The sequence below is a fragment of the Homalodisca vitripennis genome, chromosome 4 (genome assembly GCF_021130785.1).
Source record: "Homalodisca vitripennis isolate AUS2020 chromosome 4, UT_GWSS_2.1, whole genome shotgun sequence".
NCBI classification, from domain to species: domain Eukaryota; kingdom Metazoa; phylum Arthropoda; class Insecta; order Hemiptera; family Cicadellidae; genus Homalodisca; species Homalodisca vitripennis.
The window spans coordinates 22,809,352-22,881,440 of record NC_060210.1 but is presented as its reverse complement, the minus strand read 5'-3'; the positions used below and the strand labels follow the sequence as shown (position 1 = coordinate 22,881,440).

At 34.7% G+C, this 72,089-nt stretch overlaps 1 protein-coding gene across 2 annotated transcripts; it reads left to right on the top strand.

Annotated features, from left to right (window-relative positions):
- The first annotated feature begins 35,781 nt into the window (after positions 1 to 35,781).
- On the top strand, positions 35,782 to 71,488 carry LOC124359032. Of its 2 annotated transcripts, XM_046811381.1 has the most exons (4): positions 35,782 to 36,621; positions 36,707 to 36,754; positions 67,570 to 67,656; positions 70,876 to 71,488. In XM_046811381.1, exons 3-4 carry the CDS (start codon positions 67,594 to 67,596, stop codon positions 71,182 to 71,184), a joined length of 372 nt encoding a protein of 123 aa, XP_046667337.1. In that variant the 5' UTR covers positions 35,782 to 36,621; positions 36,707 to 36,754; positions 67,570 to 67,593; the 3' UTR covers positions 71,185 to 71,488. The 2 variants fall into 2 exon arrangements, with proteins under 2 accessions (XP_046667337.1, XP_046667335.1); XM_046811379.1 differs by lacking the exons at positions 35,782 to 36,621; positions 36,707 to 36,754 and adding an exon at positions 66,409 to 66,560.
- Positions 71,489 to 72,089: the final 601 nt, after the last annotated feature.

Below are 72,089 nucleotides of genomic sequence, written 5' to 3'. Positions count from 1 at the left end.
AAAAATGAAGCAATGAAAGCCCACAATGGACAGATTATGGGCTGAGCTTTAGCGAAATATATCAGTCCAGGGGCTGGAAAAATGTTTTTGTCTGTCTGTCCGCACGATATATCCTGAACACGAACTGACCTACAGTTTGAACATCGTGTTCACTATTAATCGCAAATATTGACTAAAACACTAATCGTGTTTTGGTCAATTTTAAAATTTCTTAATAAGTTGCAAACTTTTCAGTAACAGACAGCTGTGTATTCCTGGCCACATGAGGTGTAACAAATTGATATTGTTGGCAAATCTTTTAAAGTCTTCAACATATATTCCGTCGGTGGCCTTGTAAGTTGTTTTTATTGTATACAGTAACAGAATAAGAAACAATAAACGCTATATTAACAAAACCTGCTTCAGCACTGAGGGTTTGATGTGTAGACGGGGTGTAATTAATCCCCTCACAACGACAGAACCGCTAGCGTATTGTCTGTCAAAATACCTTTAGAGTGGTCTTAAATGTTTCAAACAAACCACAAACGTCAAACATGTTTGATGTCACTCGTACGGTGAGTAAGCTCCGGTCTACTTACCTGCATTCGTACAATAACTAATCACTCGTCTTCAATTGATAATTAATATGCTGAAGTAATTATACGATATATTACCCTTAATATTTACGCTACACAACACAATTTGAGTTTTGAGTGTAAGTCAGGAAACGTACTGTTAAAAATATTGTTGTTTAGGTAATTTATCTGAACATGTAATTCACTTTTCAGCAGCTGCATTACTTACTAGGCTATTAACATGTTTTATAACAAGGGGTATTTTTAGATAGACCATAGACAAATATCTTTGTTAAAATATTTATGGAGAATAGTTTTGGCGTCACATATTGTAGTTGAGAAACATTGTAGTTGAGAAAAAGAAAAGTTACATTATTCAATTCACATGTTTCACCTACAGCTTATTTTTTACTCAATAGTGTAGTATGATCTGTCAAGAAGCCTCTTGGTCATCTCGTTCTGTACTTCAGCAGCACTGGCTCCTTTTCAATTCCTCTGGAAAAATCTTCAGGAACTTAGCACCTAGTTGCTTGCCAAAGAACCTCGGTCTGTGGGCTTGCAGAGTGTAGTTGTTGGCGGCTCTGATGTTGAACCTGTGGATGTCAGTGCTTTTGCTCAGGTTTGCTAGTACGTACAAATAGGACTCTCTACCATGGAAAGCACTAGAAACACACAGAATGTTTAGGTCTTTAAAAGCATCACGACGTGAGTCCCGGGGTCCAAATCCTGCCAGTATCTGGATTGCTTTCTTCTTGAGGATGAGAATTCTTAGAACTACCCCATACTACCATTCCATATGTAAATTGTGTCTAAAATAGAGCGAAGTACGTAGTTCTTGTCTCTTTTTCGTCACTAATTTCTTTTATCTAATTTGTCGCAACACATATAGGGCTCTGAGCTGAGCTTTTTACACAGATGATCCATTTGCATTGCTAAAATAGCTAATTGCTATTCACTTTTATTTTCATTTAATACTAATTCAATACTTTAGCAGTACTGTGAAACTACTCATTTCAATATAAAATGCTACTGCTAAATATTTCAAGGATTATCTGCTTACATAAGAATTGTGCAATAGTCTTTAATGTAATGTGGGAATTCACTGACATATATAATGTACAAAATTGGTCCCAACACTGAACCTTGTGGAACTCCTATTTATGCTTAGTTTTGAAACATTTTTAATAATATAAAAACTAATAACAAAGAAGTTAGTAAATATATTAGCAAGCACTATCTTTAGTTTATAATTCGTCAAGAACAGATTAAATTCTGGTCACTGCCTCCCTCTTCAACTTCAGGAGCTTGGCGAATTGTTCTCCTAATTGTCCTGCCCTTCTCCTTGAATCGTCCCTTTATCAGAGCTGAAGGACTGTTGAAGGGCACTCAAGGTTCTGATCCTGCAGACTCCGAAATTGTCATTACACGCGTCATCAGTTCTTCATTTGTTCCGACCGAGCAGACCAAGTTAATTTCACAACTCGATTTAATAGTCTTAATATTGCATTACATTACATTAATATTAATATACAAAGCATTAAGTTTATAATAATTATTATTATTTTATCGTATTCTATAGTTTGATATGATGGGATGATTTCCATCTCAGGCACTGCTGCAAAAAGTACCGTAAATTATTGGCTGAGCGTTAGCGAACTCGACAAATTTTAAAAAAGCTGGAGCAATTTCATTTCTGTATTTCCATATGATATCTCGAAAACGAAATGACCTGAAATAGACTTTGCATGAGACTTTATTTCTACACAGATAAGAATGTATTCTATAATATGACGTGCATATACGTGGTGCATGACGTATGTCCAACCATTTGTGATAATTTCTGTTTATTTTTCTGTCTACAGAACATCTCGAGAATGAAATGACCTGAAATAGACTTTGCATGAGACTTTATTTCTACACAGATAAGAATGTATTCTATAATATGACGTGCATATACGTGGTGCATGACATATGTCCAACCATTTGTGATAATTTCTGTTTATTTTTCTGTCTACAGAACATCTCGAGAATGAAATGACCTGAAATAGACTTTGCATGAGACTTTATTTCTACACAGATAAGAATGTATTCTATAATATGACGTGCATATACGTGGTGCATGACATATGTCCAACCATTTGTGATAATTTCTGTTTATTTTTCTGTCTACAGAACATCTCGAGAATGAAATGACCTGAAATAGACTTTGCATGAGACTTTATTTCTACACAGATAAGAATGTATTCTATAATATGACGTGCATATACGTGGTGCATGACATATGTCCAACCATTTGTGATAATTTCTGTTTATTTTTCTGTCTACAGAACATCTCGAGAATGAAATGACCTGAAATAGACTTTACATGAGACTTTATTTCTACACAGATAAGAATGTATTCTATAATATGACGTGCATATACGTGGTGCATGACATATGTCCAACCATTTGTGATAATTTCTGTTTATTTTTCTGTCTACAGAACATCTCGAGAATGAAATGACCTGAAATAAACTTTACATGAGACTTTATTTCTACACAGATAAGAATGTATTCTATAATATGACGTGCATATACGTGGTGCATGACATATGTCCAACCATTTGTGATAATTTCTGTTTATCTTTCTGTCTACAGAACATCTCGAGAATGAAATGACCTGAAATAGACTTTGCATGAGACTTTATTTCTACACAGATAAGAATGTATTCTATAATATGACGTGCATATACGTGGTGCATGACATATGTCCAACCATTTGTGATAATTTCTGTTTATCTTTCTGTCTACAGAACATCTCGAGAATGAAATGACCTAAAGATTTGATATTTTCCAAGCAACCTTAGGGAAGCCTGTTACGCGGCAAGTGGTATAGCAACTCTTGTGCTGTAAGCTGTAACAATATCTAGAGGAAAGACTGCCCACTCGGACCAACACAGACTCGGTATGCCGGCTCCTGGATAATTTTATTTTCTAACATCAGATAAAAAACATTGGTAGTAATCTCTCTCTCTGAATCGTGGCAGTATAGGCAGTGCATCCTTTACTTATTCTTTTATTTGCATCACGTTTTCAAAACGTTATGTTCTGCTTTTAAACTGTCACCTGGAATCTTGTCTTTTAAAGGAGCAAATTTTATAGAATCTCTGAGGTAATGGAGATTTATCTAAGTCCATTTTCATTTGGAGAGTTCCCAATATATACACTCTATTCTGTCTCTATAATACACGACATATATTTCACAGGAATTAAAATTAGGGAGTCATTTTGAATCATAACAACGAATTTTTATTTTTTTATATTTCATTTTAGCTATTTTACAAAAACTGAAATAAAACTTTACTTCTGTAATCTACTCTAGTTTTTCAACAATGTGTTATGTACGACTCATTACAATCCCAAAATAACCATTATTTTGAGCCAATTCTAGCATAAAGTGCTAGGAAGTACTCTCGTTCTTCCTATGGAATACTTCACGAACTTGCGCTTGTAGTAGCACTTCTAGTGAAATATCTGGAGCCATTGTTAAATTCTGCTTGTTGGTGAACGGCTAGGAGCAACTAATAGTTCAATTGTCAAGTAGGTTTCGATCAAAACGCGTCTACTTCCATCACTTGTAATGTAATCCATTCCATTAGTGAAAAATATCTAATCCCCGATGTGCATTTTGTTTCTTGAAGGTTCTTTTGTCATGGATCGTTTATCGAATAAAACGCATTTGACAATCAAAGGTGTTTTATTCAAATGATTAATTGATATTTGCTGGCTTAAGATATCTCTTTTGACTTTATATATATCTTATTTCTCATGTTCACACTAACTTATCACTATGTCTACAGCCAATATATTTTACCAGTTTTCTAAACTGGTCTTGCACTATATTGCACTGCATTCTTGACTTGGAAATGTTGGATGGCCATATTCTCAATATAAGGACTAGGCGAAGTCAGCAATCCCAATTCCCAGAGGGCATTTCAAAACTACTTTTACATATGATCGTTAATTTCGAGCATAGCCATAATTATCAATGAACTGTGTTATATAAGTTTGAAACTAGATGCATCTTCTTACAATGTTGCACATATTGTAGTTACATTTTACTACTATAAATGTAGTAGTAATATGACCTACACGTAGTAACATCTCCCTTAATATTTGGCAGACGTCAAGGGAATAGTACAAGGAACACTGACGTCCTCATTAAATATTGCTCGATTTAGTTGAAGCAAAATTTATACCGTCTCTAGGTTCATGCGGTATATTCGATTCAGTCAGTAACTATTTTTATTACATGTTATAGATGATTCAGAGCACTTTGCCAATATTATTTGAGAATAAAGTGAAAAGTGAAGCTGACTTGGTATCAGCAGACGCACAGTGCGTCGGTGATGAAGTCATATCAACTGCAGTTTTCACAAATTGTTTCCGTATCGCGCCTTCTCTCGCTCTGCAAATGGAGATAAGCGCCTCGCAAACAAAATTTCATTTTGTCACCCCTCCGTATTTGATGGTGTTCATATAAACATTGAGAACTTACAAAGTTGGAATTATGTCTGAGCTACTTTTGTTTGCTATTGTTAAAGAAAAGAGGGTAACATGCTGTTCACGTTCTCATTCTATAGTGTCAAAAGTGTTATGTTCTTAAACATTTATTAAATTCAGCTTCTGTTTTACATCTGGTTCTCTATTGCTTTATATGTATCTTCTTAAGCTATATCACTGTATTACACAGTTTAAGAGAATTTCAAACCTATTAAGTTAGAATAGTTTGAAAAGTAATTTTATGTATAATTCCTCGCTGAATCAAAATGCATTGTCATGTTTGGTACGAGTATGTTGTTTTTTAATTCTTCAGAAAATCATATTCAGGTGTAGTGGGTCAAAAAATAGTCAAGTGAAACTTTTCTCAATGCAATATTTTAATAACAATCCCTCTTATGACAGAATATGCGAAAATTGCTTTAAATTTCATCGATTATGACCATAATTTCCTTCCGCAGCTTCTACATCTAAATATATCTGCCTCAGCTTCTTGCTGATATTCTACAGGTGTAGGGACATCGTGATTGAATGATGCTGTTTTTTAATTTGGAATGGTCGTTCCTGAACTGAACGTTAAACGTGTTTGCTGTCGGTGTTTGAGGGGGGGGGTGAGAGAGAGAGAGAGAGAGAGAGAGAGAGAGAGAGAGAGAGAGAGAGAGAAGAGAGAGAGAGAGAGAGAGAGAGAGAGAGAGAGAGGGGGGGGGGGCGGGGGTATAATAATCAAATTGAAGGTTAATAATTAAAAAAAAATAGCCTTACAACTAAGTAAGATTTGTTAAGTCTGATAGACATTATGTATTATTACTATATCATTCATATAAGTTACTAAAGATATGGAGACATTGTTAGGAATACGTTCACATGATTTCTTTGTGATGAGATGTTGATATATTGATATAATGTTGTTAAACATGTTTTATTCCTAATGTTGACTCAAGTTATTGATATGTTTTCCGAAAATTATTTATATCAAAATAATAGTAACTAAACAATTTTATGTTGATATTCATAATTGATTATTATAATTTATAAAGTTTTTAAAGATAAAGCAATACTTCTTTATTGCGTAACATTTACAGTTATAAATACCTTGTTTGCATCACCTTCACTTGATTCCAAGGGTTCATCAGTTAGGGAGAATATTAATCTAATGTTTGACATCTTTCCCAATTTGGGAAACAATGAAACAAATTATTTAATTGGCCAATGGTTGTATTTTCATACTTTGTAAACGAATAATCCATCCAATATTTCTAGTGAATAAAAGCAATACATTATTAATTAGCGATTTCAACAATTACAAATACCTCACCTTGTTTGCATCATCTTCACTTGATTCGTCTTGTTCGTTAGTTAGGACGTTGCGTTATTATGAGGCTGATGTTCAACATCCTCGTCAGACTTAAAAATAGATTAACACATTTATGTTAGTAAGGGATTATGTATACAACAGTACATTAGAATATTGTTAGTTTATGATATTATAGCTTATAAATACCTCGTTTGAATCATGTTCATTTGGTTTTTGTTCGTTCGTTAGGGAGGTTACGTCACCAGCATGATTTTCAACATCCTCTACATGCTGAAAAGTTACGGAACACGTTGTATTTTTGTTAGTAAGGATAATACAATAAGTACAGTATAATATTTTTAATATATGATTATAGGTCTTTATAACATTTTTTCAGCATGACGAGGATGTTCAACATCCCTGTGATGCAGACAAATAGTGAAACAGATTATATTTATATTAGTGGAGATTATGTATACAGAAGTACTAGCAAGGCACTGATTGTATTTTCGTGCTCAATAGCTAACTGTTAAAAGACTTTGGGTTCTAGACATATCCTGATGAGTCTATGTTAGCTAATAATCAACAGTTAACTTGTATACGTTTTCTGGAAAAGCCGAGACCAAAATCGCCAACCAGAAGAAGGAAAGAAAGTTTATCATTTCGGCTAGATCCCAGAAAACCTGAAACTGAAGTCAAATCGAATTTATTTCCACAAAATACTGAAAAACGGAAGTAAATATTTTATATTAACAAAGAAGAAATATGTAACATTTAGATATCTAATGGTAATAAAATCTACAAAAATATTCAAGTAGTGCAATTCAAAATATTTAACAAAGTATTCCAATTAACGTTAAATAATACTAAAATGTCTTATATCACAAAGCAATAAATCCATATATTGATATTTTGGTCTTTATTAAGAGAGAAATTAAAATTAGAATGTGTATATATATATATATATATATATATATATATATACACATATATACACACACACACATATACACATATACCTAGTGAAAACAGCATTTACTATAAGTATCTTCAATTCCTTAATTTTAGAAAAATATAAAAATATAAGATTTTTTGTTTTAATTGTTTTGAACAAATAATGGATTTTATAATTGTCCTAAACTATAACGTACTCGCCAATTATCTAATTCCACATATGCACTACATCATGCAATATAGTGTACTTCAGTTTCTTAGTAAAACATATGTTTCATAATAAATTTACTACCTCAAGAATAGAAACGTCGATAGAGAATGAAGTCTGAACCAAATAGGGCAAAAAAGTCATAAACAAGTCATAAACAAAATTCCACTTTCACATTTACACTAAGTTTCTAAAGGCTATCAAAAAGAAATAAATTATGGGCACTGGGAATTCAGAAAAAAAAAAAAAAAAAAAAAAAAAAAAAAAAAAAAAAAAAAAAACAGAAGCACAACAGAAACAACCCTTTATAACGTTACTTTAAATTTTGTCTGGCTTTTTTAAGAACTAAGTAAAGATATTCTGTTTAATCTACTATCAAAAAATATTACAGTATGAAAAAATTTGTTTGGTGCCTCTCGAGAATTGATTTTCCTAATTTTCAATTTGTCTTCTAGGTTCTTAAAGTCTGTGAAATCGGTTAAAACGCACTATCCGAATGTTTATTTTCTGTTAAAACTTCTAATTACTTAACGAAAATTTCAATTCGCTTTGTATTAATTACATTTAGCTTACCTAGTACAGTAATCTGTCGCTAAAGACAAATTAACAGGTACTTATAACAGGGATGAACACCTACAAGTATTTATCTTGACGTAAAATTCACAACGTTACTTTTTGGCCTAATTCGCACTAAAACGAATACACAGCAGTCATTATTCCTCTTGCAATAGAGCTTAATGATGTGAAGAACGAGGAACATCGTGATAAAATGGTGTCGCTGTTAATTAATCCGTCATTTTTAGTGCAGTCATCAAATTAGCAGCGTTGGCGACGATAAAAAACTACATAAACATGATCATTGGCTCATTAGATTTTTGTAGTCAATTTCCTGTTTTAGAAACCTTCTTTATCATGTATGAAAAACTGATCCGATTTTTCGCTGTACCGCTGTTTATTAGCTTTTTTGTATTAGATACGAGATAACTCACCCAGTGCTAAAGGTTGAAGCATTGAAAAAGAAAACGATCGGACTGCCATCTGTTGAGTGAAAAGCTCAGGTAGTAAGTATTTGAACGATAAGAATGAAAGTTACGTGGCGCAGCTCTGGTGTCTGAACTCAGAACTAACGAGATAATCCCGGACATCAACACACCTCTTCCGTATGAATCGTTTATGTTTTGCATAACTATACATAAAAACGTACACCGCCATATTTTTCTCTACGGTGAACTAGAACGCTTCTTCAATACATGTGCGTCAATTATAGATTTTATTGAATAGTATACTCTTTATGTTCTTTTAAAAAGCCTCAAAAAGCTTTTCTAAAACCCTTCAGTTTTGAAAATCCAGATTATTTCAAGTTTTTAATTATAAATAAAATTTTTCCGAGATGGTGTTAACAGAAAAACCTAGATGATTCTCTTTCAACGTAATATTTTTTACAGGAATTTGATTTGATTGATTTTGGATTATAACACTACTTGAAATTATATATTACCCCTTTTCTGTCTAGTTAAAAAAAAGTTTCACTTTATTAACAAAATACATTTAAATTTCTAAAGTATTTGAATCAGATTGTTTTAAAATTATTGATTAGTTATCTATAGGTACGATTCTTAGTAGAAAACTATTGAAAGCTTTAATTTACTATTCCTAGTACCGATAATACAAATGTGTGCTTTGTATGTGACACATCTATACGTGTGAGGGGAAAATTTTCCACACAGTTCTGTGGAAATATCTCCAACTATTGAAAAGACTGATAAGATTCTATATAAATTAATTATAAATTCATAATCCATTTCCGATAACTATTTAAAATATCATAACCAGTACATTAGGAAAACCCAATTTTTATAATTGAAAGGCAATTATTAGGGAGGAGGATATAAACCTCTATATACATGTTGGTTTTAGAATGATTACTGATTTATATGAGATTCAATGCTGACAAAGTTGCTTTAAAAATTACAGAAACCCGAAAAGATAAAACATACTTATGGGCGTAGACGCTTTAAAGAGTATCCCTGATCATCTCGAAAGCCGCATAAGCAAAAAACTTTGATCGGATATTCTTTAATACGTAAAAACATATCTTTGTCACAAAAAGAACGTTCTTTGCTCCTGAACACGGAACATTTTATCTTAAACTACAAAAAACTTTTATATCAAGATATTCACTAAAACCATAAAAGTAAAATTAAAAACAATTTTTGAATCTTTAAATACAGAAACCGACTAACAATAAAGCGGCAGAAGCTCAACATACGAGTATCGTGTTTTGACAATTTCCAGAATTGTACATTGATATAAAACTGGCTGAAGTTCATGCTTGGCTTCAATACAATTAATAGTTTTAGCCTGCAGCTTGACATCTCTAAAATTATTAATTAGGCGTAATTCGGGAATAAACAAGAGTTCGATAAATGCTATTATAGTTCATTGTACAAGATTGACTGCCTGAGGCTCGGTGTGCTGTACCGCAGTTGTATCTGCCTTCCATTGTTAATTTATTCTCTAATTAGCTGATTGGTGTTACAGAAGGATCGTGTATCATTTGTGGTTCAAACCAATCAATTAGTTGAAAGTAAAACAATTATACTCAAAACAAGGCACTATAACGTTAGGTAAACATTGCAGTACTAGAAACGGAAATATTAGAATTTATCCCAAAATAAAGTCCAGTCAACGAATGGGGTCTATAAGGAAAGTCAATAAGCGGGAAACCCGATTATAGGACGTCGTTCGGGGTATACTAAAAGTCCTCGAACGTTGCATTATACTTCTGAAGTAACTTATACATGTAAGTTACTTTTAAACTTAACCAAAATTCTTATACCATATCTATCCCGTAATTCTTTACAAATTTCCCTATTTGAAACATTTTCTGTGGAATGAAAACTGTAGAAGTTGAAGACAGAAGTTTGGCGAAAAGGAGTTTTTCAGTAATTACCGACTTACGACTGCTTTTATGTAATAAACTGTAACAGATACAAAAGTGGATGAGAACAAAATATGTAAAATATTTTACCGTCTTTAATTTTGAATAAGTGTAAATTTAAGAAGCAACTTCTACTGAATCATGAGAAAAAAACAAAAAAGACTATTCTCTCTCTTTTTTTCTATTCCCCCACGGTTTAGGGCATTTAGTATGTTAAATTACAAGATACCCCTAACAACGTAACCTGTTGGTCTTCCCTTTTATTGAATTTTTTTCAAAAATAACTCGTTGACTAGGCTGATGAGATACCTTTACCTCAAGAGATAACAATAATTTTGAATTGTATTTTTCTTCTGCCCTGCAACATCTCAGGAACAGTTTGGACTACAATAATGAAACTTGGTACTTAACTATTTCTTTTCAATACAATTAATACTGTTATGGACTTGTAGCACGCTTATTTCCTTAAGTAACAAATCTTATGAGTCATCACACATAACTAAGGATGTATAAATAGGAGAAACACTTTTTGATTGAGTTAAAGATCAACGTACAGACATAAGCTGTTGTAGATGTTTAATGTTTAAAATTAATTCAATTCTGCGGATTGAGAATTTAATTTTTTTCTTTGTGCAATGAAGACAGCCAAAGTTCAATGTTCAATTAACCAATCGACTTTCTTTCAATACAATTCAGGAATAAGTTTGAAAAATATGTGTACAATTGTTTACTATCTTGATAATATTCTAAACTATTATTATTATTAACTAGGTTTTTCAAAAACTTACATTTTGGTATAACATTAGTTTAATGAAAATGGTAAAACAGAGAGGCCACAGTATTCTAAGAAAGTAATTTTGTTAGTAATATTTCGACGAGGTGGGGACAGGAACATTTATATGTCACTTGTATCATAATTCCTGAAGATGTAGGTGATTATATAAACACAAATATCTCTGTTAATGTTCTAGTTGAGCTCCTACAACTAACGGTTTTGAGCAGTGGAGTCATTATGACGCACGAAGAGGTCACTGACCTCACGAGAGGTTCCCTGTAGCAGATGGCCTCAGAGTGCGTGAGGTCCTTAGTTACCGAGCACTGCAGACAAATATGTCGCCACTTCAACACTTCTTTGTCAAGTGCACACTGCCCTTTAGCACTATTTCAAGTGGCTTGACTTGTCAATAACGTTTTTGTTCTCTTAAATCTCTCTGGGTGCCTGGTGCAACAAGTCTATAAGCCTTTTTGAAAACTTGGTTTGTTCAATTGTAACCACTCAGTGCAATTACGAACTGACGTTAACAACTGAACCACAGATCGGAAAATATGTTTGTTTCCATTATTAAACTTATTTGTCAGTTTATATTATCGTATTGTTGGTTTCGTTAAATTTTCATTGGTTTCAGAGCCATTTGAGTTTAACTCATGAAAACTTTGCATTTTGTTTTTTGACCTGAAGTCGTCTTTATCTTTGGACAAAAGATTATGTTCGAGGTTCATTGTTTTATTGTTAATGAAAACATTTTTATATTCTACATGTTATGTCATTTACTTAAGAGGTTTTTATTTATTCCCATTGATATTTGAAACGGTCTTAATTAAATATTTGGAAAATATTGTTATTTGTACATGTACTTAAACGTAAATTAAACGTAATTAATTACATAACAATTAGTCCTTCCGTTTACTCTTGTGATGAAACATTTACTATTTTAAAGTAGATTATTTGAGAGTTTATGTTACTTTCCAGCTGTCACATTTCCCAAGAAAATGTTGAAACTTGTAGATTTATACATTGTGGACCCTTTGAATTCACGTTATCAAGGATGTCTACAGTGGTCTGAGGATAATTAACCGTTCGATGACTCTCGGAGGTAAATCTCTAATTGGAAGTCAGGTTTGAAGATGCTTTGAGATTATAGGGTGTGTACGACAATCAAAGGATGACTGACCCTCGGAAAATAATCCCTAATTGGAGGTCAGGTTTGAAGATGCTTTGAGATTATAGGGTGTGTACGACAATCAAAGGATGACTGACCCTCGGAAGATAATCCCTAATTGGAAGTCAGGTTTGAAGATGCTTTGAGATTATAGAGTGTGTACGACAATCAAAGGATGACTGACCCTCGGAAGATAATCCCTAATTGGAAGTCAGGTTTGAAGATGCTTTGAGATTATAGGGTGTCTACGACAATCAAAGGATGACTGACCCTCGGAAGATAATCCCTAATTGGAAGTCAGGTTTGAAGATGCTTTGAGATTATAGGGTGTGTACGACAATCAAAGGATGACTGACCCTCGGAAAATAATCCCTAATTGGAGGTCAGATTTGAAGATGCTTTGAGACTATAGGGGGTATTGGAATAAAGTTTCTGTGTCACATATCTTCAGGAATGACCTTTTCGATGACATAAAGAGTAAAGGTCGTGTGGGCCATAGGCAACCTTTTCTTCAGTTATACATGATGATATGTGGTTTTATTTAATCAGATGGTATATTTTAATCAGATTTTCTAAATGATTGCCTCTTAATTCGTAAATAAAACAGCCAAACTATAACATCTGTATACTTCCTACATTATACAGGGGTTTAAGGAATTGCTTTATTTGTTAAAAATTTGCAACATTTTAAACTTTTTTTGCTGTTGGTTAATTTTTTTAGGAAGTTTGGGATGATTAAATGTTTTGAAAACATAAGCTAATCTTCGTTTCTTATACTGGTATAAATATTTCTGTCAAAATATTGTGTCTCTTAAAAAATCTAAATTATTAATACTAGCTGCAAGACCTCTATCCATAAATTACCGAAAAATAATCTCCAGATAACAATGGGAATTGTTATTAAAAGGTAGGAATGTGAATACCTGTATCCGACGCATCTACTAGTTAATGCTTACTTTTCATGATTATTAAAAAAACTTAATAATTTCGAAAAATGCAAACCTTCATTTTGGCGCATTTGATGCCAAATTATTAGCTAAACTAAAATTAATCATAAAATTGTAATTTATCATTATGAAATGCTTACAGAAAATATCAGCCTAATTTCAATAACAATTATGGATGTAATCAATTGTTTAAGTCAATATCGTATTTCCTTTGCTTACTCACGAAATAATGTGACTCATCAAAGAAAGCTCACAAATCTTTTACTGTATCTTTGTTAGTTACACGTGTATTAAACATCAGAGGAGTACGGTTTTGTTACATAAGCAAGTTTAACACAGCTAAATACAACCGTAATAATCGTCTCGAGGAGGAAACGTGTTTAGTCAACTGCAAAAAAGTTATTTTTGCCAACGATTCAATAAAGCAGAATGGGCAAGACAACCCGATAACAAGACCGTTGAGATGCAGCGGCCGCGCTCTGTAGGAAATTGAAGCAGTTTTATATTTTGAAGCAAATCCGAATTGCTACCCTCAATCCGCAATCTGAAATCCGCTGCAATTGACTCAATGTGTTATTAGACACGACATCATATTGAGTTTTTATGTCTAGTTTTTTCGCAATTTTTTTGTATTTATTTTAAAAAAATTTCAGTTCCCCCATTACTAATTATAGGTATGATCTAACACATAACTTTGACAAACAATCATATGTACACAAAATATACTATTACTCACATGCAGTTAAATTTTGAATGTATTCGGTTTTGATATGGAAACTAATAAATATTTATTAACCACCAAACATGGAACTGCTAAATAATTTGTATTTTGGGAGGATTATAATTTGTCTGTGAGGATCCCATTTACTTCTACCTCTTTAATCATCCCACTAGTCCATGAACCAGTTGGACTCGGAACAACCCTAACCAGTAACACTAAAGTAAACGAGGCCTTACTAAAGTGGCCTGAGTTCGAGTTTATGTTATACTGTCACCCCTCATGTACTACAAGACAAATCTTGTTAAAAAAACAAAATCATGGTTAAGATGTTTGCAAGTAAAGTACTCCAAGTTGATTAAATGCTCAGAACTCCGGACTAGAAGTGTAGCTCTAACTCGAACGGATTTACCCAGATCTCATATTCCTATATGTACAAAATATAGATCTCGACTATTTCTGGAACCCACAATACAAAACATCAAATTTGCCTCAGTACGTTGATATAGAATTTGTAGATAACAGTACAATTTGATGAGAAGGTTTACAATGTGTGAGTGAATTGTATACATAAATTGTAATAAGTATGTTTTTATTAAATATAAAACACATTTTAAGGTTAAGAAATTTAATGTGGCTAAATTACCAAGTACCACGATAAACGGTACAGATTCAAATAGTTTTCAAATGATCAATTTAAGAAAATCAATAATTTGATAGGTAAAATAAAAATGATGAGTTACATTAATCACGATGTAACACTGGAGGAAAGTATTTGTTTAAGAATGACATTGGGTGATGAAAATTAATTAGATAGGGCGTAATTAATTAATTAATTAAATAGAAACCCTTAACTAAAATTGAAGACACTAAAATGATAAATTTACTTGATATATGAGAAAAGAAACAACGTATATTTTTTTAACATCAGGTATAATTAAAGGCGGATGTAATTTGCTATTATTTGCCACATCTGTAGGGCGGCTATTCAGTATAACAGCTGTAGGGACGGAGGGGCCGCCATCGCCTATAACAGTAACATAACAAGCTACTAGCTGATAAGCAGGTGGTGATAGCACCTACTAAATAAACAGTTTACCCCGCCGCGACATGCCTACTACTGTCTAGGCTCACGTCCCTCTAGCCGTACCTACAATAACATAACAGGCTACTAGCTGTTAAGCGGGTGGTGATAGCACCTACTAAATAAACAGTTTACCCCGTCGCGACATGCCTACTACTGTGTAGGCTCACGTCCCTCTAGCCTTACCTACAATAACATAACAGGCTACTAGCTGATAAGCGGGTGGTGATAGCACCTACTAAATAAACAGTTTACCCCGCCACGACATGCCTACTACTGTGTAGGCTCACATCCCTCTAGCCTTACCTACAATAACATAACAGGCTACTAGCTGATAAGCGGGTGGTGATAGCACCTACTAAATAAACAGTTTACCCCGCCACGACATGCCTACTACTGTCTAGGCTCACTTCCCTCTAGCCTTACCTACAATAACATAACAAGCTACTAGCTGATAAGCGGGTGGTGATAGCACCTACTAAATAAACAGTTTACCCCGCCACGACATGCCTACTACTGTGTAGGCTCACATCCCTCTAGCCTTACCTACAATAACATAACAGGCTACTAGCTGATAAGCGGGTGGTGATAGCACCTACTAAATAAACAGTTTACCCCGCCGCGACATGCCTACTACTGTCTAGGCTCACTTCCCTCTAGCCTTACCTACAATAACATAACAGGCTACTAGCTGATAAGCGGGTGGTGATAGCACCTACTAAATAAACAGTTTACCCCGCCGCGACATGCCTACTACTGTCTAGGCTCACGTCCCTCTAGCCGTACCTACAATAACATAACAAGCTACTAGCTGGTAAGCGGGTGGTGATAGCACCTACTAAATAAACAGTTTACCCCGCCGCGACATGCCTACTACTGTGTAGGCTCACATCCATCTAGCCGTACCTACAATAACATAACAGGCTACTAGCTGGTAAGCGGGTGGTGATGGCACCTACTAAATAAACAGTTTACCCCGCCGCGACATGCCTGCTACTGTCTAGGCTCACGTCCCTCTAGCCGTACCTACAATAACATAACAAGCTACTAGCTGGTAAGCGGGTGGTGATAGCACCTACTAAATAAACAGTTTACCCCGCCACGACATGCCTACTACTGTGTAGGCTCACATCCCTCTAGCCTTACCTACAATAACATAACAGGCTACTAGCTGATAAGCGGGTGGTGATAGCACCTACTAAATAAACAGTTTACCCCGCCACGAAATGCCTACTACTGTACAGGCTCACTTCCCTCTAGCCTTACCTACAATAACATAACAGGCTACTAGCTGATAAGCGGGTGGTGATAGCACCTACTAAATAAACAGTTTACCCCGCCACGACATGCCTACTACTGTGTAGGCTCACATCCCTCTAGCCGTACCTACAATAACATAACAGGCTTCTAGCTGGTAAGCGGGTGGTGATAGCACCTACTAAATAAACAGTTTACCCCGCCACGACATGCCTACTACTGTGTAGGCTCACATCCCTCTAGCCGTACCTACAATAACATAACAGGCTACTAGCTGGTAAGCGGGTGGTGATGGCACCTACTAAATAAACAGTTTACCCCGCCGCGACATGCCTACTACTGTCTAGGCTCACGTCCCTCTAGCCGTACCTACAATAACATAACAAGCTACTAGCTGGTAAGCGGGTGATGATAGCACCTACTAAATAAACAGTTTACCCCGCCACGAAATGCCTACTACTGTCTAGGCTCACTTCCCTCTAGCCTTACCTACAATAACATAACAGGCTACTAGCTGATAAGCGGGTGGTGATAGCACCTACTAAATAAACAGTTTACCCCGCCGCGACATGCCTACTACTGTCTAGGCTCACTTCCCTCTAGCCTTACCTACAATAACATAACAGGCTACTAGCTGATAAGCGGGTGGTGATAGCACCTACTAAATAAACAGTTTACCCCGCCGCGACATGCCTACTACTGTGTAGGCTCACATCCATCTAGCCGTACCTACAATAACATGACAGGCTACTAGCTGGTAAGCGGGTGGTGATGGCACCTACTAAATAAACAGTTTACCCCGCCGCGACATGCCTACTACTGTCTAGGCTCACGTCCCTCTAGCCGTACCTACAATAACATAACAAGCTACTAGCTGATAAGCGGGTGGTGATGGCACCTACTAAATAAACAGTTTACCCCGCCACGACATGCCTACTACTGTGTAGGCTCACATCCCTCTAGCCTTACCTACAATAACATAACAGGCTACTAGCTGATAAGCGGGTGGTGATAGCACCTACTAAATAAACAGTTTACCCCGCCACGACATGCCTACTACTGTCTAGGCTCACATCCCTCTAGCCGTACCTACAATAACATAACAGGCTACTAGCTGATAAGCGGGTGGTGATGGCACCTACTAAATAAACAGTTTACCCCGCCGCGACATGCCTAGTACTGTCTAGGCTCACGTCCATCTAGCCGTACCTACAATAACATAACAAGCTACTAGCTGATAAGCGGGTGGTGATGGCACCTACTAAATAAACAGTTTACCCCGCCGCGACATGCCTGCTACTGTCTAGGCTCACATCCCTCTAGCCGTACCTACAATAACATAACAGGCTACTAGCTGATAAGCGGGTGGTGATGGCACCTACTAAATAAACAGTTTACCCCGCCGCGACATGCCTACTATTGTCGAATATTATTTTAAGTGTTGTCCTACTTTAATTATTTAGTGGCTTTGAAGTAATTGTAGCTAATTTCTTGTGTACACTAATTAATTTTCATACATAAATCAATTTCGTTTCTTCTTCAAAACTTAAGGTGTAGGCCTAAACATTATATTTTCTTTTAAATGTGGTTTCGCAGAAAAGGCTTTAGCTTTAGCTTTTTTGACTGTTGTTACTTTCCTATTTTGTTGCCCATCACAAAGGTTAGAAGCTAAGGGCGATTGTCCACACCACTATAATGAAATACCAAGTTTTACGTTTTTTAATAGCAAAGACATATCAATTCATCACTCTGATAAGAGTTGTATGCTAGTAGATGAAGGTTTTATAATGACAGAGCTACAAACCCACCTTTGAATCAGCAACTGTCTAGAAGCAATATAACTGAATGATTACCAAAATCAATCAATAAAAGTGGCAATTAGGTGTGAATAAGTAGTGACACAACTACTATACTTCCTCTAAATCAATCACTACGAATACAAAAGTAGAAATAGTCTCAATATAAAAATAAAATATAAGCGAAACTATCAAGCGAATATATCAAGTTTCAGTAAACATGTCTTAAAAATATTAAAACGAAGTGTTAATATTTTTACAAAGAATCTTAAAATAGGATAAAATATTACATAATATTTTTATATTTGGTATAATTTTATTTACATTATTGTAAGTAATTATTACCAAGTTTGTTTTCATTTTCATAACCCACTTTTTAAACTTAATGAACAACACCTTGAGGAGGCATATTATACTTTGTTTAATTAGATTTAAAAAAAGTTTATATTCAATAAATTCTCGGATATGGTGGTAAAAAACTAGTGTTTGTATTCCATAAATAAGTACGTTTTTTGCAAATGTGCAATTACTAGCTCTTACCCGCAACTTTGCCCGCCGTAGTTCCTCTGCATTTCATCGTATATAAAAATAATCTATGTATTTGGTTGAATAGTCCCAACAATATAAATAACACTGGAATTATTTTAAAAAATCTCAAAGTCGAATTTCTTAACTTTATTGGTGACAAAATTTATGATATAACACGATGGAGTGAAAAATGGACGTCCTTCGGCGATTTCATGTAATTCAAAAATCTCGTACGGTACTTTGCTATGATATAAACAAATTGAAAAAAGTGGTTAAATTAATTAAACATTTGGTTTTGCTGTCATAAAACAAAGTGCACACAAAACAGTTGATTACATTAAATAGGGTTTTTCAATTAATAATATTTGTTTGCTGTAATGCTACTTTAGAGACCAAGACTAGATTATTCGCTAATTTAGAGAGAAGAAGGGCGTGCACTAGGGTTATTTTCGAATTACGTATAAATAAGCTTATATCTTAACAAGTGACTTTAAGAATGCTATACATAATTTCAGTAGATTCGCTTGAATAGTTGACGCGTGAAAGTGATACAAACAACAAAGAAACTTTTACAATATATACATAAAAGATTTTTTCCCTTTGATGTTTTTAATATTTTGATTTGAGGTTTATTTTAATGAGTGGAACAATACAAATTAAAAATGGTTTTCCGTTAAATTACGCTTTGAAACTCTGAAGAGGAAAACGTTACTTGTGAATTCCTGACATGCGTTGAACTGTAAATGTAAGAATGAACAATAATTATTCCATAACTTCATTGTTGCAAATAATTAACCTCATGTCATGTTTAGATGACGTACATTTGCACGCTTATGAGAAATGGCGGTGCATGCAGATGAATTTGCAGGTAGACGCTGCAAACAGATTCTGACATCAGCGATGGATGTAGATGGCAGCACAAACACATCAGCTGATTGTCTGTCTGTCTATCTGTCTGTGTACACGTAGCGACGTGCTGGCGATAGCATCTTGCTGGCTGGCATCGCATCGTATTCAACACTCAACTGAATCTCTAATGTAATGGATTGGTTTAATTAGTTAATCCTTCACTTCATACATGCATGTATACAGCTATTTGTAGTGTAGTCATTAATTAACAATAAACATCAAAAGCTATTTTTACTTCTTATAAGTAACTGATTCTTTTAAGAATGCAATACATCTTTGGCTGGAAACATTTTTGTTATTAAATTTTAAACTGGTAGCCCTTTCAAAAGCAGAAATTTTTTAAATTATTTAAAGCTGGTAAATAAGCGGTTTTGTAATCAGGCTTAAATAAAATAATAAATTAATAATAAATTCTTTATTGCATTTGTTACAATTTTACAATTGTGTTGCAAGCGTCATATTCTTCCTAGCCATTCATACACATTGAAGCTCACTCAAACATACATACATCTCTCAACAATCATGCAAACAATCACACTCCCAACACCAGAATATCGGGTAGGGGGGTTACTAATTGTCCCAGCGGTATTGAAAAAACTCCTCAATCGTGTAAAAGGCACTAGACACCAAAAGATGCTTTAAACGAGTCTTGAAAAGATTCAGGTTTTGATTTTTGATGCATTCAGGAAGGCAATTGATTACTTTGACACCAACTTGAGATGGCAGCCGTTCAAAGGCTGTACTTCTGTGTGGTTGAATTCTGTAGTTGTCCCTACCTCTAGTATCATATGAGTGAACATCCCTGCCTTGAGTCAAAGTGCACCTTGACCTGCAGTACAGAGCGACCTCCAAGATATAGAGGGAGGGTAAAGTCAATAATCTAAGCTCCCTAAATGCTTCTCTGCACGACTCTCTTGTTTTCAATTTCAAGATGGTTCTGACAGCTCTTTTCTGAAGTCTAAATACCCTTTCCAGCTTGTATTTAGAGCAGCTACCCCAAAGTCTGATTCCGTACTCCAAGTGAGTATGGACCAAGCCAAAATAGGCTGTTCTTAATAGTTCAAGGGAGCAGAATTGTGCTAGGTTACGCAAAGCATAAATGCCTGAATTAACTCTAGAGCAAACGCTGTCAATGTGACCGTTCCAAGTCAACTCCTTGTCAAGATGTATTCCAAGGAACTTTGTGGAAGATGTTTCTTCAATGAGTTCATCATCCACCATCACAGTGATTTTGTGATTTTGCGCTGCTGAAAACAAAATTTGATGAAATTTGACTTTGAATTGTTTGTTTGCAAGTTTGCAAGTAAAAGGGCTGAAGGTACAAATGTGAAATTGTTGCTGTATGTATACGACATAATTTCTGGGAGTGATAACATTTTATTCATTTACGTCTTACGAAAACAATATTTTTTAATGGAATTAGGTTTTTTTACTTTAATCTCCCCAGTCGTCGTTGTGTAAAAATACTATAACCGTATTAAAACCATTGCTGCCCGGCCATTGGTGGTAGTTCGAAAGTTACCTTTAAGCCGTTGGTCCTCAGGTTGAGTTAGAGAAGGCTTCTTAGCCCTAACTTCGCCTGGCAAATTAAGACATTCTAAGACTTTTACTTTTTTTAAATTTGAGCTTGTAAAAATATTTCCCAATATTCTGCATTGTTACGACCACTTCTCGTGAATTAGTAAAACGATAATTTTTACTGTCTACAGAAATGGCCTCTTCTAGGCATGTAACCATACTTTTTTAAATAAATAAAAATATTGTACCCCAAAACAGATTGCGCTATCTATCTAGATGTAGACAAAAAAATCAAAGTTCTAATAATAACTAGCCAACTTAAAGTGGAACTGATAAGAACACGTTCTTGATTTATTCTCTGTTAATAATAATAATCCTAATTCTGTTTCTACATATTAGTCCCTATTTGGTATTGTTAAATTCGTAAGTATTGTTTTAGTGATATACTAGAATAATGTCCGTATAGTAGTTAGACTGAAGTAAGGGTTACAAAAAGACTGGTTTTCCCGACCACATTTCAAAGGCAGCTTTTATGCGTTAAAAAAAGGAATACATACAGGAAAGAAAAAATACCTGACAGCATGTATGTATTAGGAAAGTAATAATTTGTATCGTAAGCCATGAAAGTATAATGAAGCAAAATACATTTTAGTTGCATCCGGCCATAATTATAATATTATATACATATATAATTATAAATGTTCCTGGTCGTTTTATTTTCAACGCGGGTTAATTAAATGTAGGCGAAATTCCGTGGAGGGAGGAAACATTTTAAATTTTACATTTTAATCTAGATTTGTTGTAACATGTGGAACTTGAATTATAAAAATATGTTGTACATCAGTATCGTAATATACTTCTTTTTGTTTCATTTTTAAGAATGGTTAACATATGTAGCTCATACAACAATGTATATTTTGATCTCTATTAACCGAACATGACATCTTTGCAAATTGGCAATGTCAGTATTTCCTCGATTGACAATCTCAGATATCCAAGCAACACGCCTCACGCTCACTTTACCTCTGAATTGCAATTTAATTCCAGGAACACGACATGTACATTAATGTGTATTTTTTAAATGTTTCTTCCGGGACAAAAGGCAAAGCTATAAATTATTATTTATAGTAAATAAAGATAATAGTGTTCAGTCATTATTTGAAAACTAAAACAGGCGGGAAACTTAAAATCACAATAAAAAATTCTCAGAGCCATGTCAGCTTTACATTTTGTAAAGATAAAAACAAAATAATATCGTGTAGAATTTAACAAGTAAGGATTATTTAAATCTTCTAAAAGTTTTTTTAATACTGTAGATTGGTTTAACATGTATAAGACACGTTCTCGCCATTTAGGAAATGTGTCATAACTCTCAGTGAGGGGTTGATGATAAGGTTTCATATATATATATATATATATATATATATATATATATATATATATATATATATATATATAAATTGTATAAATGGCAATAGCCTTATTTAATTTCAATAAACATTGAATCACAAAAAGTACTCGCTCCGCCGGGAGTCGAACCCGGATCTCTCACTTGCCGGGTGAATGTGCTACCATTACACCACAGAGCGCTTACTTTTTCCGATTCAATTATTTTGTATTTGGCCGTATCTGTCACATATGTGTTTTAAATAAGCAAACTAACATATGATCGGAAGACCAAATACCTGTCAAACGACTTTTATTTACTAAATTTTATTAATTTTATTAAATATTTTTATTTATTAAATAAATAAAAATTTTATTAAATAAAAGTCGTTTGACAGGTATTTGGTCTTCCGATCATATGTTAGTTTGCTTATTTAAAACACATATGTGACAGATACGGCCAAATACAAAATAATTGAATCGGAAAAGGTAAGCGCTCTGTGGTGTAATGGTAGCACATTCACCCGGCAAGTAAGAGATCCGGGTTCGACTCCCGGCGGAGCGAGTACTTTTTGTGATTCAATGTTTATTGAAATTATATATATATATATATATATATATATATATATATATATATATATATATATATAAATATATATAAACTTAGCTCCAGTTCTATATAATTATAAATGTTTTAATGAGACATCAATAGTAAAACTTAGTATTCAGATCATTCTGTTAAATTACCACACAATATTTCTGACCATTGGATATTAATTATGATATAAAAATATTAATATCCGGAAAAGATTTGGGATTAATAATTGTTAAGAGTAGGTGCCTATGTTAGCGTTTCAACTTCAATTTCCCCTGTCACAGTTATCAATAATGAGCATTCTTTTACCTTAGAAACACGTTTTATTGACTTTTCATTAGCTATATGTATATTTTAAGACAATATTTTGAGTTTTTGTTTATTTATTAACCAATCCAAAAATAACATCAAATATTTTAACTTATTTCAGATGATTAAAAGTTAACAGTATTTTTTTAAATTGTACTATATGTTTTAAATACTTTGTTATTTTTAAAATTTAGCAATACCATTTATCGTACCAATTATTTTAAACAAAAAGTGTTATACTTCACACTGTGCTATGTAAAGTTTTAATGGCGAAACTTAAATAGTTTTTGAAATATTTATTTATGAGAAACACAAGCAGACGGTAAAATGGATATATTGGGTGGAGTGAATAAAACCTAGAATCTACTGGTTAGCACCTAGCCCTAGTCCTAGCTCTTCCTCAAATCGGAGTGAATAAACCCAAATGCTAGGTCTAGGTAGAGAAACATCTACCCTAGTTTAAGAAGTAACCGGAAAAACTTGAGCAACTGCTAGGCATAGCACTTGCTAAGCCTAGCAACAACTAGGTTTCATGTTTGTGACTTGTTCCCCCCCTCCTCTCTCCTCCGCCGCAGCGCCGCGCCGCGCCGCTCCGTTTTCGATGCAGTCTTGTCTCTTGTCACTACTCACTAGTCAGTTCGCTTGTAGTTCGCTTTGTGTTCAGGATAATTATTTCGACTGTTCGACTGTTTGATTGGAAATTAGTTACCATCACAGCAGTCATGTCATCCAGCGACGAAGATGTTGGTGACGATAAATATTTAGACAGGGCTTTGTTTGTCAAACTGGTGACTCAACACCCAGTAATAATTGAAAAATGCAAAACTCCATCTGCTGTTAAGGCCAAAAAAAGATGCCTGGAAAATTGTCAGTGAGGATTACTCATCAGCTACAGGGAAAGTTGTAACAGTTGTTCAACTAAATAAGCTGTTGAGTAATATGAAGTCGAATATCAAAATAAAAACAGCCAAAAAAACAAACTGGGAACAAGCCAATAAAGATGAAATCATGGGAAACCGAATTTCATGATTTTTTAAGTCAAGGAAACAACCCTGTATTTTTCTAAAGTACCAGGGAGTATTCCTGGATTCTCATGTTGTACGTCTATTTCTTCAATTTCATCGTCACCATTGATCTCAAAATTGTCATTCATAAACATCACCAAGATATTTGGCAATACTATGTAGGACTGCACAACAGACGACTACTTTAGGCACTTTTTCCGAAGCCACACGAACACAGTTTACCAGTATCGGAAATCTTCTTTTTATCTGTCCAAAAACACCTTTCGATTCACAACTCTTTTCCTAGAATGACACAAATTAAAACCGCCTTTCTGCTTCATTTGTTGGTAGTTTGAAAGGGGTTTATTAACCATGGTGATATTCCGTACCCGGAATCGCCAAGAAGACATACTCTACCATCAAAACGTGACATGATCTCCCTAACTGGACTTCTGCGCCAAATTCGTGCGTCATGCACACTCCCTGGCCACTCTGCACTTATGCTAGTAAATCTTTCAAGAGCGTCACATGTACCCTGTACATTTATTGTAATACACCCTTTTCTATTTACATATTCGTCCCCATGCAGATTTGGCTTTTTAATTTGTACGTGAGTGCAATCTAGCGCCCCGATTCACAGTTGGTGTAAACGGAAATTTCTCTGCCATTGAATTTTTGCTTCATTAATTTCTTCGACTGTTGCTGGAAAATGTATCCAAAAATTAGCTCTATCAATAATCTTATCCATAACATAGCTTACAGTTTTGCATGCTGTAGTTCTGTGAACGCCAAACGTCCTCGGCTATGCCAGACTGAAAACCAGGATCGGCTACGAAACGTAAGAAAACCTCCATTTGTTTCCTTGGAGAAAGTCCACCGCCACGAGTGTCAGTTTCATTCAAAAACTCCGCGGCTAAAAAAATCAATACTTTCGGACTCTAAACCTTAACAGTTCCTTACACTTATTTATCTCTCGTCGAGCACCATAATGTTTATGCTGTCCGAACTTGCATAAACTCCGCCATGGCTGATGTCCAACAAACAACTAAGTAAAAAGCTAGCATGCCTCGGTGCTGACTTAACAAAAAGCCTAGCAGTTGCCTAGCTTTTAAATTGAGAAGTTGTGTTTTATTCACTCGGTATTGTAAGCAAGTGCTAGGTTTCCGGAAAAATCCTAGCAACTCCTACCCCCTAGCAACTGCTAGCTTTTTATTCACACCAAACCAAGCAGTAGCTTAAAAATCTCTTAGACTTAGCAAATGCTAGGTTTTATTCACTTCACCCATTGTTATAGATTTACTAATTTCATAATGTCTTCAAAAATTACTACGGATATTACGGAATTTTTGTTATATATCATGTACATTAGTTCAAAATTGAAAACGCGAATGTAAATCTAAAATGTGAAATTAGTTCTTAGTTCTCAACCCTAGTCGTGCTACTCAACACATCCACCTTAAGCTCCCAGAAGGCTCGGGTCTTGTTTGTTCTGCTCTTATCACGGTGTTATCAGTTAGCGTTAATGTTACTGTTACAGCTCCCCACATTCCTCCTTGACTGATAATGCACCCTACTGGATGTAATTTACCTAAGCAGAGACTGTAAGGGCAAGTTAAACCCTTGAGAATTAGCTGGTGAAGTAAGCTTTGTTACGAAGGAGATACTGTGAAATAATGTGTTACCTGATTAGTGTGTTGCGTTAATGATAAGTTCGTTGATTCAAACTTTAGAGGACGCCATAACTTCAATTAGGTGCATTACGTGGCGCAATCGAATCGAATATTGGCGAGGTTAGCGTTTTATTACAAAGTTTTAAATATAATATGGCTCTGAAAGCAGAAAAATACATAAAAAAATACTCCACAAGGAATTATAGATATATAAAGCAGTAAATTATATAATAAATTTGTAGCTACAGCTAAATTAAAATGGCTGAAGACATAATAATAATTAAAACTGTTACAGTTTACAATAATTTTTACCTTTATGGAATTACATGGGTTTTAATTATTATTGACTTTAGACAAATTTTACTTTTGTAATTAAGTATAATTTGAGAAATGAAACTTCTATTTTTCAATATTTCTTAACGGAATTAATATTTTCATATGTAAATAAATATTTTTTTATAGTCATCTTTTATGTACTCGTCCATTTGGCCTGATTATATGATGGCCCTAAATATGGTTTTAACAGCTTGCGAACCATAGAGGAATGATCAATTATAAAACAGTTCTAACATTTTTTTCCCCTTAAAGACCTGCTACTAAAAACAGAGTAGTATCCCACCCAAACATAGATTGAACCACCGGTTCAGTAAACTATTTAGTTTAATTTATCTACGACTATAATGTACAGATTGATAAAAAAATGTTTTGCTGGTTCACATTTCCAGTATGTCAATTAATATAATCGTTTTAACGCTTTTTCATAGTATTAAGCGGCCTGTGTCAATACTGATACGACTGTCTCCCAGCTCACAACGCATCGAAACGTCGCTTACACAATTATCGTCTTGTAATATATCGCCCTCACAGCAGAGAGTATGTTTAGTCAACAGCTGTTAAACCGAAACTACCGATAATAATAAGTCGTCTATAAAGGTGAGTTGAGGGAGTGGAATTTTCCACAGCTCGGGTGGAAGATTTCAAGAAGTTGTGTAAATAATGTTTCGTCACGATGTGAACTAACAGATTTTGGTATTAGTTACAACTATTGTAGATCAACCTCTTATTGTTCTCATTCAAATAAGAAAATTAATTTACGTTTGAATTAATAAAAACTAGTGTTTAAACCATCGGAAAAAAATTATCACTTCTTTGAGAACAGTTATTCGTAGTGTAAGAATTAAAATTAATCGCATTTTATTTTTTAATCAAATACTCACAGCTTATTGAAGTGAAAAATCACACAAAATATCTACATTTTGAATTCATTCCACAAGGGCTTCAAAAATTCCATCATCAGAAGGACTTGTCGAATAAATTTAAACTTATAGGAAAATTTGTATGAACAAGAACTCATTCTTCAATGAATTCACAACTAAATACAAAATATTTATTTTTTGTTTAAATGCACAAAAATATTTCTTTTCTGGCTAAACACGTTTTTTTGCTATTTTATTGATCAAAAAGGTATAATTGCTATTCGGTTCTCCATTTAATATCTTACCATGTGCCAGTTCAATGAAAGATTAATTTGGTTCCACATAATAGCTCCCTGTCAGTGTTACCAACCATACAGTGCTCCGTATCCCGTAATTCACCCTGCTCTGTGAGCCCTGACGCCATAGTTCACTGGTGCTGTCTTGTTTTGTGCTGCTAGACATATATTAAGGATAGCAACATATTGTTTGCTGTTCCCTGTGTCTGTCCGCACACAATGTGTTAAAGTCACAATGGCTAAGCAGTAACCAAATTCACATTAATCGTGGCATTAAATAGCCAAGTAGTGATCGACTGAATCTCAATAAAACGTAATCGTACTTGTAAAATGTAGAGCTATTGAATCCAGAAATATATTAATAATACAGGAAATGTTTATTTAACTTATCAGAAAAGTGTTTGCTTCGTGGAAAACACGTTACGAAATTGCAAATTTTCAGGTAGGAAATTGTTCAAAGCGAATTAACCCGCTCGATTTTAACTTACCTAAAAACATACAAGGTGTAAAAAAAGCCCGCGCGGGCTTGATAACTCCCGAAAGATTACAGGAAAAGCTATAAAACTTGGTACATCATTACAGCACCTATAAATGTACTTTTTGAAGTAACTACAATTTTTGTCATTATAGGGGGATGGCTCGCAAGGAGTCAGTAGGAAATATTAAATGAGAGCATAGGTCGGGTAGTACATCATATTAAAATGTATATGTATATGTAAAATGTATATTACATCATATACATTGTATTAGTAGAATACAATGCCACAAATCCGACCTCAAAGGGTCCATTCTTTAACAAATTACGCTGGTTTAAAATTAGAAACATTTACAATGCAGGTTCTGTTCTAGGTGGTTTAATATTCTTTTCCTGGCTCAAGTTGTGAAATTTAAACTCAGTAAATGAATACTGAAGTTATGAAATAGTTATTGTTTGGTTAACTTTTAAACTTTGGTATCCAACCTCTTGATTCGAGAGTAGGATTTTTTCATTGACTATTGATCATCTCTGAAAAATATACGACAACGCTTGTATATTATTATCACAAGCATTCTGGACACTCACGTCTACTAACCTCTTATAATAAATATAACTTATTATTGTATACATAAATTTCAGTAAACTATTAATGACACGTTAAATTAATGTATAATAGAGACACACCTAGATAATAATAAAAAATTCTCTAATGAGCAGCGTGACTATATGTATACTTGTCAGTATGACAAATTCCTATAAAGAGTTTTTTTGCATAAGCCGACATTAGCCCGAGACGGACAGGCATGTGAATGACATAAGGTCTCCCCTGTTTAATAATGAACTGTACATTCCTGACAAATGAAGTTGAAGAATTTCTCGCAGGATGACGAGATGCCGGAGAGACTGATGAGGGAAGGAAGCCGGTCGTAAACCAAGAAACTGTATTCACAAGACTGGAGTAGGCATGTCTAGAACACCCTGTCAGTGAGGGGGGAGAGGGGAGAATTATCTGCGGAAAATTAATTGTGGTTCAAATTCCTGGAACCGAGCACTTGCCCACTATTGGTTAATATTCGAGTACTTTATCTTTCATAAAGTAATGAAGGTTTTATGTAAGATCTATTCAATCTTAATTATTGGCTGAATAATCAGTGTTAACAATGACTATTACTCAGGGGGCTGGCAAAATTCCATTCTGTCTGTCTACCTACAGTGAGCTAATTGCATGAAACATAATTTGTACATAGGCAATATCGAGTTAGATTATATTGCACGTGCATCCATGGATTTGGTTGATCTTTAACGAAGCAATATCATTGAGGAGGATATCTGGAGAACTAATTATGTTATAGACTTATAGAATGTTAGATTATATTGCACGTGCATCCATGGATTTGGTTGATCTTTAACGAAGCAATATCATTGAGGAGGATATCTGGAGAACTAATTATGTTATAGACTTATAGAATGTTAGATTATATTGCACGTGCATCCATGGATTTGGTTGATCTTTAACGAAGCAATATCATTGAGGAGGATATCTGGAGAACTAATTATGTTATAGACTTATAGAATGTTAGATTATATTGCACGTGCATCCATGGATTTGGTTGATCTTTAACGAAGCAATATCATTGAGGAGGATATCTGGAGAACTAATTATGTTATAGACTTATAGAATGTTAGATTATATTGCACGTGCATCCATGGATTTGGTTGATCTTTAACGAAGCAATATCATTGAGGAGGATATCTGAAGAACTAATTATGTTATAGACTGACTTATAGAATGTTAGATTATATTGCACGTGCATCCATGGATTTGGTTGATCTTTAACGAAGCAATATCATTGAGGAGGATATCTGGAGAACTAATTATGTTATAGACTTATAGAATGTTAGATTATATTGCACGTGCATCCATGGATTTGGTTGATCTTTAACGAAGCAATATCATTGAGGAGGATATCTGGAGAACTAATTATGTTATAGACTTATAGAATGTTAGATTATATTGCACGTGCATCCATGGATTTGGTTGATCTTTAACGAAGCAATATCATTGAGGAGGATATCTGGAGAACTAATTATGTTATAGACTTTATAGAATGTTAGATTATATTGCACGTGCATCCATGGATTTGGTTGATCTTTAACGAAGCAATATCATTGAGGAGGATATCTGGAGAACTAATTATGTTATAGACTTATAGAATGTTAGATTATATTGCACGTGCATCCATGGATTTGGTTGATCCTTAACGAAGCAATATCATTGAGGAGGATATCTGGAGAACTAATTATGTTATAGACTTATAGAATGTTAGATTATATTGCACGTGCATCCATGGATTTGGTTGATCTTTAACGAAGCAATATCATTGAGGAGGATATCTGGAGAACTAATTATGTTATAGACTTATAGAATGTTAGATTATATTGCACGTGCATCCATGGATTTGGTTGATCTTTAACGAAGCAAGATCATTGAGGAGGATATCTGGAGAACTAATTATGTTATAGACTTATAGAATGTTACAGACTTTTGGCACGAGTCTTCATTTCTAAAACTTTTTACAAAGGCAACTTCGAGTTCGGAGATGGTACAAGTTCCTCTGTGGGATGTTCTTCATTCTGTTACACGTAGCGTGCTCTGGCATATTGGACAATATTTCGAGATGGAGCAAATAAATTGCCTTATATTTCTCTCTAGATTCATCTTACAACCATAGTACCAGTTAATAGTGGTGTAATATTCTCTCATCCGTGAAAATTTACGGATTTTTGAATACTACAGTAGCGTAACGTTATGTTTCAAAGTTGTCTTACAGTAATGAGGTTGTACGTAAGAAAGGCCTTGAAGTCCTAATTACACCTCAATAAAGAAATATTAATATAATTTAATTTAATTTTTTGTACTACATTAACTCTTTTCCTAGCTGGATATAGTGAGTGTGTGATAAGTCTGAGAGTATTCGCATACAGCAATGGACACATGCTAAGTAAAGGGTGGTACATACACGACTATATAATGCCAATTACTATCAAATTCATGACATTGGTGTAATACTCAACTACAATTAATATTTACCGATAAAGCGGAAACATCGAAAGCAGGTAACGCGAAATCTACTGTTAACAGGTTAGTGCCTCTGATAAAGCCGTTTGGATGAAAAATTTGGAAATACTTGTAAACGTGTAAATGACGTGTTTATATTGAAAGTCAGTGTCAGCAGTGACACGTCTCTCCGGATGTGTCAACACCCGTCTGATGCAGTATTGACACCTGACGCGCCTCGGTTGTCATGGAGATTACAAGGTGCACGGAAATGCACTGGAAACACTATTATCAAACTGCCACTCCCAGTTAACTGTACGGGACGACGTTTTAAATGTCGAAATACGTGATTTCCAGAATATAACGCCTCGATTATTCTGGATCTGGCGGAACTAAAGTCATACAACGCGAGTGCAAATAAATGTCTTTTAATCTCTGTCGAAATGACAGAATTATAAGACGTAAATGCAGTTGCCAAGTGTCTGTAATAGAGATAAGATTCTAATCTTATCTCACGTTTATAAATCTAGTCTCCCTCTTTGCATCAGGCAGACAACTGGCAGATAAATATTGTAAACATTTTCAGATAAAGAACTGTTTTACTTTAGTGAACGTTTAAAGAGCATGGATTATGCTTTTGTGTTGGTAGGGAATTTTCACCTCTACCATTCATGCAGTTGGAGGGTAACTCAAATTTACCCCACAACAAATCAAAAATAATATTGATGTCGACCCAAGGGTTTCCAGGCTTAACGACTTAAAATTTTAACTAGAAGTAAGAGATTTCTAACCTGGTCTCCATTTTACCTTCTGCTGTTCTCTCTTGGTTATGAACATATATAATGTAAGTGATTGTAATATTTCATTGTTACATGATTTGAATAATTTAGATAAATGTTTGATGACGTATATTTTTTTCAAAAACTATAATTACATTATTTAGGTTTTTTAAATACAGTTTAGTAATCTTCCATCGAAATAAAAATGTGGATTGCTTAAGGACATATACTATGAATAGAACATAGTTAATAATTAGGTTTTAATATATACAACCAGAACTATAAATATACTATTCAGGGTGTAAATTTAAGTCCTGATACACCTGGATATATTTTAAACGGATTGAGATATCGATGAAAAGTTTTGATCACACCTATTTAAATACTATTTTAGACTTTTTGGAGGGTAAAAAAGCCCCCCTTTTTCAAATGGGAATTATAGGAGGGTCACTTTAACTTTTCAAATTGCAACCCCCTATCTTATGACATGTATTTTATATTGTATTTTTATATGTTATTTATTAATAATGTACTACTGACTTTTGTCATACATGTAATACATGTCTACGACAATAAAAAGATTGAAATTGAAATATCATTTTAAAGGTTTATTAAATGGAAGCACAATGAAATGAACAACACATCTCTACAACGAAACTAGCAAAAGCGTGGATGGGGTTTTAAAGTCACAATTTGTCACAAGTCATTATAGTCAACAATTGTCTTTGAAATATCTGGCTCTAGGAGGTCGGCTTTAGAGATTAAATTGACATTTTAATTTTGTCAAACAAACGAGACCATTGAAAACTTCATACGATGTGTTGGTAACGTGTCACAAAATGTAATACTACGCTGCTACACAGCAACTAAGCACGTTTTCTAAATTGTATAATCTACGTTTTTTCTGGTTTCCAAGATTTACATTTTTCAAATCCCAAAATCATCACACTGTCAACTTTCTTGCCATTTGAAAACACAAACTAAAAATTCTCATGGTTTTATTTTATTTTGTAATTATGTACTTATGTTTGTATTTATTTACTATCAACTTTCTGAAATCTCATAAATAATTTGCCATTTCATAATAATCAAGAAAGAGCAATCAATTATAAAGAACCACGGGAGTTGTGTAAAAGTAATTTCTTTAACAAATCGACATGATATAATTATATTACACATATCTATTCATCAGTTTGAATGAGCCAATCCCATCAGTGTGTGTGTAAAAGACAGCGAGGGGAGGAAGGCCGATGAAAGCAGCAGATAGGCTCCCGTCTATATGAGACTTTATTCAGAGAATGGCGCAGAGAGCCAATAATGTCACATTGACATCTGCTTTGATCGTTCAAGCCCGATGTTACTTTCAATACCTAAACAAAATCTTATTTCTGTAATACAATATTGGGATTCATATTTCTGATGTAAAGGTAGGTATTTCCTCTTTGGAGACTTTCATCCTGCGATGGATGGCGATTTTCCTCCCCGAACATTTGTCGGTAAAATACCCCAAATGGGAATTGAAACCGTGCGCCTTGCATGGCAACAATGAACAACTCAAGTTTTACCGACGACACAAAGTCACTTACTTTTTTATCTATCACAAACTTTATTGTTCTGCTAAACATTATTCTCCATTATCTATTAATTGATAAAAGAAAAGTTACAATTATCCAATTATTTTATTTTTTTTCACAAGAGACCTTTCAAAATCAAAGTTGCGATGTGATCAGATGTGAATCAACAATTTGAAATATTATAAACATTTTACAATTCAAAACAATTGTCAGCTGAATAAAGCTTAATAAAAGATTTTTTAAATTAAAATTAAATAAAAATATTAATATATGTGTAAAAGTTTGGGTCAAACAGCATTTAGTTATATTTTAAAGGAAGGGTGAATTTGTATACGGTTTAAAATCATTGTTTAATATTTTATATATGTATACTGTTTCATAAGCTAATGAGAAATCCAAAAGATGGATATTTGGATATATCGATTTTAAATATCCTGGCAACCTGACAAATGTTTCCCGTCAACTGTCATCGAGATAACTATTTTGTGTATGTCAAGGTTATTTTGATTTTGTCAAGGTATGAAATATCACCAATAAATTACTATACATTAATATTCTTTAAATATTTATTAAATTCTTCCATTTTGAATCCAACACTAAGGTCGTCGATGTTAAAGCAGTGTATGTCTCTATCTGTGCTACAATTGTGTGACCTCTGTTCGTGTACAAACATGAGCACCACACGTATTGATAAAGAAACGTTTCTGAAGATTCAAGAATTCCGAGAATACTAAAAAATATGGAGGAAAATACAATAATACCTCTGCGTTACATATTTTTTCTACAACAAATCATTCGCTGACAAAAAAGCTTCTACTGCAAGAGAGGTACGAAGTACAAGAGGATGAATAAATTGACAGTCGATTACTGTACAGAGTATATCACACAAGGGAAGCCCCATTATATAAGCGCCATAACAATAGCTCTGCCACTGTAATAATGACTTAATGAAGTGGACCATACTGGGGCTATTGTGCAACAGCTAAACAGTATCTATAGGACGTTTATGGCCAGTAAATCCATTTAAATAATCAGAGCGTATCAGACTCTATGTGTTTTAAAGGTGGTTTAAATCTGCTATATTTTCAGCTACACCTAATGCTTTTTATATACTACACAAACACGAGGTACATACACAATTCAGGGCAGATTCGTTTTTAGCTTTGTTTACCATTATCTGCTGGTTTTTTTTTTTACGCGGACCATAAGGTACAGTAGCTTCTAATTCAATGTCAATCTTTTTCATTCAGATTATGATCCGTTGACTGCCTAAAGTGAGCACCTTTTTCTTGATAAAATATACTATAATATAACGTTAAATTACAAAATATAAATAAATAAACAGCAAAGTTATATATCGTCACAAAGTTTTCAAAATTCATTGTTAAAACATGTATTTTCTTCTATATAACTCAAAATATATTGCACACACATTTTGAGCAATAATTTTACACTTTTCAAGATATAATATAATCTTATTCAAGATACGATATAATTTTAATTCTAAACTAAGGAAATCACCCAAAATTCTGCTACTGGGAGTAAATTAAGTCCTGATACCCCTGGATATATTCCAAACAGATTGAGATATCAATTTACAACCTTCACCATACTTATTAAAATACTGTTTCGAATTTTTTTCACTTATAAAAATCCCCTCCCCTTTTCAAAAGGGAGTACTTGGGGGTAACTTTAAAGTTTCAAATTGCAACCCCTATCTTGTGACATATCATTTTAACGGCCTACTTAATAGAAACGCTCTGATTATTTAAATGGATTTACTGGCCATAAATGGCATGAATAAATTATCTCTACAACGTTCCTAGCAAAAGTGATGAGCAAAGAATCTGTTATTGCCACTGTTTTTCGATGGTACAGACCTTTAAAATGACATGTCACAAGATATGGGTTGTAATTTAAAAATGTAAAGTAACCCCCCACCCCGTACTCTCTTTTGAAAAGGGGGAGAATTTTTTTTATAATTCAAGAAGTAAAAAAAGGATTGTAATAAGTATGGTGAAGGTTGTACATCGATATCTCAATCTGTTTGGAATATATACAGGCGTGCCAGGTACATTTACACCCTGTATCTAACTAGATCGCTTCACCATTACTTGTTTTAACAGTGTCAATATATCGACCTGCCAGGCCGAAATTATATATGGCTAATTTATTACTGTGGAACTACCTCAACATTCCAAAGTCAACTATTAACACTACAATCTCGATAAAACGTCAAGATAAAGGTGTTATCAGTGTGAGATAGTAGATGCCGATAAGATAAGAGATGTTTTCTCACAGTTGGCAGATACAGCCCAACGACTCACGATGTTGGGAACCTGCTCCAAGTGTAATGTCCCCATAGGAGCGGTCAGTGGACAGGATGTGGTCAAGTGTAATGGGTGCGGGGATACCGTCCATTTCCAGTGCTCAGGACTCCACTCGTCCAAGAAACTGTCGCCGAAGATCATTTACCATTGTGAGAAGTGTACGGGTGGCAAAAAATAATATTATATAAATTAATATACACATAAATATATTACACATAATTACATATAAATTAATTGACACGTCTCTTAAACCTTTTTGTAAACACCGTAAAGTTCAATTTTGTGAAAGTTTAAATACAGCATTTTTTTAATGTTATTTTTGAAGTTAGATGATTAAAGAATAAAAGTATTTATAACATTTGTTATTGTTAATGTCACAATAATGGAACACTTCATTTCGAGAATCGAAGTCAACCCACTTCTTTAGGTGCCAAACCCTTAAGTTTGTTAAGCATGCGCGAAAATATAAAACTAGACAATATGTGGTGACTAAATTGAAGCCATAGTTGACAATCGAACAAGATGCACATAGCTTAGCCATGATGGGGAGGGTTGATTCAGTGTGAATGTTGAGTTTGCTCCAGTTCATTTTCCTCTTGGTGCAACTTCTGGAATCTGACGCTGTCACACACTTGATTCCTGGAGTCATGTTTATCTAAAGACATCTAAAACATTTCGGCAGTAAAGAAGCTTAACACGATCTCTTTGCATAGTTTCGACATCAGTGTCAACTAGAATACAAAATGTAGCGTAATCTAGGTAAGGAGGTATTCTCATTGTCTCATCAAATGCACTATTGATTACATCTAGTTTCTACAATTAATTAAAGTTTCAACATCGTCAGTTTACAGACGCTGGGCTAAGTGAAAGGCGAACTGGAGCTGAACAAAACGTAAGTTAAAAACTCAAACATATACCTGGAAGTCCAAGTTACTACGGCAAGTACCAACATTTTACTGCACAGAACAAAATATCCCTACACATCAGATAAGCTGAGAAAACGTCTCATATCCTTACTAAGTCTTAAGGTTTTTGGCACCTGAAGAGCAGTCCGTACATTAAAATCCTTGAAACCTAGTATTATGTTGTGCTAATTAACGGTTGCAAATATCCGAAACCTGCTTTTCTTTCCTTACCCAAACGTTAAAAAATAATTGATAAGAAATGGATCACATTTTCTATGCAGAACATTTCTGGCATTTCGTATACACTAAGGTCCAAATTTAGATATCATTTATTTTTGCATTCTTTCAGCTGCACTTCAGAAATAAAACTGAAATATTTTTTTAATATGTTTATGCATGCATTCATTTTTAACTTGTAACTGTGTAAATGTCGTGTAAGTGGAATTCTTTAAAAATTGCTTTTCATATAAATAAAGCATGATTAAGATAAAATTCAACATTTGTTAGCCTAAACATTTTAACATTGAAAATTATTACGTGAAAATGTTGTCTTTACAGGTATATTTATTTGTTGTTCTTTCTTATAGAATTTCATTTAATTGATGACATATTCCACAATTAATCCTTCAATTTTAGTTTACTATACATAACAATCGACGTGTTTAATGTATTAAGAATGTGCCGTTTTGAAATGCCTTACAAAAATCATTCAAATTGTGTAGTTAACGTAGATTGAGCCAATTCGATTTGACCATAATTATAATTTCTGATAGAAAATCCGTCTGAGACTAGTTTTCGAACAAAAATTATAAGGTACCATCAAACCGAATCAAAATTTGTTCAAATGTGTTGTTCAAAATTGGTCCATGTGATGATGTGATGTGTGATGGGACATGAATGTGTTCATACTGAGAGCCAATTTCAAAATTAATAAATAGGGGGCTTTCCCTTGATTCCAAATAGCGAATATTTAAATTAATAGTCGATCTTATAATAAATTAAAAAAGAGCTTGAAAGCGTGATTACAAATTGTTAAAAATTTCAAAGTAATATTCTAAGATGTAACACAAAAATACTGAAACGCGTGTATCAGGTAAAGTCGTCTTGTAAGGAGGATGTATTACTCATATAGCCTCGACTTTATAAGCCTTACTCATCCAGTGAAAACACGCGGGTGTAAATTACTCATCTGATTCAGTTATTGCCCCAGCCCCAGCCCCGGCTCACAGAGTAAAGAGGCGGGACGGGGCGCTTCTGTCTGCGAAGATTGGTTCTTGTGTATATCTTACCTTCGGGACAAAGGAAGGGGAAGGAGATTGAGAGGGTGGTTCCACGTAAACTATATTAGATCTATTTACAAACAGGATAATTTATATATGCATATATGGAAAATTTTAAATGGTACTTTAGTTTACGTGCTTTTCAGAGACAATTAAACATTTAAATTTAAATCTATGACGCCAGTTTCTAACGTGGTGGCCACTTTAAAAATTGTTATGAAACAACCTATATTTTCAAAAGGAAGTAACTTAAAGAAAATTTATTCTTGACAGCTTTTGAAATGAAATACTTGTGTACTCACTGAACAAGAATTTTTTTATTTTCTCTTTCAATAATCCTAAATATATACAAACGTTCATAATTTCCCAACAAGAAGAAAATAAATGAAAATACATGTGGAGGGCAATACAGATATAAACAGTACTAATTTATCTTAAAATACAATGTATTTAGTCATTTAGTTTGGATTCAATGAGGTCTAAAGTAAAAAGAGAAAATGTAGGCATCTATGAATATGACTGTTTCGAGAAGAAGAACGTTTCAGTATTTGGAGTAAAATGAAAACTGAACAAAACTACCATAAACCAGTGTTGTAAAACGTGGTTAAATTGTTTTTAGGTGTTTAACTGTGTTTAAACATTATATATATATTTAAATTTAACTTTCTGAGAGGAAGATACGTATAGTTAAGTTTTAATTAGATTAAGTTATGGCAGGAAAAAATTAAAAAATAATAAACAAGGAAAGCAATGGAAAATAAAGTACGAGTATAAGTTATTCAGAAATGGAGTAAACAAGACAATGTAAAGAGTTTAATTTAACTCCAGTTTATCCACATGGTATTGTTTATATTACATCCAGTTAATTTGCTGACTCGTAATATAAACAAATGCACATGGATTCCTTACGAAAATAGTAGAGTTCTATAGTTGAATTGAATAATTCTGGAGGAATAGATACTTTATCTATTTCTATAGAACTGTACAATACACAGTTAACTATAATTTTGTAAAATGGAATGATTTGCCATATTTAATTTCCATTGTTTATTTAATCCTAAATGTAATAAGAAAGCAATAACGTTATTGTTATTTAACCTATTTAGTACCAGGTCCAATATTAGTAAGGATACCTTGCAAACAACTACCTTCCTCGTTTTTCGACTGTGACAGACATAAAATCTTTAATATTTAACTTTTACTCTCCTACTCGATGATTTGTCAATTTACTTTAAAGTCTTATTACACATTTTACACCATACTAATAGTTCATTTAACAATAACGTCATTTGCTGTTTTAGTATATTTAAACTTACTTACACAATGTGCTTAAACATGTAAATGTTTACATGTGATAGTCTATAGTTTCGTAACAAATAATTAAAAGTGGTTATTGTAATTTTAAATTGTTTAAAAATTTACTTTATATTGAAAATTTCATAAATATAGAATGTTCCATAAGAAATATATAGTTGGCCATAAAATTGTAAAATTATAAATTCAAAATTCATATTTTTAATTGTGATTGAAAAGTACATGTTCCCCATTTGTGCTGAAGGTGTTATTTGTGTACAGTAGATGACACAGGTAAGATGGACACTCTGTTTGTAAATATATAATGTGTACAAGATATGCGTATGCAATGCCCCATAACACGTAAAATATTTCGCTAGTTTGTATGCAAAATGTCAATTCTATGCCTTCCATGTGTTACTATATTAAGTGTTAAAATGTCATATTATTTTCTATTTATTATTATTCTGTTTATAAATTTAATTATTTTTATATTTTATAGTCGCCACCATGAAACCATATTATAAGACAGTCTAAAAAGTTTGCTAAATTCAAACCAAATTACATTAGATGATACGCTCCATCATCGAACATGATGCTGCCTGTATTGAAATGGCTTCATGCTAAATTCCAAGTCTCGCTCTCGAGATGTCGTATGAAGAGACATAAAGAAATGGAATTTTTCAAGTCCTGCGAGTGTTAAGCTTCGCTAAGTCTCAGCCACTAAAATCAGGTTGTGTTACAGCCTCCAGGTTAAGTGTTAGGGAGGGCTTCGTGACCCTCTTCGCCTGGTAAAATAAGACACGTGTACTTTACTTAAAGGACGAACTCAAAAATAAACGATAATAAATACTCCACGACTGGGAAACCGAGTGTAGTATAGTAAGGAGAAATATCCCAGAACATATCCTTGTCTCTCCTGACATTTAATGTTCTCTCGGGATACCACTAGACGAGATCAAACCGTATAGATGGTTATGTTAACACGAGGATACATGGCGTCACATCATGAGGGACAGGCTATGTTCATGAGTCAATGTAAGAATATATTTACCCACTCTATTGTGTGGATCGTCGTTAACGCTTATACCTTTGATAATTTTTATTGGATTAACACCATAAGTCTGAATGGGCGTCGAAAGAACTCTGCATGTCCAATATTCGCAACATATATTGCCGTGAAGGGTGCCACAACTCATTTTGATATAAAAAATAATTATGTAACAGTCTTTTCTATAGATTAAATTAAAAAAAGAAATTTAAATGCTAACAAAATCATGAATAATAATATGTAAAGATTGTAATGCAATCGACTGAAGATTCCACACAGTAAAATATTACAAGCTCGATGGTGTGTTGTGAACGTGTAATAGTAATGGTCTATGATATGTGACCGAGCATCAATGTGAGATATATTCAAACAGCGCTGATCACTGTTTACTGCGTCTGTTTACAACATCCCACATAGTAACACGTTACAAGCTCCATGGTGTAATAGTAAGAGTCTATGATATGTGACCGAGCATCAATGTGAGATATATTCAAACAGCGCTGATCACTGTTTAATGCGTCTGTTTACAACATTCCACATAGTAACACGTTACAAGCTCCATGGTGTAATAGTAAGGGTCTATGATATGTGACCGAGCATCAATGTGAGATACATTCAAACAGCGCTAATAATTTTTAATGCGTCTGTTTACAACATTCCACATAGTAACACGTTACAAGCTCCATGGTGTAATAGTAAGGGTCTATGATATGTGACCGAGCATCAATGTGAGATATATTCAAACAGCGCTAATCACTGTTTAATGCGTCTGTTTACAACATCCCACATAGTAACACGTTACAAGCTCCATGGTGTAATAGTAAGGGTCTATGATATGTGACCGAGCATCAATGTGAGATATATTCAAACAGCGCTGATCACTGTTTAATGCGTCTGTTTACAACATTCCACATAGTAACACGTTACAAGCTCCATGGTGTAATAGTAAGGGTCTATGATATGTGACCGAGCATCAATGTGAGATACATTCAAACAGCGCTAATCACTGTTTAATGCGTCTGTTTACAACATTCCACATAGTAACACGTTACAAGCTCCATGGTGTAATAGTAAGAGTCTATGATATGTGACCGAGCATCAATGTGAGATACATTCAAACAGCGCTGATCACTGTTTACTGCGTCTGTTTACAACATTCCACATAGTAACACGTTACAAGCTCCATGGTGTAATAGTAAGGGTCTATGATATGTGACCGAGCATCAATGTGAGATACATTCAAACAGCGCTAATAATTTTTAATGCGTCTGTTTACACATTCCACATAGTAACACGTTACAAGCTCCATGGTGTAATAGTAAGGGTCTATGATATGTGACCGAGCATCAATGTGAGATATATTCAAACAGCGCTGATCACTGTTTACTGCGTCTGTTTACAACATCCCACATAGTAACACGTTACAAGCTCCATGGTGTAATAGTAAGGGTCTATGATATGTGACCGAGCATCAATGTGAGATATATTCAAACAGCGCTGATCACTGTTTACTGCGTCTGTTTACAACATCCCACATAGTAACACGTTACAAGCTCCATGGTGTAATAGTAAGGGTCTATGATATGTGACCGAGCATCAATGTGAGATACATTCAAACAGCGCTAATAATTTTTAATGCGTCTGTTTACACATTCCACATAGTAACACGTTACAAGCTCCATGGTGTAATAGTAAGGGTCTATGATATGTGACCGAGCATCAATGTGAGATATATTCAAACAGCGCTGATCACTGTTTACTGCGTCTGTTTACAACATTCCACATAGTAACACGTTACAAGCTCCATGGTGTAATAGTAAGGGTCTATGATATGTGACCGAACATCAATGTGAGATATATTCAAACAGCGCTGATCACTGTTTACTGCGTCTGTTTACAACATCCCACATAGTAACACGTTACAAGCTCCATGGTGTAATAGTAAGAGTCTATGATATGTGACCGAGCATCAATGTGAGATACATTCAAACAGCGCTGATCACTGTTTAATGCGTCTGTTTACAACATCCCACATAGTAACACGTTACAAGCTCCATGGTGTAATAGTAAGAGTCTATGATATGTGACCGAGCATCAATGTGAGATATATTCAAACAGCGCTGATCACTGTTTACTGCGTCTGTTTACAACATTCCACATAGTAACACGTTACACGCTCCATTGTGTGTTGTGAACGTGTAATAGTAATGGTCTATGATATGTGACCGAACATCAATGTGAGATATATTCAAACAGCGCTGATCACTGTTTACTGCGTCTGTTTACAACATCCCACATAGTAACACGTTACAAGCTCCATGGTGTAATAGTAAGGGTCTATGATATGTGACCGAGCATCAATGTGAGATACATTCAAACAGCGCTAATAATTTTTAATGCGTCTGTTTACACATTCCACATAGTAACACGTTACAAGCTCCATGGTGTAATAGTAAGAGTCTATGATATGTGACCGAGCATCAATGTGAGATATATTCAAACAGCGCTGATCACTGTTTACTGCGTCTGTTTACAACATCCCACATAGTAACACGTTACACGCTCCATGGTGTGTTGTGAACGTGTAATAGTAAGGGTCTATGATATGTGACCGAGCATCAATGTGAGATACATTCAAACAGCGCTAATAATTTTTAATGCGTCTGTTTACACATTCCACATAGTAACACGTTACAAGCTCCATGGTGTAATAGTAAGAGTCTATGATATGTGACCGAGCATCAATGTGAGATATATTCAAACAGCGCTGATCACTGTTTACTGCGTCTGTTTACAACATCCCACATAGTAACACGTTACAAGCTCCATGGTGTGTTGTGAACGTGTAATAGTAAGGGTCTATGATATGTGACCGAGCATCAATGTGAGATACATTCAAACAGCGCTAATAATTTTTAATGCGTCTGTTTACACATTCCACATAGTAACACGTTACAAGCTCCATGGTGTAATAGTAAGAGTCTATGATATGTGACCGAGCATCAATGTGAGATATATTCAAACAGCGCTGATCACTGTTTACTGCGTCTGTTTACAACATCCCACATAGTAACACGTTACAAGCTCCATGGTGTAATAGTAAGGGTCTATGATATGTGACCGAGCATCAATGTGAGATACATTCAAACAGCGCTAATAATTTTTAATGCGTCTGTTTACACATTCCACATAGTAACACGTTACAAGCTCCATGGTGTAATAGTAAGAGTCTATGATATGTGACCGAGCATCAATGTGAGATATATTCAAACAGCGCTGATCACTGTTTACTGCGTCTGTTTACAACATCCCACATAGTAACACGTTACACGCTCCATGGTGTGTTGTGAACGTGTAATAGTAATGGTCTATGATATGTGACCGAGCATCAATGTGAGATACATTCAAACAGGGATCGGTACTGTCTGCAACACTATTTTTAATTTTCATAAATGATTTAATGAATGTTCCATTCAAGGGTAAAATAATAGCATTTGCCGATGACGTTGCCATCCATTACTCCAAGAAAAGTTGGGAAAACATATGGGTCGACATTAATGAAGATTTGCAGTCCTTGGGAACCTGGTGTATTAACAACAGAATGAAAATAAATGCTGAAAAAACAAACTTTATTAATTTTGACCTAAAACAATACTCTTTCCCTAATACTTTAAAATATCACGATTATTTAAATTGCTCAATCAATGATAACTGTCCCTGCCCGATTATTAGTCAAGTAACTCATATAAAATATCTGGGCGTAATTCTAGACGAAAACGCTTCATGGAAGCAACACATCTATCATCTACAGACCCAATTAAGAAAAAATATAAGAACGTTCTATTATTTAAGAAATCTTTTAACCGATGACCTTTTACGTATGCTATATTTTGCCTTAATCCACTCAAGACTGACTTATGGTATAGAAGTGTGGGGTGCAGCAAACAATACCACAATAAATCCATTAGAAATCATACAAAAACACTTTATAAGGATCATAACATTTAAATCCAAACACGAACCGTCCTTGCCTCTATTTTCGCCTCCTAAAAATTCTGCCTCTGAAATACCTTTTTATTTTTAAAGTATTAAAAATGTTTTACATACGTAGTGGAAATAAATGTTCAAAACAATTTCGCTTCTATACCAGGGCAGCTTCTAAAGTAACATACATTAGACCAAAAGTGAATAAAACTATGTTCAGTAAAAACATTTATATTTTTAGGCCCAAAAATTTTTAATATTTTACCAATAGACATAAAAAACAGTCAAAACATAAGGCTATTTCAGATTAAATTAAAATCATGGCTGTTTGATAAAGACAACATTAATGACCTGGTAGAAATATTACATTAGCTATAATTATAAAAATTAAAAACGAATTCCTATTGTAGATATATGGAATAGAGTTTATATGCGTTTGTGTAAATATTTTTAAGTATTCAATTGTTTGGCTTTATTTAATGTATTGGATGTTTTTAGTTCACCTACTGACGAGGTTACTTAATGAAGTGAATAGTTTACTTAGTTTATTTTACTTACTCGTATTAATGTAAAGTGTACTTTGGTTCAGTTAAATAAATAAGTGCTGACACTGCAGCGGACCGCTAGGTTATAAGTAATATTTAGACTGTTTGATGTAAGAAGTTCTTGTTTATTTTCATTGTGCTAGTCACCTTTACTTGATGCGGTGACTAGTCATTCCAAGTTTTTTTACATATGTTTACCTTTGTTATTTGATGATGGAATAAATACATTCTTATTCTTATTCTTATTCTTATTCTTATTCTTATTCTTATTCTTATTCTTATTCTTATTCAAACAGCGCTAATAATTTTTAATGCGTCTGTTTACACATTCCACATAGTAACACGTTACAAGCTCCATGGTGTAATAGTAAGGGTCTATGATATGTGACCGAGCATCAATGTGAGATATATTCAAACAGCGCTGATCACTGTTTACTGCGTCTGTTTACAACATCCCACATAGTAACACGTTACACGCTCCATGGTGTGTTGTGAACGTGTAATAGTAATGGTCTATGATATGTGACCGAGCATCAATGTGAGATACATTCAAACAGCGCTAATAATTTTTAATGCGTCTGTTTACACATTCCACATAGTAACACGTTACAAGCTCCATGGTGTAATAGTAAGGGTCTATGATATGTGACCGAGCATCAATGTGAGATATATTCAAACAGCGCTGATCACTGTTTACTGCGTCTGTTTACAACATCCCACATAGTAACACGTTACACGCTCCATGGTGTGTTGTGAACGTGTAATAGTAATGGTCTATGATATGTGACCGAGCATCAATGTGAGATACATTCAAACAGCGCTAATAATTTTTAATGCGTCTGTTTACACATTCCACATAGTAACACGTTACAAGCTCCATGGTGTAATAGTAATGGTCTATGATATGTGACCGAGCATCAATGTGAGATACATTCAAACAGCGCTAATAATTTTTAATGCGTCTGTTTACAACATCCCACATAGTAACACGTTACAAGCTCCATGGTGTAATAGTAAGGGTCTATGATATGTGACCGCGCATCAATGTGAGATACATTCAAACAGCGCTAATAATTTTTAATGCGTCTGTTTACACATTCCACATAGTAACACGTTACAAGCTCCATGGTGTAATAGTAAGGGTCTATGATATGTGACCGAGCATCAATGTGAGATACATTCAAACAGCGCTAATAATTTTTAATGCGTCTGTTTACACATTCCACATAGTAACACGTTACAAGCTCCATGGTGTAATAGTAAGAGTCTATGATATGTGACCGAGCATCAATGTGAGATACATTAAAACAGCGCTAATAATTTTTAATGCGTCTGTTTACAACATCCCACATAGTAACACGTTACACGCTCCATGGTGTGTTGTGAACGTGTAATAGTAATGGTCTATGATATGTGACCGCGCATCAATGTGAGATACATTCAAACAGCGCTAATAATTTTTAATGCGTCTGTTTACACATTCCACATAGTAACACGTTACAACCTCCATGGTGTAATAGTAAGAGTCTATGATATGTGACCGAGCATCAATGTGAGATATATTCAAACAGCGCTAATCACTGTTTACTGCGTCTGTTTACAACATCCCACATAGTAACACGTTACACGCTCCATGGTGTGTTGTGAACGTGTAATAGTAATGGTCTATGATATGTGACCGCGCATCAATGTGAGATACATTCAAACAGCGCTAATAATTTTTAATGCGTCTGTTTACACATTCCACATAGTAACACGTTACAAGCTCCATGGTGTAATAGTAAGGGTCTATGATATGTGACCGAGCATCAATGTGAGATACATTCAAACAGCGCTAATAATTTTTAATGCGTCTGTTTACACATTCCACATAGTAACACGTTACAAGCTCCATGGTGTAATAGTAAGAGTCTATGATATGTGACCGAGCATCAATGTGAGATACATTCAAACAGCGCTAATAATTTTTAATGCGTCTGTTTACACATTCCACATAGTAACACGTTACAAGCTCCATGGTGTAATAGTAAGAGTCTATGATATGTGACCGAGCATCAATGTGAGATATATTCAAACAGCGCTAATCACTGTTTACTGCGTCTGTTTACAATATCCCACATAGTAACACGTTACACGCTCCATGGTGTGTTGTGAACGTGTAATAGTAAGGGTTTATGATGTGTGACCGAGCATCAATGTGAGATATATTCAAACAGCGCTGATCATGGTGTACTGCGTCTGTTTACAAAGTTCCACACAGTAACACGTTACACGCTCCATGGTGTGTTGTGAACGTGTAATACTGTAGTAAGGGTCTATGATATGTGACCGAACATTAATGTGAGATATATTCAAACAGCGCTGATCACTGTTTACTGGGTCTGTTTACAACATTCCACACAGTAACACGTTACACGCTTCATGGTGTGTTGTGAACGTGTAATAGTAAGGGTCTATGATATGTGACCGAACATCAATGTGAGATATATTCAAACAGCGCTGATCACTGTTTACTGCGTCTGTTTACAACAATATCACTTCATCATCAGGCACGTGCTCACGCTTGCATTACCACCCTTACTGTTTGTATGTGTTGAGTTTGTAGCTTAGTTACTCTAAGGGGGTCGATAAGCATTTACAGTTTAATTACATTTGAAATTTCTGTAAATGAATCTTCGGCTTTCCATATCATTGAGACGATTTTAATTATTATAGATCTTCGAATAATATGTTTAATAATTAATATGTAATATGTTGATTTTCAGTCCACCAAAATAGCTGGACTGAAAATCGATTTCTTCTTTAGGAAACTTAAGGTAAGTTATTATAAAACGCAAATGACACCTGGCTCCTAATAGCTTCACAAGGGTCAAAAAGACAAGATACAAGAAATAGAACATATCTTCTTCCAAATTTTTTACATTTTAGCAGTGATGTAAACATTATGTTTCTGACAATTCCAGTTATCCCCCAAATTTTGCAGATCCAGACGAGTCTTCATCGTCCGTACTCTCCAACCAGAATCATCGTAGTAATACGACCCTGATATTTAAATACCCTACTTTGAACAAATTGATCTGTTGCTGGGAGTTCAGCTTTCTCACTGTAACATTGCCCTGTACATAATACAAACAACATTTTGTACAAGTACTGACATAAACGCCAACTAAATCAATTAAAGCAAGTTACGCCATCTTCTTAACGCGCTGTAATGCACATAGTCAGAACCACAGTCTAGACCACAACCACAGCGTTGTTGCAAAACCGCATGTCGCGAAAAGTTTACTGCGTAGAGGTTAGCACGCTATAACATTGTGGGCTTGATTGCATTCTAACCTCCGGTGTAATGTACATTCTAGGATGTATAAAACGTACGTATACTGGTCTGTTGTAAAACTTAATGCATGACCGAAACGATGGTTTGAGAGAAAAATATCACTTCCTTCATATTTCAAGTTCAGGATTTGTGAAGAAATTCCAATTCAAGGAAACATTTTTGCGTTTTGAAAATTATAAGGGTCATGTTCAAAGGTAAGCACCGGAAGTTAAATTTTAGACAGATATGGCGGGAAGGGGTGCTTCAATGTGAATATCCACCGTCTGTTTATTGTATCGTCTGACACGTCAAAAGACGTTACCATTACACCACCAATTATTTTGTATTTGGCCGTCTCTGTCACATATGCTTTTAAATAACCAAACTAACATATGATCGGAAAACCAAATACCTGTCAAATGACTTTTATTTACATTAAATTTGTAAAAATGGCAATAGCCTTATTTAATTTCAATAAACATTGAATCACAAAAAGTACTTGCTCTGCATTTATATATATATATATATATATATATATATATATATATATATATATATTTCAGTACGCATCTCTATTAAAAATTATGTTAATCAGTTAATAAAATAAATAATAATGAGACGTATTGCTTGTAAAACTAAACTTGCACGGAACTCTTACTACCTACCCTCTCTCTACGTAACTCTATGTCTAGTCTAGTTTATTATAATGTAAACTGGTGTTGTTAATTGTGCTATCTTGATTGCATTCGAGGCATAATTATGAGGAACTCAAACTATTTTATAATATGATGTACTAATGATGTACAAATAACTTAGTGGTAAAATCTTAAATATAGCCTGTTTTGTTTTTTATGTTTTAAAGTAAAGTAAAGATGTCTTTTACAAATGTGAGTAAGTAAGGGACGTATTATTTTACCAGGGTAAGTTAGGACTAAGAAGCCCTCTCTAACACTTAACCTGGGCACCAACGGTTTAAAGGTGATTTCCAAACCACCACCAAAGGCTGGGCAGGCGGGCTGCTTGCAAGGACAGGAAAGCAGCAGCCACGCTCGACGTTGCTTGATCCGGTTATCCTGCGTAACCGACGTACCCGCTACACTGCGCCATTGCCAGTGTATTACGTAGGATTTGTAGTAATCTGCGGCATTGGTAAAATACTACGGGTTTTCGTAGTATATCTACAAGTCTTCCATAGATCATTTCTCCTGTTTTGCTTTTTTAACATTTCCGATCAAAGAAGTTATGACTAGTTTTTCTGCAGTCTCGTCTTAAAGTGTGTCTTAGTCCACTGACATAGGATTTGAAGTGGACTTTTCTTACGTTTTACATTTTGTCTCTCACACGAACACCCCGACCAATCAGCTTCCTTAGGTTTCCAGACCGTAGGCAAACATAATTATTGCAGACTTTTATTTTACTTCGGATTTGGTCCTACCTGTTCCATACCTATTTTGGTTCTGAAGGGAGAAGTGGTGAATTAGTATTGATTTTATTTAATTCGCTTTATATAAGTTTATCTATTATTGAAAGTTAAATCGAAGCTTTAATCAAATAAAATCTCTCTAACAAATAAATTTCAATAATTATCCAAAGTTTATCAAATAATTTTTATTATGTTTATAGTATACTTAGCTTTAGATTTGTGATTCATTCTGAAATTATAATACTTAGATTTGTTATTCATTGTGGCAATTAAATTTTATTCATGAAAATTTAAGTAGCCTATAGTTTGGTTATAAGTTCTAAATTTATAATCACATTTTTAATAGACATTGTATGGTTAATAACACTAAAGATAAAAAGCCCAATTTGACCACCTTGGTATACTGATTTCACTGCAGATTAAAAATGTAAATATTGCTATATTTTATTTGAACGATATTAACTAAAATATTTATTACTCATGCTTAAATACATTAGGCGTGGAATTAGATCAAATCAAATATTTTTTACGGCAAATTGATAATGTTCGACAATTTTTTCATTACTTAAGAAAACGCAAATCATCCAAAGGGAAAAGCAGCTTTAGTAATATGAACCAGAAAAACCAAAAATGACTAACTGAAACTGTGCTTTTGTGTAAAAGTGTAAAAAGTGTAAACAGGTAGCTCATAGTGTTGCACATGAGACTACAGAAGTTTAATACTACAGATAATACTACCAATTTAATTTCTTTTGTTAATGAGGTGATGCAAAAATATAGATCATCAAAAGAAATTGAAGTAAACACCCTATACTATACATTTATAAACATTAAAGCCCTTGTCCATGAGCATTTTTGTATGTCTATAATAGTCGTCTAACATTTATCATAAGATAAATTGTTCATTTGTGTTCCCTCTCTGGATTAAAATGATAATCTATTAATTTCCTTACTCCCAACAAATCTAAAAATAACCGATGTAAAATGCTTGTAGTTTTACAATACTAATCACATTTAGAACATTTTTCTGATTTTACAATTTGGAGATAATTCATATTGCTTAGCTGTAAATGTAAGTGTAAGTCGCAATAAACTACGAACGTACGAACTTGTGAAGTGTTCGTAGACCAAACTAAAGTCCGAGTTCCGCCTGACTGACTTGCGACGAACACAGTTCCCTTTGTAACTAATGGACAGACGTAATCCCGCCATTATATCACTGTTGCCAACGTTATTTAGAGTTAGCGCCTTATCAGGCTTGCCACTCGTGACAATTACCGTGGCTTGTTATGTTGGCACGCCCTCAACAATGGAGTTAAGACTGTACGGTCTCCAACCGTTTCATACAGTTCTAAAACCTTAACTAATTGTGTGGATCCTGTCAAGTTGTATGCAAATATATTCTTACTCCAGGTTTTATTTAAATTTTCAATAATAACGTAAATCCCAAGTCTAGAAATAAATGAAATCTGGCTTTAAAAACAAAGCATCAAATATACAAGGCTTTTTTATTAATATTTTAATACTTAAATGGCTTATTAAATATTAACTGTTGACATAATATAAGCCCAGTATATAATTGAGTTTCGCAAATGGTTGGGTCAACTTCAGGAAATTATATTACATCCTAATACAGCATGAAAGATCGGATGAATATGTGTTCTTTCTCACTTTGTGTCTGTCTGTCCACATGCTTTTTTTATTTTTAAAATCAAATTTTAAGAAAGATTAATGCATTCACAGTGCCTTAAAATGTTTAGTATCTTGAAAACCGTTAGTCTTATAAAATTATTACAAGAATACCGATTTTTTGAATCCGTAGAAAATTTAATGGTATCCAACTTGTTCGAATAAATTTAAACATAAAAGAGTTATAGCTATTTCGATTGTTGTTTGTTGTTTAATTTTTTTAGAGATAGGAAAGTAATCTTAGCTTCAAGAGTTGTTTTTATAAGTAGCTTATTTAACAGGTGCTCTTTAGTTAATGTAAAACATTTCTGTCTACAGAAAAATACAATTTGTTATATAGCTTACACTCAAGAACTAAAATAGCCATTACTCTTTTATTTATCAGGTGATTTAAAGAAATAGATTGCTGTTATATATATCGTTTAGATTTACAACAAAACATTATTCTTGCCACATTGCTTTAAAACAAAGGGTGAACGCAATATTTAATTTTGAAAACTATTAAATGCATAATATTGTAGCGAAAAGCGATATTATGCATTTTTTTGTAATATCCCTTTGATTAGCATAACGTAACTGTCCAGTTTTGTTCCCATAAAACATTTTTGGGATGTGATTTAAAAATAAAAACAAACAAACATGTATATAGCGCATAATTGGCTCAAGGGGCTGGAAAAATCATGTTTATCTTTCCGCATGATATTTCAAACATAAACTGACCTATAGCCTTGATATTTTTCGTGAGGCTTCACTTCTATATTGCCAACATTGAGTTCGATTATGCTGAATGTCACTCCTTTCTATTTGGCTGAGCAGTAGTGAATATTTGTATTTGGCCTTAAGAGTAACCACGATGGCAACGATAAAATAGCAGAATAAATCACTTTGTAAACAAACTGAATTACATCATAGGACTTTTGAACGTGTGACTATTATTCGTAGAGTAAAAAGAAAAATGATAGTGTTCAATGTTAAAAGCAGTTAAAAAAGATTTGATTTTAGCGCACACTTGCGTTGTAGTACTCTCCCTACCTCCCTAAAACTAAACTCAATGAACAAAAGTGTAAATGTATCATATGATACAATATGTCGAGAATAAGTCGAAAATCCGTAGAACACTTTAAATATTACTTGAAAATTCGTTTCTACATAAGCTTCAAAATGAGTTCTATTCTGGGTATGCCCAATGATACAATGTGGTAGGCGGAGCATCACTCAGTAGGCTGGCAGGTCTACAGTTTATCTTTTGTCTGGTGGGGGTGTAAGAAAGTATTTCCGGTTTAATCGTTTTTGTGCCTAACTGTTCGCAGGACTTAACATAACGAAAATGAAATAAGCTTCAGGCTTGAAAATTTGCATACAACCACAGTGAAGACTGTTACACTACACGTAACGTTTATACATGAAGGCGAGATAGTGGTAGCGCACTCACCCGGCAGGGTCTGAGTCTCGGCGGAGCAAGTACTTATTGTGATTTAATGTTCACTGAAATTAAATTAGGTTATTTCCACTTCACATTTAATTAATGTACATATTTATCTATATAAACATGTTATTCTCTGCAAGAGATTAATTAAAACCATTGCATAATGGTTAAAAACACATAAATTTTCGTGTATCTAGTAGAAGTCTAGAGATAAATATAAACTATATAAATATTTACAACAAATGTGAAAGAAACAGAAAGTGAGGAATCAAACAAGAAAAACAAACATTATAAATAAACAATACATCAGCAGCTAATGGTACATGACATTGACGTGTGTGAAGTAGAAAACATTAAACTTATCTTTAATTAAGGCCTCTAGGATTGTAAACCTAGGATTTGTAAAACTAAGTCTTGTTTAAAATTTACTTTTTTCAGTTTATCTATTAAGGTTTTCATTTTAATTTTCAAGTATCTTATTTATCCCTCTGATGATGTAAAAATTGTCTAAATGATTTTGTTTGTATACATTTATAGCGTGACTGGCTGAAGGTGTTTCCACGTCGCTATGGACAATGTGTACTCGAATGCGTAAAGCTTTCGATGTTGCCGAATATATCTTGGTTACTTGAATATATTAAGGATCTCTTTTGTCCAAATGTTTCTCTACAAACAATGTGTTACATTACTCCCATTTTGACGTTTGTTTAAGCCTCGTTCAAATGAATAGCACGCATTAGAGCTCCATCCAGATGATATTAACAATGTGGTCGTCCTTTGTTTCTGGCGAAACACATTCCATGGCTTTTAGGCCTTTTGTCTCTTTGATACGCCCAAAACAGGGAGTTGGGAGAATACAATCAGGACAGGAAGGTGTCATGAATCGAGACACTTGACACATATTCCAAGAGCGTGCACAATGCAGTGCGAGCTGAGGGTGTCAAAAGTGGCTTGCAGGCAGAAGACCCACAATGCAAATCTGCACTGCCATCTGTTGCAGTTGGTGTAGGGGCATTGAACTCTGCGCTGATCGGTCGAGAGGTAGCTTCGACCTGCAATCGTTGTACTTAAAACTTCCGCACCCGTTATTCGATTAATTTTGAGCAGATTTTGAAAAATACTTGTGGCAAAAGAATTAAAGATTATCACAAAAAACCCTTAGTCCTAGAAAATTTTAAATTCATTTGAAACTTTCATTTTTAACAAAATTTTAAGTTTGAAATTTTTAAATCTTGTAACCAGGTATATTCGCGACAGGCAGAGAATGTGCTAAACAGAACAACACAGGAAACTTTGAGACGAGAGAGAGAATTTGCTTCAAATGTAATTCCTTTATCTGGGAAGTTCTGTGCTCACACATGAGTGGGGCCCGAATACTGTAGTCCGGAGAGGGTTGTAGGTATGTGGACAGTACAACTCTCACACGCGTCTGCACCAACATGAAGACCACAACTACAGTATCACAACTACATGTTAAATTTTGGGTAATAATCGATGTCTTTCTGTAACACATGGATACTGGACAATTGTTACAAATATATTTACTTCCACTTACTTTTGTAATAAAATTGGTTTAAAAGACAAACTTACTAATATCGGGACTGATTTATAACATTATTAACCATTGTGGTAACTTAAAATTAAAATGTTTAACATTTTGTAAAAATGTAAATAAGGACTATGTTTAAATTTGTAAAAAATGAATATCCTTTAGTAATAATGTTATACAAATGTCAGTTGTCTTATCAAGAGTGACTGTTCAAATCAAATTAAATGATCCAAGCAATAATTTATTAAATATACAATCTCCGTAATTCATCCCATATCAATAGTGAAATAAATCAATTCCTTATCTTTAGTGGTTCGTTTAAGTCAGCACAACATTTATAAAATTGCTGTAAATGCATATAACTCCTTGGGTAAAGTATCACATTTTTCAAAATAGTTCCCTGTCCTTAGAAAATGTTCCATTTATATACGGCTTTCACTAAACACAGGATATTAAAAGGTTTTCACCCTGTCCAATTCAGACATCTTGTACCACCCTACCAATTATATAATGCTCGAGATGAGTAAATACATTAGCGTGCCGATATTTGTCAGTAAAATACGCAGAAATAATTCTTTTAAGAAAATTGTTGGTACTACAAAGATACGAGATCACAAATACAATTTTTTTAAACAAAAAGCTATCAAATATGATCACAATTGTAACTATATAAATAAATAAATATATATATATATATATATATCCCGCATATATGTATTTTGGAAAATATTACATAATTACTACATTTATACTTAATTACTTATATATCATACGCATGCAGTGTACTAGCAACGACACAGTCCACACTACCTGTAAAGCGATAGGGCCATCTGTCAAAGAGCCTGTATTAATGTGTGGCTGTACACGTAATGGTCGCCATCAGTTCACGGTTACGAGCTGACCGGTCAGTAAACCATCAGTGACAGCGTGATTGTTGCTATATCAGCTCCTGTTGTACCGTCAATAGCGTGTAAGCTGGGGCACGTGTAGTCTTACATACACAGTCTACTGTACATGTACATAGTGTACTGACAGTGACACAGTTCACACTGCCTGTAAAGCAATAGAGGTCATCTGTCAAAGAGCCTATATTAATGTGTGGCTGTACATGTAATGGTCGCCATCAGTTCACGGTTACGAGCTGACCGGTCAGTAAACCATCAGTGACAGCGTGATTGTTGCTATATCAGCTCCTGTTGTACCTAAGCTGGGGCACGTGTAGTCTTACATACACAGTCTACTGTACATGTACATAGTGTACTGACAGTGACACAGTTCACACTGCCTGTAAAGCAATAGAGGTCATCTGTCAAAGAGCCTGTATTAATGTGTGGCTGTACATGTAATGGTCGCCATCAGTTCACGGTTACGAGCTGACCGGTCAGTAAACCATCAGTGACAGCGTGATTGTTGCTATATCAGCTCCTGTTGTACCGTCAATAGCGTGTAAGCTGGGGCACGTGTAGTCTTACATACACAGTCTACTGTACATGTACATAGTGTACTGACAGTGACACAGTTCACACTGCCTGTAAAGCAATAGAGGTCATCTGTCAAAGAGCCTGTATTAATGTGTGGCTGTACATGTAATGGTCGCCATCAGTTCACGGTTACGAGCTGACCGGTCAGTAAACCATCAGTGACAGCGTGATTGTTGCTATATCAGCTCCTGTTGTACCGTCAATAGCGTGTAAGCTGGGGCACGTGTAGTCTTACATACACAGTCTACTGTACATGTACATAGTGTACTGACAGTGACACAGTTCACACTGCCTGTAAAGCAATAGAGGTCATCTGTCAAAGAGCCTGTATTAATGTGTGGCTGTACATGTAATGGTCGCCATCAGTTCACGGTTACGAGCTGACCGGTCAGTAAACCATCAGTGACAGCGTGATTGTTGCTATATCAGCTCCTGTTGTACCGTCAATAGCGTGTAAGCTGGGGCACGTGTAGTCTTACATACACAGTCTACTGTACATGTACATAGTGTACTGACAGTGACACAGTTCACACTGCCTGTAAAGCAATAGAGGTCATCTGTCAAAGAGCCTGTATTAATGTGTGGCTGTACATGTAATGGTCGCCATCAGTTCACGGTTACGAGCTGACCGGTCAGTAAACCATCAGTGACAGCGTGATTGTTGCTATATCAGCTCCTGTTGTACCGTCAATAGCGTGTAAGCTGGGGCACGTGTAGTGGACTGTGTGTACTCATCTGTACATCACAGTTCACGGTTACGAGCTGACCGGTCAGTCATCAGTACAGCGTGATTGTTGCTATATCAGCTCCTGTTGTACCGTCAATAGCGTGTAAGCTGACGTGTAGTCTTACAGTCTACTGTACATGTACATAGTGTACTGACAGTGACACAGTTCACACTGCCTGTAAAGCAATAGAGGTCATCTGTCAAAGAGCCTATATTAATGTGTGGCTGTACACGTAATGGTCGCCATCAGTTCACGGTTACGAGCTGACCGGTCAGTAAACCATCAGTGACAGCGTGATTGTTGCTATATCAGCTCCTGTTGTACCTAAGCTGGGGCACGTGTAGTCTTACATACACAGTCTACTGTACATGTACATAGTGTACTGACAGTGACACAGTTCACACTGCCTGTAAAGCAATAGAGGTCATCTGTCAAAGAGCCTATATTAATGTGTGGCTGTACATGTAATGGTCGCCATCAGTTCACGGTTACGAGCTGACCGGTCAGTAAACCATCAGTGACAGCGTGATTGTTGCTATATCAGCTCCTGTTGTACCTAAGCTGGGGCACGTGTAGTCTTACATACACAGTCTACTGTACATGTACATAGTGTACTGACAGTGACACAGTTCACACTGCCTGTAAAGCAATAGAGGTCATCTGTCAAAGAGCCTATATTAATGTGTGGCTGTACACGTAATGGTCGCCATCAGTTCACGGTTACGAGCTGACCGGTCAGTAAACCATCAGTGACAGCGTGATTGTTGCTATATCAGCTCCTGTTGTACCGTCAATAGCGTGTAAGCTGGGGCACGTGTAGTCTTACATACACAGTCTACTGTACATGTACATAGTGTACTGACAGTGACACAGTTCACACTGCCTGTAAAGCAATAGAGGTCATCTGTCAAAGAGCCTATATTAATGTGTGGCTGTACACGTAATGGTCGCCATCAGTTCACGGTTACGAGCTGACCGGTCAGTAAACCATCAGTGACAGCGTGATTGTTGCTATATCAGCTCCTGTTGTACCTAAGCTGGGGCACGTGTAGTCTTACATACACAGTCTACTGTACATGTACATAGTGTACTGACAGTGACACAGTTCACACTGCCTGTAAAGCAATAGAGGTCATCTGTCAGAGAGCCTGTATTAATGTGTGGCTGTACATGTAATAGTCGCCATCAGTTCACGGTTACGAGCTGACCGGTCAGTAAACCATCAGTGACAGCGTGATTGTTGCTATATCAGCTCCTGTTGTACCGTCAATAGCGTGTAAGCTGGGGCACGTGCAGTCTTACATACGCAGTCTACTGTACATGTACATAGTGTACTGACAGTGACACAGTTAACACTGCCTGTAAAGCAATAGAGGTCATCTGTCAAAGAGCCTATATTAATGTGTGGCTGTACATGTAATGGTCGCCATCAGTTCACGGTTACGAGCTGACCGGTCAGTAAACCATCAGTGACAGCGTGATTGTTGCTATATCAGCTCCTGTTGTACCTAAGCTGGGGCACGTGTAGTCTTACATACACAGTCTACTGTACATGTACATAGTGTACTGACAGTGACACAGTTCACACTGCCTGTAAAGCAATAGAGGTCATCTGTCAAAGAGCCTATATTAATGTGTGGCTGTACATGTAATGGTCGCCATCAGTTCACGGTTACGAGCTGACCGGTCAGTAAACCATCAGTGACAGCGTGATTGTTGCTATATCAGCTCCTGTTGTACCTAAGCTGGGGCACGTGTAGTCTTACATACACAGTCTACTGTACATGTACATAGTGTACTGACAGTGACACAGTTCACACTGCCTGTAAAGCAATAGAGGTCATCTGTCAGAGAGCCTGTATTAATGTGTGGCTGTACATGTAATGGTCGCCATCAGTTCACGGTTACGAGCTGACCGGTCAGTAAACCATCAGTGACAGCGTGATTGTTGCTATATCAGCTCCTGTTGTACCGTCAATAGCGTGTAAGCTGGGGCACGTGTAGTCTTACATACACAGTCTACTGTACATGTACATAGTGTACTGACAGTGACACAGTTCACACTGCCTGTAAAGCAATAGAGGTCATCTGTCAAAGAGCCTATATTAATGTGTGGCTGTACACGTAATGGTCGCCATCAGTTCACGGTTACGAGCTGACCGGTCAGTAAACCATCAGTGACAGCGTGATTGTTGCTATATCAGCTCCTGTTGTACCTAAGCTGGGGCACGTGTAGTCTTACATACACAGTCTACTGTACATGTACATAGTGTACTGACAGTGACACAGTTCACACTGCCTGTAAAGCAATAGAGGTCATCTGTCAAAGAGCCTGTATTAATGTGTGGCTGTACACGTAATGGTCGCCATCAGTTCACGGTTACGAGCTGACCGGTCAGTAAACCATCAGTGACAGCGTGATTGTTGCTATATCAGCTCCTGTTGTACCGTCAATAGCGTGTAAGCTGGGGCACGTGTAGTCTTACATACACAGTCTACTGTACATGTACATAGTGTACTGACAGTGACACAGTTCACACTGCCTGTAAAGCAATAGAGGTCATCTGTCAAAGAGCCTATATTAATGTGTGGCTGTACACGTAATGGTCGCCATCAGTTCACGGTTACGAGCTGACCGGTCAGTAAACCATCAGTGACAGCGTGATTGTTGCTATATCAGCTCCTGTTGTACCGTCAATAGCGTGTAAGCTGGGGCACGTGTAGTCTTACATACACAGTCTACTGTACATGTACATAGTGTACTGACAGTGACACAGTTCACACTGCCTGTAAAGCAATAGAGGTCATCTGTCAGAGAGCCTGTATTAATGTGTGGCTGTACATGTAATAGTCGCCATCAGTTCACGGTTACGAGCTGACCGGTCAGTAAACCATCAGTGACAGCGTGATTGTTGCTATATCAGCTCCTGTTGTACCGTCAATAGCGTGTAAGCTGGGGCACGTGTAGTCTTACATACACAGTCTACTGTACATGTACATAGTGTACTGACAGTGACACAGTCTACACTATCTGTAAAGCAATCAAAGCATTCATTATGAAGACTGTACTAAATATTGTAGACTCTTGGAGCAATTGGAAAATTCTTTAAATATTACTATATGTTAATAAAAACACAACTTTTTCCAAATTGTTTACTTTTTGGGCGAGGCCTTTCAAAACCAAAGGTTTCATCTTCAGGCAACTCCACAAAAAAATTACTTGTGTTTTTATTAACATATAGTAATATGTACTAAATATGTTCAACACAATAAATGATTTCTTATACTACGATCGAGTGATAATCTGCTTTGAAAAACAATTTTTATCGTTGTTAATAACCGTAGAATATTATTATTATTACTGTATTTTATACCGTAATAAGCGATCACAACCAAATGCATTTTTCAATAAATACCCCACACATGATAATTACAAAAGGTTCAATTTTAACAGATTTACAGTCTGGGAAGAGTGGTTTTATGTTTCTTGGCAATTTTAACTGACGCTGATAAAGAAGACCCCACTGGGTGGTCATTAAGGGTCCTCTTACAGTGGTGTTTCCACTTTTATCATTATTTACTGATCATAACCGTCAGGGGTTGGCTATCATTTTGAATTATCGCACTTTGATTATGTTAATGTTTTATTTACCATCCAAAACGCAATTTATGAACTATTCATAATGGATTCCTACTTTTTTCTCAGATTCAAGTAATGTATTGTTAATGTTTGGTCACAGGCGTTATTCGTAGGAGTTGTATTATATTAAAATTGTATTATAATTTATATGTTTGAAAATTAATTTTTATTTGCCTTTATTTATTTATGGGCGTAATAAAATATGTGTTCTTCGACGTGAAATAATTGCAAGTAGTTCAAAGTGAAATTTTTTCCATTGACAGTTTGGGATAGTTTATTTGTGGAACCAATTTTGAATAATATGTGTTGTGGTATGGTGTATTGATTTTTATTGTATTAATTTTTATTGCACTAATTATTTGAAGGAGCATTTGATCGTATCGGTCAGAGTGTGGTGCTCTCGCATATCAATACGTTTTTATTTTACCGTTAGCCGAGATATTAGTGTTTGTTTCAAATTTACAGGTTTATTACTTTTTATTGCATTAATTATTTGAAGGAGCATTTGATCGTATCGGTCAGAGTGTGGTGCTCTCGCATATCAATACGTTTTTATTTTACCGTTAGCCGAGATATTAGTGTTTGTTTAAAATTTACAGGTTTATTAATATTTATATGCTATGTTTATGTTTATACACCATTAGAAAGTAAATATGTAACAAAAATCACATACGTAATACAATCCTTCGTACTTAAAGAGAGAAAACGTATGCTATAATTTTGTACTGTTAATGTTTCTTAAAAATACAAATTGATTGTAAAAGTTAATTTTAAAGAAAACAATTAGTAATCTGGTATTAGACGTGACAAGTAAAAGACTTGATAAGGCTTTAAAACGTGAACAGCAATTGTTTTTATATAACGCTGCTTGAGAAATTAAGCTTAATAAAAAAATGAGATTTTAATTTTCAATATTCTTTAATGCAAGAGTTTCTTATTATTTAAAATAATCGATTTGAAAGAATATTAGGATTCGGATATTTTAAGATTTGTATATTAATATTAACAATTTTTATGAGCAGTTTTTCAGTATCACACTTTCAGCCCCAGGCGTCCATGTTAATCTACAACAAGTGTAAATATTATTACAATGATACTTATCGTGGAGCTGGGAGTATTGAAATCAATGTTCAATTGTAAATTGGTTGATGACATTAATATGTCGAATAAACTCGTTTCAATAGTTTACGACATTTCCAAATGATATCGTTCTGTCATTCTTGAAGTGTGTAACAAACAAACTTTCCTATCCCGAACGTTGAGATACAAACCAATACAGCGAACCGGAGTTTGCGCGCAAAGCGGGCAGGGGTATCACCTTGTATTTACTAGAATGTACCTTTAAAATATTTTGATGTAATTCATGTGAATGCTCATTGAAATTAATTATTTTTCCCACAACACATTACTAACCAACGAAGGCGATAATTGTCCTGCTCTGTATCGCTGCATATGGCGCTGTGCTCTGAGACAAGAGAGGGAGGGTGTCTATTGTTTTAGCCCCCAGAACCCCCCCCCCCCCCAATTGGCACCAGTTGACTAATGCCCTGTGAAAGCTTTATTTTGCAGAGCTGCCGAATCAGTTGCTTCTCGCAGGGTTGTGGACTGAATGAACTTCTTGTTAGAGTTACGACACGTTTTTAAACAATGGTTGCCACACAAATGCTAATTTGCAGTTTTTTTTTGTAATTCTCTTTATTTACATTCACGTCCAAAGATTTTCTCTAAAGCCATTTGTATTCTTAAAGTAAATATAAATGATAGTGTAACATAATCATAGAGACTTAATTTTACCATAATTATCTGTCTAATTTATCTAAATTTAGATTCAAATTATTATTATTGAATTTTTGAAAAAAAAAAACAGGATTTTTTCGGGACATTGCCATCGTTCAGTGATACAAAAGTGTTACCGGTTAACTTCAAACAAAGAAATTTATTTTTGTTACAAATTAACGAAAGTAATAAATGAGCAATTTGAGACTTATACGTTCAAATTTGCGGTTGCTCATTTAAGAGTAAGGCTACGCTGATCGTGCTTTCTTGGAGGATTTTCTGCTTCTTTTTCATTTAAGTATTTACAACACCTAAACTGTGTAATTTTTCTTAAGTTTTTTTCTGATAAGCTGAAGATTTAAAATATAAATTTCAAGTAATGATCTATACTATAAATAAAAAAATGTTATTCGCCACAATTCTTGTTATTATACTACTGTCAAGGTGAAATGTTCATTCCTGGATTATAAAGAATTGTTGACCTGTAAATATGCAGATCATTGACTACTAACATACGAGTACTAATAAAACGATATTTTTAAATGCTCGTAACAATTATACATTGTGTGGCAAACATCATAATTAATTGTAAAATGTTAACTCTCACACCACATTACCATCACGACCAAACTTACATCATTGTTCATACAATCCAGTCTCATTCATCCTTCGCCAATCTCAACCCACCTCCAGCGCTGGAGTCAGTCATCGAATTGGGCGGTCTCCCAGTTAAACGCCAGAAACTCTTCAACGCTATAGAATGAATTTGAAACCAGAAAGCGCTTAAGACGAGCTTTGGGCGTTTTTAAAATTTGGAAAACTTTTGATGAAATGAATACCTGCCTGCGAAGGCAAGTGCTCATAAACCACCGTTCTGTGTCTTCCAGTACGGTAGTTATCTCTGCATCTAGTCTCATACCCGTGTATGTCACGTCCTCTGATAAGGGCACATTTAGACCAACAGAACAAAGATGTTTCTAAAATGTAAAGACTGGGCAAAATCAACAGTTGCAAATTTTTGAATGCTGTCCTGCACGACTCTCTGAAATTCAACTTTGCGATAATACTAGTATCCCACTGCAGCCTGTGCGAGTACGATGTGTGTGTGTGTTATCCTCTTACTTGTGATGTGTGCTCGGGAATTGCATCCTGTGCAGTGATAACGCCTAGACTGGACTCCAAGCAGCTTTTCTTTTATGTTTCAACCCTTTTCTTTCCCCTTCTTTACTTCTTTCTGTTCTCTATTTTTGTATGTGTTAATTCTTCCCCCACCTGACGATGATGATAGATTCCAATAAACATTATGTTATACCTTTTATAACCTATAACGATGACAGTAATGCACAAAATACTGTTATCCTTTCAACCCTTCCATCGCCAATAACAACCTTTAAACAAAGAATACGAGTACTGTTAGAAGTTCTTGATGGGATAATCTTCCGGTGATTATTATTTCAAACATGACCAATATCCTATGTAAAAGAGTCTTGTCTTTGAATTAAATTAAATTCCAACTATTATTGACCCAACAATGATGTCAGCCTAGCTTAGTTAGTAGACAAATACATGTTTGTGAATAGCTTACACTGTGAGTGTCTAAATGGGAGGATCTTTGTATCGCAAACACAAAAGAGAGAGAACGTGGGAACGACACCTTACCTGTTGCTGCCCATTGTTTGTCTTGTTCCGTAAACTTCGTTCGACATGTGCTGCGAAACTTCATTTGGAAGGTTTGAAGCGAATAATCGCATTAAGTTTTTAGAGGCTTTAAACAATACTTAAAAACTACTGTCATTAAAATTAATAACGAAAGATTAATAATAAATAGTACTATATTCTTATATTTCATACCATACACATTATTACCAAATGTCTAACGAAATCCAAAACTTCAAGTCTATAGTTATATGACACATGTTATAATCTCATATGATTATGTTCAGTTTTCATTTTATGTTTAGAAAAATGTATGTAGACCTATAAGTGTTTTTGGAGTAGTTTTTTATGTTTTTTCAATGGCGAAGTGTAGCGGGTACAACAGTTATCGCAAGATAACCAGATCAAGCAACGTCGAGCGTGGTTGCTGCTTGGATTGATGACCGCTAAGCGAACCTGTCCTTGCAAGCAGCCCGCCTGTCCGACCATTGGTGGTGGTTTGAAGTCACCTTTAAGCCGTTGGTCCTTAGGTTAAGTGTCAGAGAGAGCTTCTTAGCCCTAACTTCGCCTGGTAAAATAAGGCCAGTTACTTTATTTTATTTTTCCCGTTGCCATCACGGTTACCCACAAGACCAATAAAAAAAATGTTCACTAACTTCTGCCAAATCCCAAGGAGTGACCTAAAGTTGAGTAACCATATTTCAATTAGTTCACCACCATGGAACTCGATATTTCCTATATATAAATGAAGGTTCCTGCAAAATCTAAATCTATAGGTCATTTTATTCTCGATGATATACGTGCTGCCAGATTGACAGACAGACTAAAATAAAATTTTACTACCCTCCAATTTTTACAACTAACCATTGCATCGCTGTGGGTCTTTACTCACTTTTATTCCCCGTAAAATGTTTTAGTAAATGCACTGCACTGGTAAATAAAATGCTGTTTTAGAAATTAATTAATTCATTGACAATGAGGAGTAATTAGGATTGTTGCCACAATCGGATTAATCACTAAGAAGAAAAGCAGTTCCACTCTGTATTTGATTCGGATTGTTAGTGAGCCAACGGCTTTATTCTATTGTTAGTTTGAGCCAGTTAGGGTTTAACATGATCGGGCCCGCGGCACATATGGTTGGCTGCAGAGTAGCAATGGATTTCTATTGTCACCTATTGTTAATAATATAATTATTGGAGATGCAGCGGCTTTGTGTTCGATGCCATCACAAACGATGAATAGAGTCACTCCCACGGTTGCTGAAATATCTTGTTTCAGTCAATAGTGCAACAGAAGCTGTACCAATAGTTGTTTGTGTTACAGATGATTTATTTGAAAATAAAAGTTTGAATGGACCGTAGGATTTTCTGCTTTGTATTCGGACCGTAGAATGTTATTCTATATTAACAATTTAGACATGTTATAGTTTAAAAAGATTTGTATTAGGTATATATGTACTTATATGTAGGTATATATCTATAATATATATATATATATTCATATACAAAATAAGTCACTTAAAGTGCTCTAAACGTATATTAAGATACCGTACCGATAGCAAATATCTATTTATTATTTCAGTAACATATATTTATTTTAAGAACAAGTTGGGACAAAATTATAGGCCAGGTTTTAAATGTTTCATTTGATTAACGGGAACCTGTAATAAACGGTTCATTTATTTTTCTCTTGTCTACAGTAAGAATTGCTCAATTTTGTTTCAAACAACATTTTACCGTTTCAAAATGGCTGACGAAAAACATATTAGGGCTTTACTTAAAATCCGATATTTTCTAAAAACTTAAAACTAAAATAGTAAAACCAATAAATTCTCAAAATACAATAAATTCCCTTTACAGTTACATTTCAAAACAGTATAGTTACTAAAATTTGCTTATCATGAATAAAGAGGGTGGGATTTTTAAGAAACTCTTTATATTTGTGTATGATATTTATGTATATGAAATCTTTAAAATGCAAAAAAAACGTTAAGAGACACTTAGAGGATTAGGTCGGTCCACATAATATTTTTCCCAGTTATAATTTTTACAATAAGAGTTATATAAAACCTCATATTTCTATTAGGATATGCTACTAAAAAATTAATGTGTTTAATAATGCCAACAAAATTACAATACATATTGTATTTAAGAAACTTTCAAAATCAGTAATTTTATAAATAGGTATTCTATTATTTCAAAAATTATCGTAAATATGAACATAAATTTAACTTAGGAAGGAATTCTTGTATTTTTTAAACATTTTATTTATATTTTTATTAGTTTAGAATAAAATTACAATTTTAACTTGGCACACTATATATTCCTGAACCATGGGAATTGTTAATCGAGGTAACTTTGTAAATAGCATTTTTGTGTACGTATCATCACAAATAATTTCATTCATAAGTAGAAATGCGCAACTCACATAGACATAGCAAATGGTTTAAAAATGTAATTCACCCTTACTTTAAAAATTAAAAATGCACTAATTAAATTTATAGAACACGAAAAACCGATGGAATTGAAAGAATTAGTTTGAGCCAAATCTCTTTTAAATAGGCCCTGTAGAGATTCATAAATGTATATAAATATAACTGGTATGAAAATCATTTCCAATTTAGATATCACGTTAAGCTGAATTTTACTGCAAAAGGCAGATTTATAAATCCAGGATTGACCATTTTTAGATGCTAACCAGAGAAGTCTGTGCAATAGCAGTTTTAATTATGTCATATACTCGTACATGAGATTGTAACCGTGATATCGCCGCATAGCTTAAACACCAAATAAGCGCTGTGGTAATGTGCTAATTGTCACAAGTCGTTTTAGTACGACTTTGAACAAACGGTACGCTGTAGTTTCAGTTTTACGTACTGTACTCCCAGGTAGCGCATTATCTACTGTTATACACCACTTTCTCGTTATACAGCTGCACAAGAACTCAGACTACACAATTGAGTGCAGTAGTAATAGCAGAGCTCTAGATATCTAACATGTTATGGTTGTTACGGTCCATATTTCTTAGATCAAATTATTTTTTAGTCCCAAATCCGATTAATAAACACCAAATAAGAATAGTTCTAAATTAATACAGTTAAGATGTAACATAGCCTAGTACTTTAGGAGACAATTTTCTCTGTATACACATACAACCATGGTTCATCTTGAAATATATAGATGAATTTTTCCTAACTGAGAAAAATTGACTGTCACGTGTAATAATTTTTGTGGAAATTAAAATGATAGGATAACAAAAAGATTAAAAATATGAAACGATAATTATTTTCTTCGATTATATTTTGTATAGCTTGATAGACTTAAAAAGACAAATAATAGTTATATCACGGTTAGGAAAACCCAGATAAAGAGACTGGATTTGGCTTCTTTGAGAGTGCCAATCTAAGAACAATTTTCAGTACTAATTATTTATTTAAATTTGGAGAATAAAAGAGCAGAAATGACAATAATATTGATTTAAACTTATCATACTTTGACTTATTGATTATAAAGTGATATTAATGATCATATTACACATACACGCATACCCGTATGTATGTTATATGTATGTAAGAGCGTTTGTTCTATTACTACATTTCAGGGATGACTCGAACTGGGATAGAGTTATGTATGGAAATATTAGCCTACCCTTTGAAACAGCATGTACATTTAAAAAAATATTTTCTTGTCTAATTTTCTTTCTTTTGTTAATTTTTATTTTCCATAAATCTTTTTCTAACTACTAAACGTGATAAGAATGTGATAAAAGATACGGTGAACAAACAATATACCTGTATTTTATACTTTATTTATGTTTTATTCCTTGCATTATACACTTTTTATGGAAAAATAATATTATTTTAAAAATCCAGGAATGGACAGAATGGAACGTTAGAACATACAAATATTCAATATAAATTCGACTTTGTTATAGCTTGGTTTTTTACAGAACAATGTGATTTGCAGGTTATCAGTTATCGGATCTTTACGATGTTCACTTCTGCGATCATCTTCGGATTGGCTATCATTACTTGTTCACATGGAAAGACTGTTGTAAGTTGGATAATATTAAAACATCAATAAGAACACATGCAAACGTATAATATATGGTAAATGATGACCTCATTTTATTTGAAATTCTGAAATATATTGGTGAAAAGCTGTCCAGTTTACAAGGCTCCAATGTATATATAATCTTACGTTGTAAAAATTACAAAAGATGACCATAACGCCCTTCGAATATTTTTTAATATTGGAAGCAAAACGGCCGCGTTAACTACTTTTTGCGTATTAAAACATCTGTTCACGCGATAAAGTTTTATTATTATTACACTCTGATAGCTCTTTACACGTGGGAGTGAGTGGGATTGGCATATTTTCATCCTTGAGCTAGCAACGTCTACACAATTTATATTCTCTTTAATAAAATCGAAAAATTCTACAATTGTGGTAATTTGAAAACTAAAAAATATAATTTTACACGCAAGTTAGTAGGACTTTCATCGCAAGCCGTTTGTAAACCAAAAAACTCATATAGACCACGTGGCACCAGCCGAGAGTAAATAGATATGAGTAGGCTAAATGACAGAGGTTTGGCAGACTCAACCACGATGTGCGGTTAGTTGCATACGTCACCCATACATTGAGAATCTAAAAGCCTTTTGCTGTATTCCCTGTCACCTGATTTCAAACAAAGTAGTTCCCGTCATTGTTGCTGTTATTACTACTGTTGGCGAGAGAAAAGAAGAGACCTGGCCCGTGCCGGCGCACAGCTGTGTACTAGTGTGTTGCCGCCCGGTAATTTCAGGCGCTTCGCCCCACAGCCAACCCTGCGAATTGTTTATCATAGCAATGGAACAGTGAAACAATAATGGAATTACGAAACAAGGCGCGGCAACATACTAGTAGTAGCGCCTGCAAACTTCAGATAGGCCAGAATCCAGGTCTCTTCTTTTCTCTCGCGATCAGTACTGAATGCATCAATGCGTAAGCCTCTTGCCAATTAAATACTAGGCTCTTGTCAATTAAATACTACTATGCTCTTGTCAATTAATTAATAGCCTTTTGTCAATTGAATAATAGCCTCTTGAAAATTAAATAATTAACAATAATAATTTTAATAATTTGGTTTATTATTAATATAAAAAATAAAATCCATTTTTAACTCTAACATTTAAAATAAATAATAAATTAAATAAAAGTAATTTTATTTTTTGTTTTTTTATTTTTAACATTTTATTTATTAAGTTAACAGTACTTTTACGTACGAGTAGTTTTGTCTAAGATAAAAGTTCATGGTCTAAAAAACAAAACTAGTTTTAAGCTTTATTGGATTTTGTTATATCTATAGATGTCTGAACATTTTCTTGACGTTCTTGTGTTTCTCAAAGTTTCATACATTAATACGATAGACTCTGTAGATAGTGCGACTGGTATAACAACTTAGTTTAACCTTTCAGTTCATAACTAACACCAAAATCTTCACACCACGTCGGACAAGTTAGACACTTGAAATGTAGATATGTGGAAAAATCGGCCACAGCAGAACATGGTTTCAATACAAAGACGCAATGCAGCTCATTGAAACAAAACTACTTTCACTAATTCCCTATTTTATTTTCTTAGGACAAGAAGCTTAGAAATTGCACTTAGTCCTCAAAGGATATTTGTGCTACTTCCGAAACATTTGTGCTACTTCAAAAGTGACATGATATTCTCGATGGATAAGTTTGGGGGTAGGGGACGCATCCTGTCTAAATCTATGAGGGAGGATTTATGGCATTAAACTAGTCTCTCGTAGTCTTGTGCCCTTATGTATAGGCTAGCAACGGCCCTTAACACTTGGGGAGAGGCTTGCAACAGCCCTTAACACTTGGGGAGAGGCTAGCAACAGCCTTTAACACTTGGGGAGCCCTATCAGTTCCAACAGCCATCTGCCGCAGCAGGCTAGACAAATCTACCCTTACACCCCAGAATCTCGACATTTGCGGTTAGTGAAGTTGCGCTTTTGGACATCCATTAGGTTGCCAATGTTTAAGTAACTAGAAATAACCAAGAAACAAGATAGATAATTTACAATAATATACTAATTTAACCCGTTATTTTTACTGCAAAGGGATGATTCTAGCTTCTGAAAGAGGAGTAGTATCAAAAGACTTGAATTTGTATTTATATATAAATATAAACTACTTTATTAGATCTATACTATTTATTATTTTATCAACGGATGTCTACTTCGTATATACCGACCTTCATTGATAAAGTCCAATGGAGTCATCAGGATTTTCTTCAAGCTTCCTTTTTCTTTGCCTTCTGGTTTCCATACTTTTTCACCATCTCTAGTGGTTTTTAGCAAAGTAAACTCGGGTCTTGTCTGCCATTGACATAGCTCGTGTTACACATGACCTCCATTCTCAGATCTCCCATGGTTACACACCTCACAATGAAACCAACATTAAAAGACTTAACAACTTCATACACCGATATGTTCTGCTTTTATAACGACAAACACAGTTTTGTGAAGTCGACTCCAAATGACGTTATTTACGCTTTCATTTCGATATCAAGGAGTCCTGGGTATCAAACCTTTCATACAGTTTAATATTGAATGAAGTATTTCATTATTGTGTGAATAGTTTTCTAAACAACTGATTGCTGTTTGCCCCTGGTGCATTTGAGCGACCGATACATTTAAAAAACTCAAATAAAATTGATACATTAAGTCATAGATACTATGTGTTGTATACCAAAATAATCATGAGTATAATAACATGGAATAGTAAAATTATAAAAACAAAAATTGAAAATATTGATGAAACCTGTCCCTAACGTGAAACCTTAGAAAGTATCAACAAGGTATTTCAATCTTTTTAAGGACATTTTATTTTATTTTGCAACAAATTTTTATGGTTGCCATTCTGTTTGTTTTGAAACTTTGGTAGCCAATAGTGGACAAAATTATTTCAATAACCTTATTATTTAGGTATATAAATTACGTGTTAATTTATTTTGTATATTTAACATATAAAAGACCAAATGTTTTTAATACAATTTTGTCTGCTCATGTTGGTTCACGAACACCTTTAATTAAACTACAATTTATAAAGTGACAAAGAAAAGAAACTTAATAAACATTTTCTTTATTTGTACTTGATAATGTGAGAGACTTTACTGGCTATTCATTCAGATTTGGCTTTTGGTTTTTCATAACATCCTTATAAAAACATAAAAATTATTTCTTTTTAATTTACTGATTTTTGACATCGTTTTCAGGACAAAACGCTAGTTGAGGATTTGTCAGCAAGCATATCAGCCTCTATAAACAAAGACCTGGAGTCAGGAGGGGACGCGGCACTAGGCAGCAAGAGCACCCTGAAGGAGGCGGTGAAGAACGTGAGGCCCCAGTTGGAGCACTTGGCCCATCTGACGAGTCCTCAGGAGGCCACCGACATGGTCATAGGGCGCTTCGCCCTCTCCGCCGATAGCGGGGATCTGGCCACAAGGATGGGCTCGAACAGACGTAGGCACTTGGCTGCACTGATGAAGAACGCCGTTATGGGAGCACAGCGCTTTAGATATTGAAAACCACTCTTGATCTCAATAGGAAATTAATCTTAACATAATGTGAGTTATAAAACATTGCTAACTAAATAATCTACGTAGTGGCTTTTAATCTCCTTGTCATGCAACTTTCCAAAAATGGATTAATGCAAAGTTCTGTTATGACAAACTGTGTATAAGAAAAACGTGTTATCTCATTTTGTTATTGTCACACCATAATCTATTCATTTCTGACATATAAGTGGTTCATAAAACATTTTTATCACACACATTTTTGTTCTGTGTTATTCGAAATAAAATGTAATAACTTACTACTCATAATTAATATGCGAAGACATTTTTCCATTCCGTAAGAAGGTGAGGTCATTGAACTATGAAGTAAGCCATTTTCGCTGCTTTCGGAGTGACAGGATATTTAGGATGGGTAAGGTTGGAGTTGGAGTCGCCAACCATAGATTCCATGTTACATCCAACATTCAGGGTGGGTAAGGTTAGGGTTGGAGTCGCCACCCATAGATTCCATGTTACATCCAACATTCAGGGTGGGTAAGGTTAGGGTTGGAGTCGCAACCCATAGATTCCATGTTACATCCAACATTCAGGGTGGGTAAGGTTGGAGTTGGAGTCGCCACCCATAGATTCCATGTTACATCCAACATTCAGGGTGGGTAAGGTTAGGGTTGGAGTCGCCACCCATAGATTCCATGTTACATCCAACATTCAGGGTGGGTAAGGTTAGGGTTGGAGTCGCCACCCATAGATTCCATGTTACATCCAACATTCAGGGTGGGTAAGGTTAGGGTTGGAGTCGCCACCCATAGATTCCATGTTACATCCAACATTCAGGGTGGGTAAGGTTAGGGTTGGAGTCGCCACCCATAGATTCCATGTTACATCCAACATTCAGGGTGGGTAAGGTTAGAGTT

Bases quoted from the DNA above. Each gene is read 5' to 3' on its own strand.
- LOC124359032 (XM_046811381.1), top strand. From the start codon at position 67,594: ATGTTCACTTCTGCGATCATCTTCGGATTGGCTATCATTACTTGTTCA. The intron at 67,657-70,875 runs GTAAGTTGGATA...CATCGTTTTCAG, and splicing joins GTTCACATGGAAAGACTGTT to GACAAAACGCTAGTTGAGGA.